This window comes from Geotrypetes seraphini, chromosome 12 (assembly GCF_902459505.1).
Source record: "Geotrypetes seraphini chromosome 12, aGeoSer1.1, whole genome shotgun sequence".
NCBI classification, from domain to species: Eukaryota; Metazoa; Chordata; class Amphibia; order Gymnophiona; family Dermophiidae; genus Geotrypetes; species Geotrypetes seraphini.
The window spans coordinates 110,806,410-110,873,528 of record NC_047095.1 but is presented as its reverse complement, the minus strand read 5'-3'; the positions used below and the strand labels follow the sequence as shown (position 1 = coordinate 110,873,528).

At 46.5% G+C, this 67,119-nt stretch overlaps 1 protein-coding gene across 1 annotated transcript; it reads right to left on the bottom strand.

Moving 5' to 3' along the window:
• Nucleotides 1–24,141: 24,141 nt before the first annotated feature.
• LOC117346833 (E3 ubiquitin-protein ligase TRIM11-like) lies at nt 24,142–64,461 on the bottom strand. The gene is made up of 7 exons (XM_033916980.1): nt 62,821–64,461; nt 42,903–42,998; nt 37,841–37,863; nt 32,519–32,637; nt 30,821–30,841; nt 30,683–30,712; nt 24,142–24,869 (listed from the first exon to the last, which is right to left on the bottom strand). The coding sequence occupies exons 1-7, from the start codon at nt 63,232–63,234 to the stop codon at nt 24,325–24,327; spliced, it is 1,248 nt and encodes a 415-aa protein (XP_033772871.1). The 5' UTR covers nt 63,235–64,461; the 3' UTR covers nt 24,142–24,324.
• Between the last annotated feature and the right edge of the window lie 2,658 nt (nt 64,462–67,119).

The window sequence follows — 67,119 nt, the reverse complement described above, 5'->3', positions numbered from 1 at the left end:
GTTATACTCCGAGGCAAGCTCCGGCGGCGAGACAGCCTCCACAGAAGGCTCAACAGAAGCCTCAACCGTCTACTGTCCCCAAGGCTCCTCAGCCTTTTTGACTCTCTCTTAGGGAGAATAACCAACCTCGTTCTGCCATCCCCTCTTTTCCCCATTGGGGGTCGCCTCCATCACTTTTTCCATCGATGGACGGCTATCACCACCGACTGGGTCCTTACCATCATCAAGGAAGGGTACTCTCTTCAGTTCCATCGGGTCCCCCCGGACCACCCTCCAAGAGAGTATCCTTCCAACTTGACACAGACCGTCCTTCTTCTTCAGGAAGCTCAGGCTCTGCTCCGGCTTCGTGCCGTCGAGCCGGTCCCTGTGGACCAACACAACCGGGGGTTTTACTCCCGGTACTTCCTCGTCCCGAAGAAGATGGGCGACCTGCGACCCATTCTGGACCTCAGGATCCTCAACAAGTTCTTAGTCAAGGAGAGGTTTCGCATGCTGACCCTTGCTTCTCTCTACCCCCTCTTCGAGCAGAACGACTGGTTATGCTCTCTGGATCTCAAGGAGGCCTACACTCACATTCCCATTCATCCGGCCTCTCGCATGTTCCTCAGATTTTGGGTGGGACATCTACATCTGCAGTATCAGTGCTTCCATTTGGCCTGTCCTCGTCTCCCAGAGTCTTCAAGACGCTGCACTCCGGAACAGGGGTCTTCAGGTATTTCCCTACCTTGACGACTGGCTCATCAAGGCCCCCTCAGCTCCAGGGGTCGTCTCGGCGACCCTGACTACAATTTGCTTCCTGCAGAATTTGGGCTTCGAGATCAACTTTCCCAAATCTCATCTACAGCCTACCCAGTCTCTCCCCTTCATCGGGGCGGTCCTGGATACCATTTGACTCAGAGCGTTCCTTCCTCCTCAACGCATGGATGCTCTTCTTCGTCTCTGCCAGTCGGTGTCTTCTCGCCAGTCCATCTCAGCGAGACACATGATGGTGCTCCTGGGCCACATGGCCTCTACAGTTCATGTGACGCCCTTTGCCAGACTTCATCTCAGGATTCCTCAGTGGACCCTGGCTTCTCAATGGACTCAGGTGTCAGACCCGTTGACTCGACACATCACAGTCACTCCTGCTCTTCGGCAGTCTCTACTTTGGTGGATGACCTCTTCGAATCTATCCAGAGGTTTGCTGTTTAACACTCCTCCCCACCAGAAGGTTCTCACCACCGATTCTTCAACCTATGCATGGGGAGCTCATCTGGATGGTCTTTGCACTCAGGGATTCTGGACCAGTGCGGACCGACTTCATCAAATCAATCTTCTGGAGCTCAGAGCCATCTTCAATGCTCTTCAAGCTTTTCAACATCTACTTCACGACATGGTGGTCCTCATTCGCACAATCAGGTCGCCATGTATTATGTCAACAAGCAGGGGGGCACGGGCACGGCCTCCCTCTGCCAGGAAGCTCTCAAGGTCTAGGATTGGGCGGTTCGCCACAACGCCTTCCTCAAAGCTGTCTACATTCAGGGGAAGGACAATGTCTTGGCAGACAACTTAAGTCGTCTCCTCCAGCCTCACGAATGGACACTCCATTCCAGCCCCCTTCATCAGATCTTTGCACTGTGGGGGACGTCTCAGATAGACCTCTTTGCTGCTCCCCACAACTTCAAACTGCCTCAATTCTGCTCCAGGATCTACACTCCTCAGCATCTCGAGGCGGATGCCTTTCTACTGGATTGGGGAACTCGCTTTCTGTATGCGTTTCCTCCATTTCCTCTCATTCAAAAGACTCTGGTCAAGCTGAAGTCCGACCATGCCACCATGATTCTAATAGCTTCTCGGTGGCCCAGACAACCTTGGTACTCCCTTCTACTTCAGCTCAGCAGCAGGGAGCCATTCCTTCTTCCAGTGTTTCCTTCACTGCTTACTCAGCATCAGGGATCTCTACTTCATCCCAACCTGCAGTCTCTCCACCTGACAGCTTGGTTCCTCTCAACGTAACTCTTCACCAGTTTTCCCAGGCGGTGAGGGATGTGTTGGAGGCTTCCCGGAAGCCTGCTACTCAACAATGCTACTCCCAAAAATGGACTAGATTTGCCTCCTGGTGTCTTTCTAATTCTAAGGAGCCTCAGCGAGCCTCCCTATCTTCTGTATTGGACTATCTTCTGCATCTGTCTCAGTCTGGCCTCAAGTCTACATCTATTTGAGTCCACCTGAGTGCTATTGCGGCTTTCCATCAGCCTCTACAAGGGAAACCTCTCTCTGCTCATCCTGTGGTTTCCAGATTTATGAAAGGTCTTCTCCATGTCAATCCTCCTCTCAAACCTCCTCCAGTGGTTTGGGATCTTAATGTGGTCCTTTCTCAACTTATGAAACCTCCTTTTGAGCCTCTCAACAAGGCTCTGCTGAAGTTTCTTACTTGGAAAGTGGTTTTTCTGGTGGCCCTCGCGTCTGCTCGCAGGGTCAGTGAGCTTCAGGCCTTAGTTGTGGATCCACCTTTCACAGTATTCCATCATGACAAAGTTGTCCTCCACACTCATCCGAAATGCCTGCCTAAAGTGGTTTCTGAATTTCATCTCAACCAATCCATTGTGCTTCCAGTGTTTTTTCCAAAGCCTCATTCTCACCCTGGAGAATCAGCTCTTCACACTCAGGACTGTAAACGTGCTTTGGCTTTCTACTTGGATCGCACCAAACCACACAGAACTGTTCCTCAACTTTTCGTCTCCTTTGATCCAAACAAGTTGGGACGACCTGTATCGAAGCGCACCATCTCCAATTGGATGGCGGCTGGTATCTCTTTCTGCTATGCCCAGGCTGGATTACCCCTTCCCCATAAGGTCAGAGCAATGGCAGCCTCTGTAGCCTTCCTCAGAATGACACCGATTGAGGAGATTTGTAAGGCTGCCACTTGGTCCTCGGTTCATACTTTCACCTCTCATTATTGTCTGGATACTTTCTCCAGAAGGGATGGACAGTTTGACCAAACAGTGTTACAAAATTTATTCTCCTAAGTTGCCAACTCTCCTACCATCCCATTGAGGTTAGCTTGGAGGTCACCCACTAGTGAGAATACCTGCCTGCTTGTCCTGGGATAAAGCAATGTTACTTACCGTAACAGTTGTTATCCAGGGACAGCAGGCAGCTATTCTCACGTCCCACCCACCTCCCCTGGGTTGGCTTCTCTGCTAGCTACCTGAACTGAGGAGACACGCCCGGACCATCGGGCGGGAAGGCACTGGCGCATGCGCGGTGCGGGCATCTCGAAACTTCTGAATTTCTTCAAGCAAAATTTGCTTGTGAGACGTCCTTATCGGGGCTCTGTCGGATGACATCACCCACTAGTGAGAATAGCTGCCTGCTGTCCCTGGATAACAACTGTTACGGTAAGTAACATTGCTATATTGCTACACCTTGGGTTTTGGCCAGGTACTAGTGACCTGGATTGGCCACTGTGAGAACGAGCTACTGGGCTTGATGGACCATTGGTCTGACCCAGTTAAGGCTATTCTTCTGTTCTTAAGTACGCATAAAACATAAAGCTGGAACCAAAGACAGGACTTTAATTCTGCTTCAGGCTTTATAGCTTTGAGCCCAAAGTGACAGGGAATTAATTTTACTTTTGTATTTCCGTCATATTAATGACAAGTTTTTGGGCTCCAATGTGCGAATTTTTCCCGATTTAGCTCAAAAAACCTAGAGACGTAGAAAAGAATTTTTGGCCTTAAAATTTCTTGCTCCAGGGGCTACATTTCTTATTAAATGTCCTTCAAAATGTTATGTGCTATTTCAAAATAAGAATTTTTTTTATTTTTTTGAGCCCAGTTATTGGAATTTATTGCTTCTAAAGAAGGTTTGGTAACCATTTTTAATTAAGTATGACCGTGGGATAGGATATCTTGTGTCGTTGCTCTAATATAATTTAATAGTTGATTTGAAGTTTATTTCCTTTCTTGATCTCATAAATATTGTGGGCTAAATAAGAGTTAATATTACTTGTTTGTATTCTGTTGTTCTTTGTTAATCTTAAATTTCCTCATCTCTGATCTGTATCAAGTTATGATTGCATACCTGTGTAATATAAAAATAAAAAAATAAAAATGTAAAATAAAAATAAAAATAAAAAAATAAAAATGTAAAATAAAAATAAAAAAATAAAAATGTAAAATAAAAAATAATAATAATAAAAAAGACTCCCATTTCCTAGAATGGACATTGAGAGATGTCATGGAATATATAATTTACACTGCTTTTGGCTAAAGTTTTGGGGTTTTCTGTGCAAAGAAAGGGGGTAAGTCTCAAAAGGTCACCTAAAATGAGGTGCCAGGATGCCGTGTGCTAAGTGCAAATCCTACATTGGCATTTAGGCGTGACATTGGCAATAGACTACTATAAGTCTGCATTTAGGCATCTAACTTTAGCTGTGAGCGGTTATAAGAATAGCTTTACTGGGTCATACCAATGGTCCATCTAGCTGGCAGAAACCCAAATAGTAGCAACATTCCATGTTACCAATCCCAGTGGCTTCCCCCATGTCTGTCTCGGTAGCAGGCTATGGACTTGCCCCCCAGAAACTTGTCCAAACCTTTTTTAAACCCAGCTATGCTAAGCACTGTTACCACATCCTCTGGCAACAAGTTCCAGAGCTTACATAACTATTATTTGAGTGAAAAAATGTTTCCTCCTATTGGTTTTAAAAGTATTTTCCAGTAACTTCATTGAGTGTCCCCCTCTAGTCTTTGTAATTTTTGATGGAGTAAAAAATTAATTTACTTGTACCCTTTCAACACCGCTCAGGATTTTGTCAACTTTAATCAAATCTCCCCTTAGCCGTCTCTTTTCCAAGCTGAAGAGCCCTAACCTTTTTCAGTCTTTCCTCATATGAGAGGAGTTCCATCCCTTTTATCATCTTGGTCGCTCTTCTTTGAACCTTTTCTAATTCCACTATACCTTTTTTGAGATACTGCAACCAGAATTGAATGCAATACTCAAGGTGAGGTTGCACCATGGTGTGATAGAGGCATTATAATATTCTTAGTCTTATCTACCATCCATTTTCTAATAATTCCTAGCATCTTGTTCACTTTTTTGGCTGCTGTGTCACATTGGGTGGAAGATTTCATCATATTGTCTACAATGAGTTCTAGATCTTTCTCTTGGGTGCTGATCCCAATGGTGGACCCTAGCATCTAGTAACTATGATTTGGATTATTCTTCTCAATGTGCTACACTTTGCAGTTCTCCATAGTAAATTTCATTTGCCATTTAAATGTCCAGTCTTCCAATTTCCTAAGGTCTTCCTGCAATTTTTCATAGTCTGCATGTGTTGTAACAAACTTGAACAGTTTAGTGTCAACTGAAAATTTAATCACCTCACTTGTTCTAATTTCCAGATCACTTATAAATATGTTAAATAGCACCAGTACCAGCACAGACCCTTGTGGCACTCCACTATTCACCCTCTTCTATTGAGAAAAATGGCTGGTTAATCCTACCCTCTGTTTTCTGTCCAGTAACCAATTCCTAGCTCAATGGCTGCTTTAAATGTTCGTGCTTAAATGTCGATGGTTAATTGCAATATTAACAGCATTCTGTAAGTTTTGGGAATGTTCTTGACCAGCCCATGTCACCCCCCCCATGTCTATATCCCCCTTGCACTTGTGTGCCATGGAATCTGCATGCTAAACTTGTAGAATATCGACTACATAGAGTTATGCACCTAACTGCAAACGTGTATCGAGTAGCGCCAGTCAAAACAAGTTATAGCTCATTATTAGTGACTAATTAAACAGTTAGTCACTAAGAAGTGTCGGCGTACTGGTAGACAAGTCAATGAAGCCGTCTGAGCAATGTACGGCGGCGAAGAAGGTGAACAGAATGCTAGGAATGATTAAGAAGGGGATCACAAACAGATCGTCAAAGGTTATCATGCCACTGTACTGGGCCATGGTGCGCCCTCGCCTGGAATAGTACAGGGATTGGACAGATTCCTGAGGGAAAAGGGGATCGTGGGGTACTGAGGGAGGTGCTGGGGTGTTGCATAAGTATAGACAGCTCACCAGGTCGTGCAGGTGCAAGGCCGGAGGGTTAGGACATTGATGGGAAGATAGGACTTCGATGAGAAACCTAGGGGGCAAGGAGGCCCCTTCTGGTGATTAAGGCAGGTCATGACCTGTTGGGCCGCCGCGGGGGGCGGACTGCTGGGCGGGATGGACCTCTGGTCTGACCCGGCAGAGGCACTGCTTATGTTCTTATGAATACTGCATCCAGCACTGGTCGCCGTACATGAAGAAGGACACAGTACTACTCGAAAGGGTCCAGAGAAGAGTGACTAAAATGGTTAAGGGGTTAGAGGCGTTGCCATACAGTGAGAGATTAGGGAAGCTGGGCCTATTCTCCCTTGAAAAGAGGAGACTGAGAGGGGACATGATCGAAACATTCAAAATAATGAAAGTAATAGACTTAGTAGATAAGACAGATTGTTCACCCTCTCCAAGGTAGGGAGAACGAGAGGGCAGTCTCTAAAGTTAAAAGGGGATAGATTCCGTACAAACGTAAGGAAGTTCTTCACCCAGAGTGGTAGAAAACTGGAACGCTCTTCCGGAAACTGTTATAGGGGAAAACACCCTCCAGAGATTCATGAGACAGTTAGACAAGTTCCTGCTGAACCAGAACATACGCAGGTAAGGCTAGATTCAGTTAGGGTATTGGTCTTTGACCTAAGGGCCGCCACGAGAACGGACTCCTGGGCGCGATGGACCACTGGTTTGGCCCAACAGCGGCAATTCTTATGTTCCCACTGTTGTTCTCAGGACGCCGACACTTTATTTTGGAATTTAAGTGCTCTTGAATGTTGACTCAAGTTTGTGCAGGCAACAATTTGTTTTCACAGAATGTTTGATCCCTGGTGCCAGGCGCTGCGTGCCAAAATATGGCTCATGTTTGGGTCAATAAAGTTTTGTCCCTGTTGCGCTATTTTCCCTGTTCTACATTTTGGTGTACTTTGACCCTGTATGTGCTGTTTCGTATCTTCTAGGTGCAAGCCACTTACCCACGGTGCCATGGCTCTCCAATAGGTAGCATCAAGGTTTAGAGGAAAATGTATAAACTTTGTTAAAGTATCCAAATGAGATTCATAGATGCTTTAATACAGTATGCGAAGGATGTTCACACAATCTCTCTCAAAAGAGAATTGGTATGCATGTCATTCTCCATAACAACTAAAGGACATATCATATCCTCTAAAACCTATGGCTATAAGGGTTTTTGGTTATAGGCCCAGGCCAAAAAATACCTCCATCATCTTAGTCCTTTTGATCTTCAGGAAGGAGAACCTACTTCATATAAATCAATAATATGCAGTAACGTAATACACCCTATTACAGGGGTGCCCACACTTTTTTGGCTTGCGAGCTACTTTTAAAATGACCAAGTCAAAATGATCTACCAACAATAAAAATACTAAACCTCTTTTACTATGGTGTGCTAGCCGATTTAGCGTGCGCTAAGTGCTAATACGCCCATTATATTCTATGGACGCGCTAGCATGTAGCATGCGCTAAAATCAGCTAGCGCGCCTTAGTAAAAGACCCCCCATATTTATTTATATATATATACCGAGTGCACCTCTTCTGTCCTCCAGACCTCGTTCCATTCCCCAACCAACATCTCTCTTAGCCTCTCCAGGAGTCCAACTTTTCTTCCTCTCTCCTCCACCCCTATTGGCAACGTTTCCTTCTCTCTCCCTCCCCTGATCTTGCATCTCTCTGTTCTTCCTTAGGGTCTCTCCCCCTCTGTCTGCACCTCCCATAGTCCAACATCTGCCCCCTCTTTGTTTCAGGCTTCTCCCTCTCTCTATCTTCCATCTGCTAACATTTTGAGTCCTCCCACCTTTGGTCCAGGTCTTTGTCTCTCTCACTCTCTTTGTCTTCCCCCTCCCCAAGGCCTGGCATCTCTCCCTCCTCAATTCAGAGTATTTTTCCCTCTCTAACTCCTCTAGTAGTCCAGGATCTGGTGTCTTCCTTCTCCCTATTGGTTCAAGGCTACTTTCCAGCCCCTCCTCAAGATCCTTTTGTCTCTTCCCCCCTCCAGATTCAGCGTCTCTAAGGCAACCCCCATCCCACTGGGGCCCTCGTGACGGGCACAGTCATACCCTAACGTGCGGGGCCTTACCTCCGCTGCTTCCTGCACACAGTGACTGTCAGGACCTCAGACTGGATCATCAAGCAGGATTGCGACTCAGTTCTCGCCTCTGGGCCTAACTACCACATTTCAAAGTAATTACGGCAGCCTGCAGAGCTGGCCGTTGGCCTCTGTAGCATGTTCCCTCTGTCGTGGTCCCGCACCTCCTCCGACGTTAGTTATTTTTTGTACTACTCAAACTTTCGTTTTATATTTTATACTTTTTTTAATTTTTAAATATTTTGATAGTAACTTAACACCATATTATGCAACACTGCATAATATGGTGTTAAGTTATTATCAAAATATTTAACTAAGAATTGGCAATTTCATCTCAACTGTGCTGATGGAGCTTGAAAATTACTGATGATGCAATAGGCCTACAGCTCCACCTCCTCACCCATAATAATTTAATTATATAGCACATTATTACATCATCATTAAAATTAATACGTTAGCTTAAAAATCTAATTTGAGGCAAACTGTTTTAATATTTCAGAGATTGTTATAGCATTTACTCCAAGCATTAGAAAATGTAGCAAAAATGTTAATTTTTGCATTATAATGCTCTTTTGCCAAAAATCAGAGGGTTATACCAAAAAATTAAGATCACTTTTGAATTCAGTGACCCCAAATCACTATAGAACACCCACTACAATTCATGCCCCAAAACCTCTGTTGCAAAGTTATTAACCACTAGCCCCCTCTTTTACTAAGGTGCGCTAATCCAGGGGTGTCCAATGTCAGTCCTCGAGGGCCGCAATCCAGTCGGGTTTTCAGGATTTCCCCAATGAATATGCATGAGATCTATTAGCATACAATGAAAGCGGTGCATGCAAATAGACCTCATGTATATTCATTGGGGAAATCCTGAAAATCCGACTGGACTGCGGCCCTCGAGGACCGACATTGGACACCCCTGCGCTAATCGAATTAACACGCGCTAATCAGTTAGAGCAGTGGTTCCCAACCCTGTCCTGGAACACCACCCGGCTAATCGGGTTTTCAGGCTAGCCTTAATGAATATGCATGAGAGAGAGATTTGCATATAATGGAAGTGACAGGCTTGCAAATCTGCTCCATGCATATTCATTAGGGCTAGCCTGAAAACCCGATTGGCCTGGTGGGCCTCCAGGACAGGGTTGGGAACCACTGAGTTAGAGCACCTTAGTAAAAAAGAGGGCCTAGGTGTCTGTTTTAGAATTGTGCCTAGAGGTACCTAACTTAACTTAGGCATCGGTATATTATGCCAGGGTTTTCCTGGCCTAATTTACCAACGCCTAACACAGATGCCTATCGACGTCCAAGTCATTCCACGCTCTGCCCCCTGACCACACCCACTTTGGCAAGAGTAGGTATGCATAGGTGATTTGGTGTAGACGCTGGTAGATGCCGGGCCAATTTGCATGCAAAACTTTAATGCTTTTTAATCAGCTTTTAATGGCATTTTCAATTATCATGCCATTTAAGCCAATTAAAATGTATTTTTGTATGCAAATTAGCTAGGCGCAGCCCATCTAGGTGACTAGGAGTACCTATCCTAGGCGCCATTTAAAGAATTAGGGCCATAGCGATATTTTTCGGTACCAGTTTTGTTAGGAGTCATTTGTAGAATCTATTCCTTCACACACACTAATTCGCTAGTGCATGATAAATCCGTTAGTGCACCTTAATAAAAGAACCCCTAAATAATCTTAGCAGTGGTTATAATAAGGAGTGGGTCTTTTCCTTGCCCAAACCCCACTTTTTAGAAGGAGGACACTTTTAGGAATAAGGTGGCAGACTTAATTTCTCTTTTCTATTTACCATATATACTCGAATATAAACTGGGATTTTTGGCCCAGAAAATTGGCCCAAAAATGGGGGTCCTGGTTTATATTCGAGCCAATACACCCCCTTCCAAAATTATTGCAGGCTGCCGCCAGGGTTTGCACCCTGCCGCCCTCCCTGTCCTAGCCTCATACCTCTACTGTGGATCGTCGGTGGAGGTGCAGCGGGCAGGAGCGAACTTTCCAAGTTCCTGCCCCGCTGTTAACTGGCTGCCGTGTCTTCGGCCGCTGAGAAGCACAAGCATGAGTCATTAAGGACGCCGCTCAGCACTGAGCAGCAGCGCCAATTCGCGCCTGCTCGTGCTTCTCAGCGGCCGAAGACACGGCGGCCAGTTAACAGCGGGGCAGGAACTTGGAAAGTTCACTCCTGCCCACTGCACCTCCACCAGCGATCCACAGTAGAGGAATGAGGCTAGGACAGGGAGGGCGGCAGGGTGCAGAGCCTGGGAGGAAGGGAGGGTGCAGAGTCTGACGGGGGAGGGAAGGAAGGGTGCTTGGTGCAGAGTCTGACAGGGGAGGGAGGGAAGGGTGCTGGGTGCAGTGCCTGACAGGAAGGGAGTTGGGTACAGTGCCTGACAGGGGACGGAGTTAGGGAAGTGTGCTGGGTGCAGAGTCTGACAGGGGAGGGAGGGAGAGAAAGAAGGGGGCTGGGTGCAAAGTCTGACAGGGGAGGGAGGGAAGGAAGGGGGCTGGGTTCAGAGTCTGACAGGGGAGGGAGGGAAGGGTGTTGGGTGCAGTGCTTGGTAGAAAGGGAGCTGGGTGCAGAGCCTGACAGGACAGGGTACTTGAATATTAAGCCGCCCAATTTATATTCGAGTCAACCATTTTTCCTCCTTTTTTGGGGGAAAAGGGGGTCTCGACTTATACTCGGATCGACTTATATTCAAGTATATACGGTACATTTTAAGGTCAAGAAATTCCATCTTCATCAACACAGCTTAACTGAGGTAAACAGTTGTCGTCAAAGTATACATTGCATTAATTAACAAAAGTCAGGCATTGTATAAAATCAAAATAAGCAAGAAAAAATTGTTAGAACTTTTTTTTTTAAGTTTTGTGATTTTTATTCTATTTTTAACAAAATATCTATTACAACTGTAAGATAGTCAATAAGGTTTATTGCAATACTTTACAAATGTAAAAGCATAAGATAAGTCACTAAAAACTACTTTGGGGTCCTTTTACTAAGGGGTGCTAGTGCGTTTTAATGCACGCTAAATGCTAACGTGTCCATAGGATATAATGGACGCGTTAGTATTTAGCGCGCGCCAAGACCCACCTTAGTAAAAGGCCCCCTTTATTTCACACTTTATATATTAATAAACAGTTGTTGCAACGATCTCCCTGTAACAGTTATGGAAGCCTTTCATTATATTCCGCCTTTATCCAAGGCAAATAACAATATAACACACAGAATTAAAAATACAAAACAAAAACCCAGACTAACTTTACCCTGATAACTGAACATAAGGCCTCTGTGCTGCCATCTGCAGGGCTTATCTAGAAAATGCAACATACTGAACATAAGCTTAAGTAGCACCATAACACTGAATAAATAACTCATTTTTTTGCCTTTCGTAGAAGACAATTGCTCTTGCAGGCTCAAAGACCAATACAGTGTTCCCCCGCGAATTCGCGGTTCGCGGACTCAAGTCTTTCACGGTATTTTCCGACCGCCTCTTCCTGGAACTAAAGTCAGGCTACACCAATCAGCAGCTGCTTTGACACGCTAGATAGCATGTCAAAGCAGCTGCTGATTGGCGGTCAGAAAATACTAAGCATGATCCTGCACCCAATTTTTCAGCACCCGCCAGTGCCCCAGCTGCCCTCTCCTGCCTTTGAACTGCTACTAAACCGCATTTGCGGTTTTTTGAAATTTGCGGGCGTTCCTGGAACGGAACCCCCTGCGAATTTGGGGGGAGCACTGTACATTCTTTACACGATTAATTGAAACCATGGGAAACATTCAGACCTAAAAGGCTGTAAAAAGTCAACTGTAGTATTGCAGATTTGGCTTTTTAACCAATCATCCATTTACAGTGGTCTGGTACACTTCTCCCTCTGTATTCGCGGGGGATAGGGGCAGAGCCAGCCAGCGAATATTAAAAAACCGTGAATAATATTTGGGCCGGTTCTGCCCCTAACCCCCGCTTCTCCCGGCTATTTTAAGCCCTGAAAGCCCCCCCTTAAGCCTTACCTGGTGGTCTAGTGGGTTTTTGGGGCAGGAGTGATCTTCCCATGCTCCTGCCCCATGCAGATCGCTCACAGGAAATGGCTCGAGAGACTATGGGAGCTCAAGGCAGCCATTTCGTGGGAAGATCGCTCCTGCCCTGAAAACCCGCTAGACCACCAGGTAAGGCTTAAGTGAGGGCTTAAAATAGCCTGAAAAATGAAAATCCTTTTTTTGATCTAAAACTGTGAATAAGCAAATCCGAAGATACGGAATTTGCAAATACGGAGGGGGAAGTGTAACACTGTACTGCTTTTCAAACTGGTATCAGACTATGGCAACCACCGAGTACATTTTTAAGAAAATTTATCTTAAAGAGATTACAAAGAACAACAGTAAATGTACAAAAACAATAGTAAAAATAGAAACAACTCTACCCCCCCATGCCTGCATTAGTGAGCATCAGTTTGAAAGGCCACTGCCAGAAAAAAAAGGTCCCAAATCAAGAAGCAAATGATCAAAAAAATAAAACAGAAGGCAGCATGCTATGAACCAGGGGGGGAGGGGGGATATAGAAACCTTGAACGTGTTCGTATGTGCCCCCTGATACTCACAAATGTTGCAGCATGTCAAATTGCGTTGCTGCGAGCTTTGTCACTCTGTAAGCACGGTGCAATTTTTCCAGGAAAAGATCCCGTGAAGGCGTGTCTTGGCATTTCCAACAGGTGGCGATCACCAGTTGTTCAGCCATTTATCCACAGAAGCTCTAGACCCGCGGAGGGCCATAATCAAAAGAAACATCGACGTTCGATTTGGACATAGGGCGCTGTCAAGTTGGCAGCAGCACAATGCCCATTCTCAAAAAGTATGTCCAAAATATTTTTTTACCCCGAAATTCATCTCTCTGTACGTCCGGGTGTTTGATTGTCCAAGCCCACCACTACGTCTATCTTTATACCACATTCTCAACCAAAAATTTGTACCCAGAACAAGACCTTTTTGGACGTGGGAGGGGGCCAGCATTGTGATGGACTGGCCACCCAGACGTGGCAACAGGGCAGAGGGGCAACTTATAGGGCACTACTGTGAACTTTACAAAAAGGGTGCCATATAAACATCTCTCCGGAACTCCCTTAGAAGTTATGACGAGGACCCCAAAATACCCCAAAACCCACTATATCCACCTGCCTACAACCCCAATAGCCCTTATGGCTTCAGGTGGCACCTATATTGCAATAACTGGAAACCAACAACCAAAACATATCTGTACTCTGTTCAATGTAGTCTTTCCTGCAAATAACTGATTAAGCTATGCTTGCTAAACAGCACCAAAGACTTTCGGCCTCTTTTCCAAAGCCACGCTAGCAGCCCCGCTGTGCTAAGGGCCCCGAAGCCCATAGAGATTTAAAGGGCTTCGGGGCTGTTGCTGTGTGGCTTTGTAAAAGAGGCCGTTTGAGTAGATAAACTTTCAAATGTTACTAAACAATTTACATAAAAGAACATAAGAATAGCCATACTGGGTTAGATCCATGGTCCATATAGTCCAGTGTCCTGCTTCCAACCGTGGTCAATCCTGGTCACAAGTCCCTGGCAGAATCCCAAATAGAAACAGGGACGAAGCGCGAAGTAATAAAATTCGCAGACGACACCAAACTATTTAATGGGGCTAGGACTATAAAGACTGCAACGATTTACAAAGGGACCTGAACAAACGGGGAGTGGGCGACGAGATGGCAGATGAAGTTCAATGTAGAGAAATGTAAAGTCTTGCACGTAGGAAACAGAAACCCGAGGTCCAGCTACACGATGGGAGGGCTGTCATTGAGTGAGAGTACCCAAGAAAGGGACTTGGGGCTAATAGTGGACAAGACAATGAAGCCGTCGGCGCAGTGCGCAGTGGCCACTAAGAGAGCGAATAGAATGCTAGGTATAATCAAGAAAGGTATTAGAAGCAGAACAAAATAAGTTATCCTGCCGTTGTATCGGGCGGTGGTGCGCCCGCATCTGGAGTACTGGATCTAATATTGGTCGCCGTATCTAAAGAAGGATATGGCGATACTCGAGAGGGTTCCGAAGAGAGCGACCCGCTTGATAAAGGGTATGGAAAACCTTTCATACGCTCAAAGATTGGAGAAACTGGGGGCTCTCTTCCCTGGAGAAGCGGAGACTTAGAGGGGATATGATAGAGACTTACAAGATCATGAAGGGCATAGAGAGAGTAGAGAGGGACAGAAAGAGAGAGAGAAAGGGAGACAGAGAGAAATAGAGAGAGAGAGATAGAAAGAGAGAGAGAGAGAAAGGGAGACAGAGAGAAATAGAGAGAGAGAGATAGAAAGAAAGAAAGAGAGAGAGAAAGGGAGACAGAGAGAAATAGAGAGAGAGATAGAAAGAAAGAGAGAGAGACAAAGGGAGACAGAGAGAAATAGAGAGAGATAGAAAGAAAGAGAGAGACAAAGGGAGACAGAGAGAAATAGAGAGAGAGATAGAAAGAAAGAGAGAGAGACAAAGGGAGACAGAGAGAAATAGAGAGAGATAGAAAGAAAGAGAGAGACAAAGGGAGACAGAGAGAAATAGAGAGAGAGATAGAAAGAAAGAGAGAGACAAAGGGAGACAGAGAGAAATAGAGAGAGAGAAATAGAAAGAAAGAGAGAGACAAAGGGAGAGAGAAAGAGAGAGAGAGAGAGAGAGAAAGATTGGAGAAACTGGGTCTCTTTTCCCTGGAGAAGAGGAGACTTAGAGGGGATATGATAGAGACTTACAAGATCATGAAGGGCATAGAGAGAGTAGAGAGGGACAGAAAGAGAGAGAGAAAGGGAGACAGAGAGAAATAGAGAGAGAGAGATAGAAAGAAAGAGAGAGAAAAGGAGAGACAGAAATAGAGAGAGAGAGAAAGAGAAAGATTGGAGAAACTGGGACTCTTTTCCCTGGAGAAGAGGAGACTTAGAGGGGATATGATAGAGACTTACAAGATCATGAAGGGCATAGAGAGAGTAGAGAGGGACAGAAAGAGAGAGAGAGAGAAAGGGAGAGAGACAGAAATATATAGAGAGAGATAGAGAAAGATTGGAGAAACTGGGTCTCTTTTCCCTGGAGAAGAGGAGACTTAGAGGGGATATGATAGAGACTTACAAGATCATGAAGGGCATAGAAAGAGTAGAGAGGGACAGATTTGTCAAACTTTCGAAGACTACAAGAACGAGAGGGCATTCGGTAAAATTAAAAAGGGGACAGATTCAGAACCAATGCTAGGAAGTTCTTCTTCACCCAGAGGGTGGTGGACACCTGGAATGCGCTTCCAGAGGACGTGATAGGACACAGTACGGTTTTGGGGGTTCAAGAAGGGATTGGATGATTTCCTGAAGGAAAAGGGGATAGATAGAGGATTACTATACAGGTCCTGGACCTGATGAGCCACCGCATGAGCGGACTGCTGGGCGTGATGGACCTCTGGTCTGACCCAGCAGAGGCGTTACTTATGTCCTTAGTAGTAACGGTCCACGTTACTGATCCCAGGGCAAGCAATGGCTTTCACCACGTCCATCTTAATAACCAGCGGCCATTTGGCCACTTGTTTCATTCTTGTGGGGCTGTAAATGAAAAGACACCAGCCTTGGTTGTTTCTGTTTCAAGGTGTCGTTTGGCTTAACCCCTAAATATTTTATTTTTTCAATTTTCTATACCGTTCTCCCGGGGGAGCTCAGAACAGTTTACATGCATTTATTCTGGTACTCAAGCATTTTTCCCTGTCTGTCCCAGCGGGCTCACAATCTCTCTAATGGACCTGGGGCAATGGGGGGATTAAGTGACTTGCTTAGGGTCACAAGGAGTAGCGTGGATTTGAACCCACAACCCCAGGGTGCTGAGACCGTAGCTTTAACCACTGTGCCACACTCTCCCCGAGCTCTTTTCTTTTGCAACCAATAAATGTAGGAGGAACTCACACTTGAATTTTGTTTTTCCATCTGCTAGAGGTTGTAAAAACATCATCAATGTCTTTTATCATACCAAGCGGCATTTTGGAACATCTGATCAAGCTTTCTAATTCATATGTGGAATTTAGGAGACATCAAAAGACCCATTTGTTCTTGAAATATCTGGGTAATTAGCTTGTATGGATTATTGTAAGCTTAATAATCTATTTAGATTTGTAGAATGTTATTTTAACCATTTTATTTCTATTTCTTATTCAATTGCATTTTTAATCTTTTGTAAACCACACAGAACTTCACGGTCCTGCGGTATATAAGTTGTTATTTTTTATATCTGCAAAACATACTTTTGACAATGCTGGGATGGTGGTACCCGTATACAATATGCCAACTGCTTTGATTGTAATCATAGAAAGGCAATATATCAAGTCCCATTCCCTTCCCTTTTCAATAAATGTCATCTCTGATGTTAAGGCCCTGCTAGGCCTGGAGATCTTTGACCCTTTTGACAAGTAAAATAGTGCAACATTTTGCTGGGATCTATGAATCAGAATTATACAACCTCCTCTCCTTTTTAAGGGCCAACTGCTGTCCTTCTACTATTGGTCCTACATAGGGTCTGGATTTCCCTGGACATGTCCTCATTTTGAGGACATGTCCGGGGGGTCCGGACGGCTTTTCAAAACCTGGCACTTTGTCTTGAGTTTTGAAAAGCCTCCTCTCAATCGTGTTGGGCAGGAGGCCGACCAAAGCAGGCAGTGGGGGGTGGGGGAGCGTGGAGCTAGGGTGGGCCTAGGGTGTCAACCCTAGTTCTACAAAACCACTATCACAGTAGCAGGTTAACAGGGAAAGATCAACGATGAGAGGAATGAGGTGTGGGAGGAATAGTGATTGAGATCCATCACAAAATGTGAGGTCAAGAATGAAAGAAATGAGCGACACTATTTTGGTGTTCGAGGTCAGTGACAAGAGTGAGAGAGAGGAGGCAAAGGGTTTCTGGCTGTTCTCACCACAATCTGGAACGCAAATTGCAGCTTGGATGAGACTTGTGATTGGATTCCCTTCGGAGTGGGCGGCATTAATTATCACCTTTCTTCAGCAGGCTAAGGAGAATTAATTAAACAAATCTAATTATACAGGAGCAAGGTTTAGTTACATAAAAAAATATTAGTATTCCGTTAAATTCTCGTGAATCAATTGTCGCAGACTGAAGTGAAATCCAGAGAGAGCTGAGAAGTCATCATTCTTTCTGTGCCAAGGCGATCTTTCCTCAAACACCACAAACTCTCACAACCGTACCCATACATTGCCTCCCCCAGAGAATAGGAGCAAAGCGGATGCTAGCCCAGGGCACTTTCACCAGGCTGGGAGGAGACTGCTAATAGCACAGAGGGGGAGACGTCTCCTGGATTAAGAATACAGGGATAGAAATGGAGGAGACTTCTCCCCCTCTGTGCTATTAGCAGTCCCCTCCCAGCCTGGTTATTTGACTTCTTCATGATTGCAGATTTAACTACTTGTTAGCGTGTTAGACTTGGTTTTGATGGGCATAGCCTGGTGCCGTTTATGCTTCTTTTCTTGCTTTCCAAAATTTTGCCAATCTGATTGTTTAAAAAAAGCTTAAAGAAAAAAGAAGGTCTCCCTGGCACCAATAGAAAGCACTTTCAACAGACTGGTGGTGTCTGGGACGGCAAGGTGCAGCTTTCTTGACCTTAGTGTGGACTGTGCCTGGCTGGAAGGTAGGCCACACAAGGTATTATTAATCTGCCCTAAAATGATGGATAATAGGTCTCGCTGTGGAGAAAATGAAATTTAGCTGTCAGAGATGATGCATCAGAGGGATATTGCCATGAATCCTTGCTGTCCAGCCATCTACCATTGCCAGATCTGTCTCTGTCACAAAATCAAGGACAGGGCCCTGCTGTAAAGGTTTGGTTTGCTCCACTCCCTCTCGCCAGATTCTACAGAGGGAATCATGAACAGAAGAAAACTTTGCAAAGCCAGGGGCAGCAGAGCTTCTTTTGGGTCGGTTCGGGGTGGGGGGAGGAGAAGGAGAACACAAAATTCAACCTCTACCCCTGCAGTCCAAGCTCCCTTGTTGCTAATGTTGTGTAGTGCATGCCCCATGTAGTGGGTGTGGGTATTTATTTGATTGGGTCCAGGCCTGGGACCAGTAATCGCCAAGAGTCCAAAAGCAATTTTTCACATTCTTTCTTTTTGTCTCCATTCTCGCAATAAGTCAAGCGACAATGTTGTTCTGAATCAACTGTTTATTAAAAACAGTTCAGTGGAAAAGCAAACACAATGTGGCAGAGCTGCCACAATTACTGTATTTACAATGCCTCTAATGCTTTGGACAACCTAACTCCAGATCTCAAAGTCCAACTCTATTTTACAATCCTACTACTGATGGCAACTTGGGCAAGGAGCAATACTGAAGATACAGGAGGTGTGCCAGCCAATAGGACCACCTGTTAATCAGTTTCTCTGTCTCCATCTGCTGGTAGATAGATGTATGCTTAAAAAAAGAATACCAAGTAGCCGCACAACAAATCTCCTCTAAGGAAAAATCTCTGGACTCAGCCAAACACCTCAACTCTGTTGTGAGTGCCGGTAGATGCCTGCAAATGCCGGTTGCTCAGGACTATCAGGGCATAAATGCAATTAGTACAATGAAGGGAAAGAAGAAAAATAGAGACCCAGTCAGACCCTCTATTAGTGGAGGGAGGGTGAGGTAGGGACTAGGGGGAGAGGGGGGGCCCCCAGGTGTAACCCCTAAAGCCGGCACCGTTCAGCCAGACACCCCTGTCTCACTGAAGAAGGAAAAAATTAATTGTCCAGTCACAGCCAGAATTCAGGAGCTAGTTGAATAGCGACCTTCTGCCTGCTGGAGATGGTGAACCATAAGAAAACTTCCGAAAATCTCGAAACATAAACCGACAGAAATATTCAAAAAGGATGAGGCTCTGGATTCATCTGCTGCGTCTAAAGCAGGGGTGTCCAATGTCGATCCTCGAGGGCCGCAATCCAGTCGGGTTTTCAGGATTTCCCCAATGAATATGCATTGAAAGCAGTGCATGCAAATAGATCTCATGCATATTCATTGGGGAAATCCTGAAAACCCGACTGGATTGCGGCCCTCGAGGACCGACATTGGACACCCCTGGTCTAAAGGAAAGAAAATTAACAGGTAAGAACAATTTTTCCTTCCTTAGCAACAGCAGCAGACGAATCCAAAGACAAGGGGGAAGTGTGGTTACGGGGAGGGGGGGGGGAGGGAGGGAGAGATGGTGGGTGTGCTTGCAGCCGGTATTTGTGTGGTTTAGAGCAGATACTTGAACCTTGCTCTCCTTACAGCCATGAGTTGGCTCTCATTAAATGTAATGGGCCTCAACACTCCTAGAAAACGTAGCCTCTATTTTAAGGAGGCAGAGAGAGCTAAGATAGCTATAGGCTTTGTTCAAGAAACACACCTCCTTCCCCGGGGAGAAAAATACTTCACCCATAAGAAATACTTCACCTGCTATTTTGCATTCAACAGGGTAAAATCTAAAACTAACGGGGTGGCCATTGTTTTTGCTAATTTTCTGTCCCCTGAGGTGAGGGAGGTGGTTTGGGATAAGAAGGGGGGCTACCTTCTTTTGAAGGTGACACTGGGTGGACAAATGTAAACCCTGTTAAACATTTATGCTCTGAATACCGATCAGGGAGCTTTTTTCCAGCAACTGTCCGTCCTATTAAGGGATAAGGCGGAAGGGAAACTGATTGTGGGAGGAGACTTTAATTGAACCCTTAATACAGATTTAGACAATTCCTCCCGTTCAGTCATATATGGGAAGAAACACAGGAAGCAACTCTAAATTTTGGGAGGTTTGGGACTGGGTTGATGTTTGGAGATTACAACACCCCTTTGATAAGGATTACACCTATTATTCTGAGCCTCATTCTACTTATTCGAGAATTGATATGTGGATATTGGGAAAGGACGTTCTTCCTGGGGTGGAAAAAACTGATATTGCAGCTAGGATCTGGTCTGACCATGCTATTACTTTTACTATACTCGGGGGAGGGGGGTCAGGTATTGGCGGCTAGATGACAGCCTTCTTCTTCTCTTACACCCACAGAATGTGCAACAGATTGGGTGGGAATTACAAGACTAACTGGGTCATAATGATAATAGAGAGACCTCCCCATCAATTTGGGAAGCACTTAAAGCCTATTTGGCAATTTCCCAAAAAAATATGTGACGTTTACAAGTAATGCAAAACGCAGCGGTCAGACTGATCTTTGGGCTAAAAAAGTTTGATCACGTGTCACCCTACTACCGGCAGTTACATTGGCTACCTATGGAGGCATGCGTAAAGTTTTTTGTTTTTTTTATTTATTTATTTATAATTTTTCACAAATTGTTTAACAACAATCTAAAGAAATTAACAATTGAAAAAGAAAATGATTATATTAAATTATGTATAATAATTCCACATATATGACCAATCAAAGTCCACATATTGAAGAGAGAGAGTCCATCACCTCCAAGGGAAGTTGGGTCTAAAAGAAAGGAGAAAAAACTCATACGAGTTACAGATTACAGAGTACGGTTGGATTAACCATCTGCCTGGATAGAGGACTATGTTGAAGGATCTGGAGCTCTAAATTCCGTCTTACCCTCTAAAAAGAAATTTAACTGGTCCGGATCATAAAATATATATCTAACATTCTGATAGGTAAGACAGCATTTACAGGGAAAACGTAACTGAAAGGTTGCTCCCATATTCAAAATTAACTGTCGATATGCCAGGAATTTCTTCCGTCTGGCTTGCGTCAATTTGGATACATCAGGAAATATTGAAACTTTGGAGCCGTGAAATTCCGCATTCTCAGTCCGGCACGCGTAAAGTTTAAGTTCGCCTGCTTCTGCTTCAAAGCACTATACGGACTTGCCCCTAAATACATAACCAACCTTTTCTCCTTCTCAGCCAACAGACACAAGAGGAGCTCACACTCCAACTTCGTTTCCCCCCCCCCCCCCAGTTAGAGGTTGCAAACTGAAAAAACACCACGAACACCTTCTCTCACATCAAGCAGCGCTTTGGGGTAGGGACCTAGAACAATGGCTTTCGCCTACCACTTATGAGGTTTTCAGGAAACGCACAAAAACACACCTGTTCCTAAAATATCTAGACAACTGACCCTTTTCTCCTTCCCCCTCGATATTGATCACCATATCCTATTAATCTCTCTATCCTCAAAAATAGATTTCCTGTCCCACCAATTCTCTTTCTCCCTCCCCTTTTAAGTTCAATCAATTTGTACCTTGCTTAATCTTTTGTAAATCGCATAGAACTTCGCGGTATTGCGGTATATAAACTGTTATTATTATTATTAAAGCTGTGTTGAGGAGGAAGCATAGCTTTGGGATCTCATATCCATAAACCCCGCGAACAGCAGAGGACTAACTTTCTTTCTCAGATTTATCAGTTAAAATTGTCACATAAGGTGGGCCCTGCCGATAAACAGGCTGAATCACTCCTTAAACAGTTACGCCTATGTCTGCAAGCTTTAGATTTGGTGGCTATTAGTGTTAAGCCACACCCCATTCCACCTCTAAGTCGCGCCCCCCCTGCAAAGCCTCATCTTTGTTTTCTGACCTCTGGACCGCGTCTAGAGGGTCTCCGAGCACGCGCAAATGCCTGCGACCCATCCGCTCATGCTCAGAGGCCCTCCAGGCACAGCTTTCCAAAACCCAGACAAACTACCGTAAAACTAAAGGACCCAAAACAAACTAAACGCTGCATAAAAAGCTTCCCTGTGTTTCAACCCCTCAGCCCAGGTTTCGTTGTTTCCTCGTCAGAAGGGGGAACTAATAGGAGGCTACGCAGGCAGGGAAGAACCGCAACAGCAGACGCCCACAGGCAACCCGGGTCGAGAGGTCGAAGCACTGGGTAGCTATTTTTTTGCAGCGTTTAGTTTGTTTTGGTTACTTTAGTTTTCACGAGCTGCGAGTGCGTTGCTGTGATGCAGTGTTCTGAATGACCGCCAGATGTGACACAGAATCAGCTGGTGATACACTAAGCTAAGTCCAATACAGTGGTACCTCGGAGTCCGAACGCCCCAGAACTCAAACGCTTTGGAATCCGAACTTTTTTCTGTAGTAAATTTTGCCCCAGAGTCCGAACTCTGCTTTGGAATATTTCTTAATATTTTACCTTAAAATTTGAGTTTGTGGGACCCAGGAATGGATTAATCCAGTTTCTATTATTTTCAATGGGAAAAATTGTCTTGGAACTCGGAATGCTTTGGAATCCGAACTTTTTTCTGTAGTAAATTTTGCCCCAGAGTCCGAACTCTGCTTTGGAATATTTCTTCATATTTTACCTTAAAATTTGTTAATACCTTAAAATATTTGTTAATATTTTACCTTCAAATTTGAGTTTGTGGGACCCAGGAATGGATTAATCCGGTTTCTATTATTTTCAATGGGAAAAATTGTCTTGGAACTCGGAACACTTTGGAACTCGAACAGGGGTTCTGGAACGGATTAAGTTCGGATTCCAAGGCATCACTGTATTTCTTTACTTTGATTGATTTTCTGGCGGTCCAGGACCAAAGAAATACTATGACGGTCCTGTTGTTACCTCAGCTCACACTCAATGAGCACAAGGGTATGGTCCGAGTACTTTTATGCACTATATTTAGTTTTGTGTTATTTAAACTGTATATAAATTCAATGCCAGGCCATGCCCAGGCTCCAGCACTGAATTTCTGGGTAGAAGTTGCCAGAGGATGTGGTAAGAGCAGATAGCGTAGCTGGTTTTAAGAAAGGTTTGGACAGGTTCCTGGAGGAAAAGTCCATAGTCTGTTATTGAGAAAGACGCGGGGGAAGCCACTGCTTGCCCTGTATCGGTAGCGTGAAATATTGCTACACTTTGGGGTTTTGGCCAGGCACTAGTGACTTGATTGGCCACCGTGAGAACGGGCTACTGGGCTTGATGGGCCATTGGTCTGACCCAGTAAGGCTATTCTTATGTTCTTGAGTGAGCGGCAAAAATACAGTTGATTACGTGCAACTTTCATCACTTAGGGCCCCCTTTGATAAAGCAGGACTAGAGGTTTTTAGCGCAAGCTGGCGCAGTAAATGCTCCGAATAGAATTCCTATGAGCGTTGGAGCACTTACCGCACCAGCCCGCGCTAAACACCTCTAGCGCAGTTTTGTAAAAGGGGAGGGTTAACTGGCAGCGGAGTACCTGATAAAGATAGGACTGCATTTTCTGCAGTGCTATTTATACAGTTATGTTGGTCACTTAAGTGCTGAATTTTGACACTTAACTAGCCAAGTGCTGACTCCTTCTCCAGAATGCCCTCAAAATAACCAGTCTGGTTAAATGCTGCTGAATATACCATTTAAATCAGAGGTCTCAAAGTCCCTCCTTGAGGGCCGCAATCCAGTCGGGTTTTCAGGATTTCCCCAATGAATATGCATGAGACCTATGTGCATGCATTGCTTTCAATGCATATTCATTGGGGAAATCCTGAAAACCCTCCCGGCCCTCAAGGAGGGACTTTGAGATCCCTGATTTAAATCATTTAAAATATCAGACCCACAGCCTTTACATCCTGTTTCCATTATGTTCTCTCATTCTCTTCCTTGTATTTCAGGTGCACATCCCATTTTTGTCCCTCTCATGGTGTTACTTTACTAAATCATTTAAAATATCAGACCCACAGTCTTTACATCCTGTTTCCATTATGTTCTCTCATTCTCTTCCTTGTATTTCAGGTGCACATCCCATTTTTGTCCCTTTGATAGTGTTACTTTAATTCAGGGGTCTCAAAGTCCCTCCTTGAGGGCCGCAAACAGTCGGGTTTTCGGGATTTCCCCAATGAATATGCATGAGATCTATGTGCGTACACTGCTTTCAATGCATATTCATTGGGGAAATCCTGAAAACCCGACTGGATTGCAGCCCTCAAGGAGGGACTTTGAGATCTGTTTAATTCGTTTGAGTTGTTCCTTAAAAAATACAGAGAATCATTTAAAACAATCCACATCTTTAAAATGTAATATTTCTACACCAGTAAATTACTTCCGAAAAATAAGACATCTGAAAATCAATTGCTTCAGTAAAATTCACTGAAAAAGTTATCTTTTACATTAAATTATGTACCAGTTTTCTTAAAATGTAAAAAATAAATAAATAAATAAAATAATGCCTGACTCTCTCATTCCCAGTCCGAGACTGGTCGAATTTTCAGAGCTCCAGCATTTTGGTTTCCAATATTCGCACCAGGGCAAAAATATGGCCGTAGTTTCCCAACGAAAATATTAGTGAAGGTGGAGAGGTGAGATTTTTCATCCGCATTATAAAATGAGACCTTTCCTGCTTCGTAATCCACAAAAATTCCCACCGCCTGGGGTTTCACTCCCAGGAGAAGCCTAGAACTGAGGGAGGTGAATGCCACACATTCTTTCCCCTTCCACATCCCTAATGCCCAATATCCGCTCTCCGGCGAGAGTGTAAGCTTCCCATTCCTGCTCGCAGAATCTTTACAGACCCCAATGGCCCACTCGGTAGCATCTCCCACCTCCACTTCCCAGTAATGTCTGCCTGCAGAGATACCTTGACACCCCAAGGCACTAATAGAAGGATCGAATTGCTCAGGAACATCGGGCAGTTTCACCCTTGCGTCTCCGTGCTGTGCACTTTTCCGATCCTTGGACAGTATGATTTGAGGATGAGCAGTTTCAGGATCCAAAGTCACATCCACTGTAAATAAATAACAAATATTAATATACCCATCTCACTGACTCCTCATATACTTACTTCTAATAGTCAGGGGACTGGATTAAAACTGGATTCCCCTTATTTAGCAACTCAACTTTATGGCGGATCTGGCATTTATCAGGGGAGCTTTGCTATTTGGCACTACAAAGGCTTGATTCCCCCTTCAGGGTCCAGGCTGCTCCCACATCTGGGCCCACAGAACCTATGTACACCGGATCTGCCAGGTCCTCAGCAATTGGATGGTCTGGAGAATGATCCAGTGTGCATTGGTATGTAGGCCCATCTCTGATGTGCATAAAATTGCTGAGGATCCTGAGATGGCGTGGCCCAGACCCAGAGAAGATGGGGGGGGGGGGAGCCTAGACCCCGAGGCAACAGCAGAAAGGAAAGAGAATAGGAAGATTAGGTTCTTATTTTTGTAATCTTCTTTCTGTTAATCCCCAATGGAATCAGTACGAAAGGTGTTCAGTCCACGCCTGCAAACCGGGACTTGCGGAAAACCACACACTTTCTTCATCATGCTCTCCTACTTAGCTGAGAGAGACAAGACCCCCTACGGTTTTCATTTCTGCAATCGAACCATGCAGAAGTCTTTCTGATCTGCTCCGCTTCTTTTTTTTTTTTTTTCTTCTTTTATTCATCTTAAGTAGAGAATGACACAGGGTCAAATTTTTCCCCGTCCCCATAAGAAATAATTTTCCCATCCTGTCCCCACGAGTTCTTTTCCTGTCCCTGCCCCATCCTCATCTGCACAAGCCTCAAACACTTTAAAATCATAAGTAGCAACATTCTAGAGCTCAGATTGTGGATGTCATAATGGCCTCATTCCACCAATGCCTAAGCTCCGTCCTCAAGTGCACAAACCTCAAACACTTTAAAATCATAAGTAGCAACATTCTAGAGCTCAGATTGTGATGTCATAATGCCTCATTCCACCAATGCCTAAACTCCGTCCTCATCTGCAAAAGCCTCAGACACTTGAAAATCCTAAGTAGCAACTTTCTAGAGCTCAGATTGTGATGTCATAATGCCTCATTCCACCAATGCCTAAGCTCCGTCCTCAAGTGCACAAACCTCAAACACTTTAAAATCATAAGTAGCAACATTCTAGAGCTCAGATTGTGATGTCATAATGCCTCATTCCACCAATGCCTAAACTCCGTCCTCATCTGCAAAAGCCTCAGACACTTGAAAATCCTAAGTAGCAACATTCTAGAGCTCAGATTGTGATGTCATAATGCCTCATTCCACCAATGCCTAAGCTCCGTCCTCATCTGCACAAGCCTCAAAACACTTTAAAATCATAAGTGTTCGAGGCTTGTACGGTTTTAAAGCAGAGCTTACAGGAATGGGGGCAGGGACAGCGGCAAAACTCACGGGGGACATGATGGGGAAATTGAGTTCCTGCGGGACAGGGACAAATTTGTCCCTGTGTCACTCTGGTCGCCGTACATGAAAAAAGGACATAGTACTACTCGAAAGGGTCCAGAGAAAGAGCGACAAAAATGGTTAAGGGACTGGAGGAGTTGCTGTACAATGAGAGGGCTAGAGAAACTGGGCCTCTTCTCCCTTGAAAAGAGGAGACAGAGGGGACATGATCAAAACATTCAAGATAATGAAGGGAATTGACTTAGTAGAAACAGACAGGTTGTTCACCCTCTCCAAGGTAGAGAGAACGAGAGGGCACTCTCTAAAGTTAAAAGGGGACAGATTCCGTACAAACGTAAGGAAGTTCTTCTTCACCCAGAGAGTGGTAGAAATCTAGAACGAGGGGAAAGCACCCTCCAGGGATTCAAGACAAGGTTAGACAAGTTCCTGCTGAACCAGAACATACACAGTAAGGCTAGACTCAAATAGGACACTGGTCTTTGACCTAAGAACCGCCGCAGGAGCGGACTTCTGGGCACGATGGACCACTAGTCTGACGTAGCAGTGGCAATTCTTATGTTCTCAGTTGCTTCGGTGCCGCAAGACCCTCGTTGGAGCCAGGGAAAGGAAGCAGTTTCCGTAAAGCCGGACTGCAGCTTCACAGGGAAGCTTCCGGTAGACCTGTGGCGCCAGCCTGCTGCCTGCCTCCTTTTGGGTTCGGGGTCTGGTCCCCTGGGAGCTAGCTTGTCTTCTGACCTTGTCAAAGACTTAAGTGCAAGCTGTTTGTATCCTGAATAACAGCCATTCGGGTACCTTTCAGGACCATAAGGATCGTAGGCCAATTTTTGTGGTTTTGACGACATTTTTATGGTAAAAAGGGCTTGCAGATTTTTTTTGTGAAATATCATTATTTTTATTTTAAAAAAATCACACTTCTGGCTTATGGTCGGTGTGGCAAGTGAATCTTCTCGTCAATCTGGCAACGACGCTAATGAATGAATGTCGGAACCAGTTTGTTTACATAAAGGCAGTATCATATGGAATCCGTACATATCAAATTTAGAACTGTAGACTATCCCAATCAAAATTTATAGGATTTTAAAGTTATGGGACAAATATGTCCCTTGGTCCTGAAAGGGCTACGGCGCAGGCTGTGGTTTTCCCGGCACCGGCTGTATGAGAGGTTTCCATGGGGGAGTGGAAGGTTTCGGTCCGGGGTTCATCCAAATGGCAGCCTGATGGTACTGGAGATGTCTGGAGCAATTCCTTTCCCTTATTTCAGCTGCAGTGAAAAGAGCTGACAGGCATGGCACTTCAGTGACTGCGAGCACACCACCATTATATCCCATGAGAGAATTGGGGGGGTGGTCTGAAAATAGCGTTTTTGCAGGTTTCTGGGAATAGGGTTCAGGTCTCCCACCTCCAAATGGGCCTTTGCGATGTCAAATGGCAGCACCCCCCCCCCCCCCCCCCCCCCCGGTTAAAAACCAGATCAAGTGGAGTTCGTAAAAACTAGGTGAATCCAGCTTTTACCTATTTCCTGTCAGAAACCAGTGCATCAAATTGGAGATTTAGCTCTCTTTGTTGATTCCCACATCATAAATGAATGAAACAGAAATCCAAATTGGCTCACAAACAGCCTCTAACAGACATGATACACAGAGAGTGGGATAGTCAGCAGTGATACTAATTAAAGTGTTGTGCTGTGGTCTTAAATTTATAGAACACTATCATTTACACACATAAGTGTACCGTATACGCTTCTCCCTCCGTATTCGCGGTTTCAGCACTCGGTTCCGCTTATTTGCGGTTTTTCGCATGCTGACTCCTCCCCCACAAATAACATCATGAGTAAAGTACCTGTACTGTGCCAATAAAAAAAAAGTTTGCCGCTCAACAGCATTCACCCTCAAAATCGCTGCGTCCATGCTTTCACCCATAAAATCGCAGCTTCAAATCTTTCACCCTCAAAATCGCTGCTTCAAATCTTTCACTCTCAAAATCGCTGCTTCCCAGCGTTCACAGAGAAAAACACTGCTTGCCTGCTATCAGCCTGAAAATAGCTGCTTGCCTGCTATCATAAGGAGGCATTCCCTTCGTCTCTTCTAGAGAGCTGCAAGGGAACGGGGATGACGGGAATCCTGCGGGACCCGCGGGTTCCCCCTTCGGGTCACGGGGATCCCGTGGGGATGCCCCCTAGGGTCACGGGAATCCCGTGGGTATGCCCCCTAGGGTCGCGGGGTTCCTGTGGGGCTGGATGTACTAAATCGCGCGGCTTTTCTCCCTACCTGCTCTGCTTGCAGCACAGAGCCGAACGGAAGTCTTCCCGACGTCAGGAAGACTTCCGTTCGGCTCTGTGCTGCAGGCAGGGCAGGTAAGGAGAAGGAGAGTAGCCTCGCGGCTCGAGTGGCTACCAAGGGAGGGAGGGCGGTCCGCCCCGGGTGCAGCACAGCCGGCCAGGTCCCCTTACTTTTGTGGCGCTTCCCCGACCGACCGACAACAGCCCCGGTCCGACAAACCTCCCTGCCCTTAACCACGAATCTAAATTACCTTCTTACAGCAGCTGTAAGAAGGTAATTTAGATTCGCGGTTAAGGGCAGGGAGGTTTGTCAGACCGGGGCTGTTGTCGGTCGGTCGGGGAAGCGGCACAAAAGTAAGGGGACCTGGCCGGCTGTGCTGCACCCGGGGCGGGAGAGAAGGAAGGAAGAGAAGGACGCTGAGAGCACTGTGGAAGACAAAGGGGTGGAGAAGGACGCTGAAAGGCCATGGGGAAGACGGGGGGGGGGGGGAAGGACACTGAAAGCACTTGTGGAAGACAGAAGGGGGAGAAGGACGCTGACAGGACATGGGGAAGATGGGGCGGGAGTAGGACGCTGAAAGGAAATGGGGAAGAGAGAGTGGGGAGAAGACGCTGGCAGGGAAGAAGACAGAGATGCCAGAGTATGGGGGGAGCGGAGGGAAGAAGATGGGTGCCAGACCAATTTGGAAGGGGGAGAAAGGGAGAGGCACAGTAACAGAGCAAATGGAAGACGCAGAAGGAAGAGAGACAGTGGATGGAAGGAACTGAATGAGAACATGAGGAAAGCAGAAACCAGGCTACTTATCTTATAGAATTATTTATTTGGATTTCGATCCCGTTCTCCCAGGAGCTCAGAACGGGTTGCAATTGACATTCACAGTGAAATACAGGGCAAAATTTACAGGCATTTGTAGAGAGACAGGTGAGAAGAGGGGCAGCATGGGAAGGGAGGAGGAGGGTTGACGGAGTGGGAGATTAAGGAAGGGGAGCAAGGAGGGGGCTGTCCGTTAGGCCTGTTCAGTCGAAGAGATGCGTTTAGGTGCTAAAATTTATGCCCGCCGTAAACCTGGCATAAATGTTGGCACTTCCATACAAGTAGCACGCTAATGCCGACTGACATTAGTATTCTTGAACGGCAGTCACACGTGTTAACTGCCGTCATAAAAAAAGGCTCGCAGCCCATGTTAACATACTCCCAAGTACAAGAAGCAGCTTTCCCTAGGTCTATCGTAATAATAATTGAAGAACCTTTTCTTACAGGAATTTGTCCAAACCAGAAGTGCTCCCACACCTGACAAAATTTGCGACCCGGGCCCAAGAGTCAAGTCTCCCACCATGCGTCTCTCCAGTGTTGCGTGCACTATCATTAGGGATCTCCATTGTGCATATGACGGGGGATCACAGGAGAGCCAGTTGGTGAGGATGGCTTTTTTCCCATCAAAAGGGCTCTGGAGATAAATGCTGACATTCCCCTGGGTTTGGGCGAGGCTATATTATAAAATCCAAATAAAGCGATGTGGTATATAGGCCAAGATGTCTCCAAAACTGTTGGATTGCGGGGCAGGCCCAAAACATGTGACTCAAAGATGCGTGAACCTGATTGCATTTCGGGCAAAAATGTGACGCAGTAATCCCCATCCGGGCTGCACGTTCCCGCTGTTTTCTATTAAAAACCATTGTGAATATGGTGAAACCGCGCATAACATGGTGGGAGACCTGGCCTGTTCCTGAAGGAGAGGCAAAACACGGTGAAGAAAGTGCTAGGAATCAACAATTTTCTCTGTAAATGCTTGGAATCAGTGATTTATCTATGCAAGCTGATGTCATTTGGGGGGGAGGAGCCAGCAAGCTAAAAACCGCGAATAATCGAAACCGCGATTGCTGAAACCGCGAATATGGAGGGAGAAGTGTACACATAAACCGTACTTTCATTCTCTCTCTTACAAGATGGATTGCTCTCTAGTTTTGCAATGTATGAGCAGGAATCGCACACACAGTTGCCTGTCACAGCAAAGAATATGGTGCCTTACACCATTTGCAGATTATCTAATTCCCATGATCAACACAAACTTGCCCCATTGGCAACTGGGTCATTGTGCTTCATTGGTTTTATATCAAATTTGCTTACCTGCATGTCTGGTATGTTTTGTCCACCAATCTGAATTACAACAAAGACAAAAAGCAAACAGAAATTAGATATAAAAATATATTTCTGCTTATTTATGTTTTATCTAGTAATTAAAAAAAACAAACCCAAAATCCTTACCAAGTTCAGCATCGTGTGTTTCTGTATAGGTCAGAAAAAATAATAAATAGACAACCATTAGATAATGTAGTTTATACAAATATCCAAAAGTGCGCATATAAAAAGGCCTTTGATAAGTTTAAACATTGGATTAGATATCCTGTAATCAAAAATATATTCATAATTAGTTTCTTAGTTTTCAGACACTTCTGCAGTTCAGGCTTTCTAAGAAAAATGTGACATATACCGTATTTGCCGGCCTATAGGACGCACTTTTTTCCCCTCAAACTAAACTTAAAATAAGGGGTGTGTCTTATATGCCGATAATCTAAATTATGAGCTCTGCACCCTGTTCGTCCTACCTCCTCTGCTGCTGGAATCCCTGGTGGTCCAGAGATGCAGCTTGCAGGAGCAAGCTTTCTGCGCTCTTGCCCCGCTATTAACCTGGTTGGTTGGTGGCTGCCACAAGATCAGGTTTCTTCAGCCACTGAGCGGCACCGAGCAGGAGCGTGCTTTGGTGCTCCTGCTTGGCGCTGAGCAGCGGCTGAAGAAACCCGATCTCGCGGCAGCCACCTTCTAACAAGCATACTAAAAACATTTTTGCATGAGTTTTATTGTGTGGCTCCTTACACATTTATTTATAACATTTCTATTTTTACTAGGTGGATTACAAATGTACATACATGGTTCATGAAACACCACAATATCCTCTATAATAAAATCCTAAGCGCGCATGCGCACTTAGGACGGTGTGTTCCCTGACAGCATGCTATGTCCCTCCGTGCCAAATTCCATTTTCGAACACGCCAGCAACTGCCCCCTCATGCCCTCACTCACCAACCGCTGCTCCTCATCAAAGCAGCCTGCTGAGGTTCGCGGCCGGCTGTAGTGAAACTCACAGGCCGTTCTGTACCTCCGTAGCACGTTCCCTCTGATGCACGGGATCGTGTCAGAGGGAACATGCTACCGATGTGCAGAGCGGCCTGCAAGGTTCATTACAGCCGGCCGCAAACCTCAGCAGGCTGCTTTGAAGAGGAGGGCAGATGCGAATATACCAGGAAGCCGGATGCTGGACAGGTGGAGCAGGTAAGGGGTGCTGATGGACATGGGGAGCAGGGAAGAGGTGCTTCTGGACAGGGGGGAAGGTAACAGGAAGGGAGGCCTACTTCTGGACAGGGGGAGCAAGGAAGAGGTGCTGCTGGACAGGAGGGGGGAGGTAACAGGAAGGGAGGCCTACTGCTGTACAAGGGGAGCAAGGAAGAGGTGCTGCTGGATAGGGGGGAGGTAACAGGAAGGGAGGCCTACTGCTGGACAGGGGGAGCAGGGAAGAGGTGCTGCTAGACAAGGAGGGAGGTAAAAGGAAGGGAGAAGGTCTACTACTGGACAGGGGGAGCAGGCAAGGGGTGGTGGAGACAGAAAGAAAGACAGATAGACAGAAAGCAGGCGAGAGAGAGAGAAAGAGAGAGAGAGAGAAAGAAAGTGGCCAAGGAGAGAGAGAAAGAAAGAAAGACAGACACACACATCTATTCTAGCACCTCGTTAATGTAACGGGCTTAAAGACTAGTAGTCTATACATTTCTAAAACCACTACCTACGCTCAATATGCTGGTTCTAGTGACATGGATTATTACACAACTAACTCCTCAATAGTATAGTAGAGTTGTACTTCAGAACAACACATAAAGTAACCATGTCCTGTAAATAACGATTCATTTTTACCTCCAAATTTTTTCAGCATTTTTCGCAAAATAATAGTTTGCCGAGGGTAGCTCAGTTGGAAACACATTTTCCCTTCAGTAGAAACAACCTCTGTTTTGGGCATCTCTCTTTCCCGATACCTAAAAGTAAGACAAATCACTGAAATTATTTTGGGACCGCCCTAGGCCTTCAGGGTTTCCAGAAATCTTGTGTGACATAAAGGATAATTCATTAACCAAGCACCTGAGGTTGGGCACTCCTTTGCATACATACATATGCCAAAGAATAGCGTTTAAATCAAATAGTTTTATAGCATAAACTTCAGGTAGCTAATTCATAAACATAAGTTCAATAGAAATAAGAACTTCTTCGTCCTTATTTCAACTAGCGACCTTTAAAGATATTTCTTAGGCCCTCAGTGTCACCACTCAGAACTCAAACTTATCACTGTCCCGAGCTTTACGTGGCAAATCGTCACTGGGTCTAATTTTCCATTTTAGCTTCTATCAAGAGCTTTAAATACTTTAAATACTTATGATTTTCTTTAGTTTATAATTTAATTTCATTTCACTTAGCTTACGGGGTAAAACAATCGAGGAGGTCGATAGCATAAGAGAGGTGGTGCCTTGATAAAGCGGTTCCCGTGAAACATGTCGGTTATGTCACCCTGCTTGATATAAGACATCTCTAAAAAGAGACAGTACAGCAACATATAAGCTAAGTGAAATGAAATTAAATTATAAACTTTAAAGGTCGCTAGTTGAAATAAGGAAGAAGAAGTTCTTATTTCTATTGAACTAAAGAATAGCGTTTATGCACAAAATCTATTCCAGAGAAAGGAAAATGGTAAAACCAGAGGGCATAATTTGAGGTTGAGGCGTGGTAGATTCAAGAATAATGTTAGGAACTTGTGATGATGTGACGCGTGTATACTGTATGTACTCGTATTGCAAGACTTTGCTCGTTTAGAACAGACAATACATTCTTGCAGTGTCGAAGAGAGAAGAACCATCGGCTCAGTTGTGATGTGTGTCTACTGTATGTACTTGTATTGCAAGACCTTGCTTGTATATCAAGTTAAAATTTAATCAAATGTTTTGCTTGTCTTGCAAACACTTGCAAACCAAGTTACTTGCAATCCAAGGTTTTATTGTATGTACGTTCATGTCATATCGAGACTTAGGAGTCTTCACTGGAAAAAAGCCACTAACACAGAGTGGAAGATACAAGACAAGCCAGGGGTAGAGTGAGTGCGTAAACAATTTCAGTTATTTTGCTTCGAGGATATTTATAGGCTAAAATTAAAAGTCCTAACTGTAATTAAAAAGGGTAAAGGGGATGGGATTTGATATTCACTTTTTCTGTGTAGTTACAGTCAAAGCGGTTTACATAGTTCAGACAGGTACTTACTTTGTACCTGGGGACAATAAAGTGTTAAGTGACTTGCTCAGAGTCACAAGGAGATGCAGTGGGGATCGAACTCCACAAAAGAGAGCTGCACGAGAACGGGGACCTGCGGGGATCCCGCGGGTTCCCCCTTCAGGTAACGGGGATCCCATGGTGACGCCTTCTCTAGTCATGGGGATCCCGTGGGGATGCCCCTCATGGTCTCGGGGGTCCCGCAGGGCTGGGAGGCAGCTCGAGTCAAATGGCTTGTCTTCTTTTCTTGCCCTTTTGCGTCTTCTTTTCATGCCCTTCTGCTCCCAGCACACCACACGTAGCCGACCCGGAAGTCTTCCCCCGACGTCAGAGCTGACGTTGGAGGCAAGGCTTCAGATCAGCCCCGTGGAGCGAGCAGGACCCGCTGCCCTGTGAAGAAGTGCAGCACTCGAGAGAGGTAAAGTCTTGCGGGAGCCTCGGAGGTGGACAGAAAAGGCAGGGCCCGCTGCCCTGCGAAGAAGTGCAGCACTCGGGAGACAGGAGGGGGGCAGAAAAGGCAGGGCCCGTTGCCCTGTGAAGAAGTGCAGATCAGTCAGTCGGGAGAAACAGGGCTGTTTTGCGTTGTGCATTCAGACCCCCATATCTGGTAAGTGATCATTTAAATGCATTTTTGGGGCGCTTTCCTTTAGGCTTTGTCCTTTCAAAGTTTATTGCACTTTCTCTGAATTTTTGCTTTTCGGCATTAGAGGTGGGGGGGGGAGGGTTAGCTTTCTTTAGACGGCCCGTTCCGTATTTTCTGTGTGTGTTTTATTGACTTCTGACCATATGCATATCATAGTGTACTGTTATCTAGTTTTTTAAGGGGAAATCAGCATTTAAGAATTCTTTTTGTTAGTGTGTGTATCAAAGTGCAGGACTATACAAGTGCAGAATGGAAATGAGTCAACTGATGGGCCTGAAGTAATAGATAGAAGGTAAACAAAATACAATGTAAAAGGGAGAATTGGGCGTGAGTGTGTCAATGAGAGGGAAAGAGATGGTGCACATGGGGAATGGAAGAAAGAGGAGAATTTTTGGTCATAGGGAGGGAGGGAGGTACAGATGAGAGGGAAGAAAAAGATGAGAGGGAGAAATGTTGTGGTGGAAAGGGGACAGTAGGACAGATTGAAAGGGATGCAAGAGGGAGGATGTTGGACATAGTGGTGAAGGGAATGGAGGGAGAGATGTGGCATGGTGCTGGAGAGGGGTGATAAAACAGGAGAAATGTTGAGCATGGGGCTGGTGGACAGGTACGAAAGATGAGAAAGGGATAAATGCTGGACCATGGTAGGAGGAACCAATGGACAGCAACAGAAGAATTTACAGAAGATGGAAAAGCGGAAAAAAGAAACTGGGACCAACTTTATGGAAAAATAAGTCTCCAGACAAAGGTAAAAAACATAATTTATTGACTAAAATATGTTAGCTTTGGGAAATGTATATAGCAGATGTCTTTGTATTGTGTTCAAAAGAAAAGGAAATGCATTTCTGGTTTTATTTCTACAGTGTTGAAGTACTTGCTGACCCTTGCTGTGACTGGTGGGGATCCCCAAGCACCGCCAGCAGAGGACCTCCTCTAGAGACGGCCAGAACTCCCCTCCACCAAGCGCAGCAGTCGCTGGCAGCATCCATGAGCCACTGAGGTGCCAGCATTTGTGACTCAGGGACGCTACTGCTGCCTGCCAAGCTTGGCAAAAGGGACCCCCGGCCAACTGCAGAGGAAGTCCTCAGCTGAAAGCTTGGGGGGGGGGGGGAGTGTCCCCATCAGCTAAGTATTTCTATTTTATATTTACATTAGAGGCTCTGGTAGAAACCCATTTACAAAATATGTATTCTTCCCAATAAATATTTCCAAATTAATAAAGTCTCTTTGCTTATTTGTAAATGGGTCTCCACCAGAGCCTTTAATTAACTATTTCTGAAGTTTATAGGGACGGGCGGGGACGGAGGGGGTTCCTCGCGGGGTGGGTGGGATTTCTCTCCCTGCGCAAATCTCTACTCTACAACTAGAGAATGACACGGGGGCAATTTTTTCCCCCCTCCTCGCAGGACCTCAATTTCTCTGTTTCGTCCCCGTGACTATTCTCGCTGTCCCTGCCCCATTCCTGTAAGCTCTGTCTTAACCGCACAAGCTTCAGACATTTGTGATTTTAAAGTGTTTGAGGCTTGTGCAGACAAGGACGGAGCTTAGGCATTGGTGGAATGAGGCATTATGACATCACAATCTGAGCTCTAGAATGTTGCTACTTAGGATTTTTAAGTGTTTGAGGCTTGTGCAGATGAGGACGGAGCTTAGGCATTGGTGGAATGAGGCATTATGACATCACAATCTGAGCGCTAGAATGTTGCTACTTAGGATTTTTAGGTGTTTGAGGCTTGTGCAGATGAGGACGGAGCTTAGGCATTGGTGGAATGAGGCATTATGACATCACAATCTGAGCGCTAGAATGTTGCTACTTAGGATTTTTAGGTGTTTGAGGCTTGTGCAGATGAGGACGGAGCTTAGGCATTGGTGGAATGAGGCATTATGACATCACAATCTGAGCTCTAGAATGTTGCTACTTAGGATTTGAAAGTGTTTGAGGCTTGTGCAAATGAGGAGCTTACAGGAATGGGGCAGGGACAGGAAAAGAACTTGCGGGGATGGGGAAAAATTTGTCCCCGTGACATTCTCTACTCACAGCCTCAGGGTGATAAGGCAGCTGCTCTAACCAGTAGGTCACTCCTCCAGAATCTGTAGGCAACAGCTGTTAAATGGCATTTCATAGACAAGTACCCTATTTTTCGCGCCATAAGACACACCTGACCATAAGACGCACCCTAGATTTAGAGGAGGAAAACAAACAAAAAAAAAATTCGGAACCAAATTCTCCCAGCCAGGCTCTGCTCCACACTCCCTAGCAGGCTCTGTATCCTGGCCTGGTGGTCTAGTGGTAGGCAAGGACAGGGCACAGTGTATCAATCATGCTGTTTGTGAAGATCTGACCTTTAAAAAATATGCAGGAGGAAGAAGTGTTTGGAGTTTTTAGCTAGCAGAGCCTGGGGATCCCATCCAGCTAGATCAGAGATGTTCTGCTGCTGCTGGGTGGGCCTGGGCCAACCCATGGCTATGCTACTAGTTCTATGTCTTTTCCTGCCCTGAGGGAACTGCTCCTGTTTCTCTCCCTGACCCTCTTGCTCCTGTTTCACCATCACATACACATTTGCCTACCTGTTCCAGGCCTCCATGCTGGTGGTGACCTCTCCGCTAAAGCTTACTATTGCCGATTACCCCCTTTTAACCCAGGCTGTCCAGTCACACAACACTCTCTCGAACAACAACAGTTATTCGTGATGATCCACCACAGCTTCCAGCACATGTGCCCATTGGCTTGCAGCTGTTCCTTCCCACCACAACCTTCACCACTATTGGCTGTGGAATTCTGACTGACAATTCTATTATAGGCCTGCCTCTCCCTTCCTGTTCGTTCTGCTTGTCAACAAAGTAGCGCTGCCCGTTGGTTCTCCTCTGATCCCGCCCCTGAAGACGCGAACCTGTCCGGCGTGCTAGTAGGCAACTTGTATTTGTTGCCGCTGTCTTTCCTCCGAGGGAGCGCCGATGTCAGGGGTGGGGCCATTCATGCAGCGGTGCGGGACAAGGTAGGTGCTCAAAAAGCTTTTGTGCCACTGTGACACTGCTGCAGCTTCGGAAGTGAGCCAAACGTAAGTGCAGGACTGCGGGGGAGGGGGGTTATGGTTGGGTATTCACTCCATAAGACACACTCTTATTTCCACCCCCTTTTTGAGGGTGGAAAAAGTGCATTTTATGGAGCGAAAAATACGCTATTTGAATGCATCCATTGCACGTCACCTTTGCAACTTAAAAACATTTCTAGATTAAGAATGAAGGACTAATACTTTTATAAAGAAAAAGACAAGTCATACCTGTTTAGGGTGTCCTTTACATCCTGAAAGAAAAATTAAATAGAGATTATTTCTAGCTCTGGAGAACAGGGTGGGGGAAGATAGGATGAAGGTGAAAAGGGAAATAGTAGTGGATTCATGTACTTAGCCTGCCTGTAGAAAGAGTGGAGTTGAGGACTGTATTTGAACTCAAGAAAGCATGGAACAAGCACAAAAGGATCGCCGAAGGAGAAGAAAGGATAGTAGAAGTGATCCGGCAGTAGAAGTGATCCGATAGTAGAAGTGATCCGGCAGAGTACAGTACAGGGATTCAAACAGGGATTGGACAGATTCCTGAGGGAAAAGGGGATCGTGGGGTACTGAGGGAGGTGCTGGGGTGTTGCATAAGTATAGACAGCTCACCAGGTCGTGCAGGTGCAAGGCCGGAGGGTTAGGACATTGATGGGAAGATAGGACTTCGATGAGAAACCTAGGGGGCAAGGGGGCCCCCTTCTGGTGATTAAGGCAGGTCATGACCTGTTGGGCCGCCGCGGGGGCGGACTGCTGGGCGGGATGGACCTCTGGTCTGACCCGGCAGAGGCACTGCTTATGTTCTTATGTTCTTAACTTAGCAGTTGGTATGAATGGGCAGGCTGGATAGGCCGTACAGTCTTTGTCATAATTTTCTGTTTCTAGTCATAGGCAGAGGTAGGTACAGATAGGAGTAGAGGTAGGTAATAGGGATAGGATTAGAGGCAGTTACAAAATTAGTCAGGGACACTGTTCAGGCAATTAGGCCTGATGGGCCGCGGCGGGAGCGGACCGCTGGGCAGGATGGACCTCTGGTCTGACTCAGCGGAGGCAACTTCTTATGTTCATATACGTCGGAGAGTAGCTAACATTCACGTAGAGGTCAATATTCAAACAAATTGAAGTGCTCCTCATAATCATCGCATCACCTTCAAAAAATTACTTTTAGCATTTAAAACTCTGTCCACCAATGAACCACAATTCATTAATAGAATGCTTATCCCTTATAATTCATCACGCTCTCTTTGATCTACAACACAAAAGCTCTTAATAGTCCCTTCTTTGAAAGTTATCGGAACCAGACGTCATGATATGTTTTCGGTAATGGCCCCCCCCAACTCTGGAACACTTTACCTCAATATATAAGAGAGGAAAAGGACCTTAGTCGTTTTAAAAACAATTTAAAAAGCTTCCTTTTTTTAAAGATGCTTTTAATTTTTAAATTAAAATTTAAACAGTAAAGTAGTTATCCCCCTGAGAGACATTTGCCCTTCCTCGTGTCCTTTCCTTACATGGCTTTCTTTCTGCTTCTCTAAAGCACCAATTTTGTAACTTTTATTCCTTCTTTCCTTGTGTGTCCATTGTGTCTGTAAGTCTGTCTGTCTAACCCAGTGGTCTCAAACTCCAACCCTTTGCAGGGCCACATTTTGGATTTGTAGGTACTTGGAGGGCCTCAGAAATAAATAGTTAATGTCTTATTAAAGAAATGACAATTTTGCATGAGGTAAAAAACTCTTTATAGTTTATAAATCTTTCCTTTTGGCCAAGTCTCCAATAATAGTATTTATAGCTAAAAAGACATATGATCAAGAAAACTGTTTTATTTTACTTTTGTGATTATGATAAACCTACTGAGGGCCTCAAGATAGTACCTGGCAGGCCGCATGTGGCCCCCGGGCTGCGTGTTTGAGACCACTGGTCTAACCCATTATATTTACATTTTTAATTAGAATATCGCACAAGATGTTTCTACACTATGAACCATCTGCTGTCATAGTCTCCATTGTTGTTCTGCGCTTGTTCCGTTTTTCTATGCTTTCACCATTATTGGTTGTATGTTCCCGTTACAATTGCTAATAAAGATACTTCAAAAAAAAAAAAAGAATATCGAAAGATATGCTCATTTTTGTTTTCCTGTAACTCGCTTAGTAAATTTTGAATAAGCGATTCATCAAATCAAAATAAAACTTGGGCCTATACACCTATACCAGCAGCATATAGGATTATGAAAGCATATTTTAAACTTTTCTTTATGACTTCATTTTTTTTTTTTTTAAATTTCTACAAAGGGGTGCTGAAAAGTTCTCAGCTCAGCCAAGAAGAGAATGACGTGGATACGGTTCAATCAATGATCTGAAATAACGTCAAAACACGGAATTTTTTTCTGCAAATTTGGCACTTTAACAAAATAAAGATAACAATCTTTTCAGCTACAGTGGCAAAACAACACTCGGGCCCTAGTTTACAAAGGCGCGCTAAGCGTTTTAGTGCTGATTTAGTGCGCGCTAAATCAACACGTGCGCTAACGCGGCCATAGGATAGCATGCATGCGTTAGCGTGTGCTAAAAAGCTTAGCGCACCTTTGTAACAGAGGGGGGGCACCCTCTCGTATTTCTATTTCATCATAAGCAAACCCCCCCCCCCCCCAATTTATTTATTTTTTTTTGCAAGGAACAATCATTTTAATTGCTGGATTATTTCTCTTCCTTTTATGTTCAATATGTTTATTAATTTTCAAAGAAGAACAGTACACTCCAGGATACATGGTGGTCAAATGAATACCAGCAATCATCCGAAATTCACCACATACCCGAGCTCCCTCCCACCCACCCCCCTTGCAACCAAGAACACACTAAACCAGTGGTCTCAAACACGCGGCCCGGGGGCCACATGCGGCCCACCAGGTACTATTTTGAGGCCCTCGGTATGTTTATCATAATCACAAAAGTAAAATAAAACAATTTCTTGATCATATGTCTCTTTAGCTATAAACTACAATATTATTATTAAGACTTAGGCAAAAGCAAAGATTTATAAACTATAAAGAGTTTTACCTCATGCAAAATTGTCATTTCTTTAATAAGGCATTAACTATTTTTTCTGAGGCCCTCCGAGTACCTACAAATCCAAAATGTGGCCCTGCAAAGGGTTTGAGTTGGAGACCACTGCACTAAACAGAACTCATTCAGAGACTGGTGCAGCTCCTCGAACTCGGACCCGATCTTCTGCCTCTTGATTTCCGTATCGCGCTAAGTTGATCAAAGGAATAAAAGATCAATAAAATTTCAATAGGTCTGGCAATGAACAACAGGGTGCAGCTAACCTTGGGGGGACCCTTATACTAAAAGGCCAGATTTTATAAATGGCGCCCAGATTTGGGTACTGAAAAAAACAAGAAAGTGTGTCGAGTGCTATTCTACAAATGGTGCTCCGAGCTGGGTGCCATTTACAGAATAATACTTAGCCCCCTAGATCCACTTCCAACTTTGGGCAAAAGGATTCAACATCAACTGAAACCTGGTAAATTCCACGTGAAAATTCGGCGCAGATCCCCCCCCTGGTCTGACCCAGCAGCAGCAATTCTTATGTTCTTAATTCTAAAATACTGTGCACATCTTTAGTGAATATCTCTGACCTGCCCAAATTCCTTCTAAGGCCATGCCCTCTTTTCAGCCACACTCAAAGACTTACATGTTCATCTTTATAGAACAGCACAGTGAGGGGGAAGGGGCAGCGATAATATTTCCCCTTACCGCACCGGTCTTCTTCCTGGTGAGAAGTCAGGCCCAGCCCAGCCCCTGATGTAACGTATGGTTCAATTAGCCCTTATAAAGGGCAAGAACATCATTGAACTCCCAGCAGTGAGGAGCAAGGGGCAGCAATAACATCTCCCCTCACCGCATCGGTGGTCTTCCTGGTGGGAAGACAGGCCCAGCCCTGCCCCCGACACAGCGTGCGGTTTCACTGGCCCTTTTAAAGGGCAAGAACATCATCAAACTCGAGCACGGTGAGGGGGGAAGGGGCAGCAATAACATCTCCCCTCACCGCACCGGTCTTCTTCGTGGCGGGAAACCAGGCCCAGCCCTGCCCCCGACGCGGCGTGCGGTTTCATTGGCCCTTTCACAGGGCAAGAACATCTTCAAACTCCAGCTCAGTGAGGGGGAAGGGGCAGCAATAACATCTCCCCTCACCGCACCGGTCTTCTTCGTGGCGGGAAACCAGGCCCAGCCCTGCCCCCGATGCGGCGTGCGGTTTCATTGGCCCTTTCAAAGGGCAAGAACATCGTCAAACTCAAGCACAGTGAGGGGGGAAAGGGGCAGCGATAACATCTCCCTTCACCGGTCTTCTTCCTGGTGGCAAGCCAAGCCCAGCCCTGCCTGCAACGCAGCAAGCGGCTCCATCGACCCTTTAAAGGGCCAACGAGCAGACGGGCCCCGCCAAAGAGCCTTTTGTTTGTCCTAAAATGATCTAAGACGACACACCACTTCATAACTAGATAACGTAAGGTAATTTAAATACCTGAAAGCTAATAGACTAGCTCTCCCACCTATGCTACTGCTGCCTTCCGCCTTCTGCTAAGAGTCACTTAATTTAAAGATACAGTTGGCCGGCAATTTAGGATTACTTTGTTCTGCTCACAGCTTGCTTGCCGCTAGCCATTAGGACTAGAATGTTCTGCTTGCAGTTTTTTTTGGTTTTTTTTGACACTAGCTCTTATGTCTGCATGCAGCTTGTTTGCCTCTAACTTGATACGTTGCATACCAATTAAGACCGTACACTAGAGAATGACCCGAGGACACATTTTCCCCCCCCGGGAACTCATTTTCCCCGTCTCGTCCCCGCGAGTTCTTTTCCTGTCCCCGCCCCATTCCTGCAAGCTCCGTCCTCATCTGCACAAGCCTCAACCACTTTAAAATCATAAGTGTTCGAGGCTCGTAGAGTTAGGGCCACACATCACAATTCTGCGTTATAGTGCGTTAAACCCAAAACAATGCATTTTAGTAGAAGGGACCTTTTATGGTTACAAAGTGTGTAATCCCCCAAACCCCCACAATATTATATCAGACACAAATGCCCTTACGTTTTCCTCTACAGAAGTCAGTTTAAAAATGAAATGTATTTCCTGTAGTTCAGATAAAGCATTCCAGAACGCAAAGGAAATAAACCAGAAATGTTCCGTTTCATAATACGATTGTTCTTAGTTTTCCAGTAATGATCTTTTTCATGCAATTTATTTTGGGATGGAAACAATTACCCTGCAGGAATCTACTCTGAGGGAGATGGCGACACCTACCTTCAGCTCTTCAGCCTTCTTCTGCTCATTGCATTTATACTCGAAAATAGTATCCAGCTTCTTCCTTAGCGATTTCAGGTGAATTTTACATTTTTCCTGCAACATTTCAATATGTTCATTAGATTTTCGGTTTTCGCCTATGCCGATGATATACAATTATTACATCCAATTGACCCCAAGAATACACAGGAAATAATAGCAATAAATAACAAATTGAATCAGATTTATCATTGGCTGGATACCAACAAGTTATCACTAAATGTTAATAAAACCAACGCGATGCCATTCCCGTGGAAGGATAGGAGTTCATTTATTACCCCCATTTCGATTAATGGCAATCCATTACAGATACAACAAAATATTAAAATCTTAGGTGTTATATTCGACAATAAATTAACATTCCATGACCATATAAGTAATGTTGTTAAATCTACTTTTTTCAGACTACGTCAAATTCGTTCAGTTTCTAAATTCTCATGTTCAAAATCCCTCAATATTCTGATACATTCTTTAGTCATCTCTAAACTCGATTACTGTAATGCTTTATTCAAAGGTTTACCTCATAAAGAAATTAGACGTCTTCAAATTGTGCAGAATGCCGCCATTAAAATAATTTACAATGCAAAAAAATTTGACCACGTCACACCCTTACTTAAAGAATCTCATTGGCTTCCTGTAGCACACCGTATTTTATTTAAGATATGCTTACTCACGTTTAAAACTCTTATTTCTCAAACTCCTGCTTTTATCCATAGAGTCTTAATTCCTTATACCACTTCTAGAACATTGAGATCACAGGATCAACATCTATTAACCATTCCCTCGTTAAAAATCATTAATACAAGACGTCTCACTATTTTTTCGGTGACAGCCCCTCAGTCCTGGAATGATCTCCCAATATATATAAGAGAAGAAAAGAACCTCGAAAAATTTAAGATTAAGCTCAAAAGTTTCCTTTTTAACGATGCTTTTAGTGAATAATAATCTTTTATTATTTTTATCTATCTTTTTTTATTGTCTTTTCTCCCCCCTATGTTTTTACCTTTGTTTTTTGAATTTAACATAGAATGTAACCATTAATGAATTTTCCCATTGTTTCGATATAATAAGTAACAACTTAATTTTTTTTCTTTTTAAATTGTTTGTTTTTTGTAATTTTGTCCATTTATATAATATTTTACCTATGTTTATAATTATTAGTATTATCTTGTACATCGCCTTGAATGTAGAGTAGGCGATTAATCAAATTATTTAATAAACTTGGAAACTTGGAACATTCACAGTCATAAACAGAAGACCATATCATAGAAGTAAAAGTCCTGTGCTTTGGAATTTCATTATCACTTTTACCCTTACAACACGACCGTCTTCTTCAGTTCTTAAAGGCACAACAAAAATTTTATTTATTCTGCTTACATGGGCGTTACATAAGAATTCATTCTGGACACCTCATTTAATGTCCCCCCTGTGGGAGTGTGCGGTGCAGCGGTTTGAGCTACAGCCTTGGCCCCCCCGAGGTTGTGGGTTTGAATCCCGCTTTGCTCCTTGTGACCCTGGGCAAGTCACTTAATCCCCATTGCTCCAGGTACATTAGATAGCCCGTCGGGATAGTTAGGGAATAACGCTCGAGTACCTGAATAATTTGCAATCCATATAGAATTGTAGGATATGCGGAATATAAGAAGTGGGGTGCAATCAAGGCAGCTGTACATGACGTCTTGGCCAGAGAGGGCCCCAAGCCTGTCTGAACCTGTCAGGCCCTCTTTTACTAAGGTGCGCTAACCGATTAGCGGGCGCTAAACGATAACACGTGCATGCTAGTCTATGAGTTTTTAAGTTTCAAGTTTTTGTTTGTTTTTTTTATTTATAATTTTGAATACTTTACAATATCCAAGAATTCCAAAGGAAAAAAAGAAAAACCATGTTAAACCAATACATAATCAAAGTATACATACATAATTCCTTTTAAGCCCACATTAATGGGGAGCACATGCTATTTTTTTTTTTTTTCATCCATAAAATCAGGAAAATACAGAATAATAATTCTAGGTTCACACTAGGGAACCTCGATTCATTCCTTAAATTGGGATATTAATTAATTTAATTCTCCTCATAATCTCAGCTAAATGAAACAAATCTCATTTCTGTTCTCTTGCAACCAAAAATTGTTGTAGTTGTATAGGATCCCAAAAGGCATACTCAATCTCTTGTAATTTAACCAAACATTTACAGGGAAATTTCAGGTAAAAGGATGCCTCCAGGGCCAAAACTCTATCCTTCAATTTCAAAAATTCTTTCCTCCTCAATAGAGTGGTCCTAGATACATCCGGGAAAATCCTAACCAAATCCCCACAAAATTTCATTAACCTGTTTTTAAAGTTAAGTTTCATTATCAACGTCTTATCCATCTCACTCTTGCATGTTATTACCAGGGTGGACCGACTCTGAATCACATCCTGTGTATCTTCCAAAAATTCAGTCAAATTCAGTATCCCTGGATGGTGCAATCTGAGAAGAAGTGAATTTGTTGGAGAATGGTAAGCAATACACTTTTTCATCGGTACAGTAAAAGGAAAAAGAACTTTAATGATGATGTAATTTGGGGGGGGGCGGAGTCAGCTGCCGAAAAATCGCAAGTAAGCGAATCAGCAGATACGGAAACCGTGGATACGGAGGGAGAAGTGTATATCTTTTTTTGAGATACGGCAACCAAAACTGTGTATAACACTCAAGGTGAGAAGAACGTACCAAGGAGCGATACAGAGGTATTATAATATTCTCAGTCTTATTTATCACCTTTTCCTTATAATTCCTAGCATCCTGTTTGCTTTTTTTGCCATAGCCGCACGCTACTACTAATTATTTCTATAGCACTACTAGACATAAGTAACGCTGTACATCAAAACACAGAAGAGACGGTACCTGCTCAAAAGAGCTTACAATCTCATTTGGATTATTCTTCCCAACTTACATCACTTAGCATTTGTCATCTGCCATTTGGATGCCCAGTCTTCCAATATCCTAAGTTCTTCCTGCAATTTTTCACAGTCCTTATGTGTTTTGACAACTTTGAATTGTTTTGCGTCATCTGCAAATTTAATCACTTTACTTGTCGTTCCAATTTCCAGATCATTTATTATGTTAAATAGCACCGGTCCCAGTACAGATCCCTGTGGCACTCCACTATTCACCCTCTGTTTTCTGTCCAATAACCAACTCCTAATCCACATACCTCCTATCCCATGACTCGTTAATTTTCTCAGGAGCCTCTCATGAGGAACTTTTCTGTGAAAAGCCTGCTGAAAATCTAGATACACATAAGAACATAAGAATTTGCCGCTGTGGGTCAGACCAGTGGTCCATCGTGCCCAGCTGTCCGCTCCCGCGGTGGCCCCCAGCTCAAAGACCAGTGCCCTGAGACCAGCCCTACAGCACAGTTACTTACCGTAACAGGTGTTATCCAGGGACAGCAGGCATATATTCTCACATGTGGGTGACGTCATCTACGGAGCCCCGATGCGGAAGCATTTTCAAGCAAACTTGATTGAAGATTTAAGTTTGCTCTGGTGCATCCCCTCGTGGTCTCCAGTTCACTTAACTAGCCAAGAAGCCAACCTCGGGGAGGTGGGTGGGTTGTGAGAATATATGCCTGCTGTCCCTGGATAACACCTGTTACGGTAAGTAACTGTGCTTTATCCCAGGACAAGCAGGCATGATATTCTCACATGTGGGTGACCTCCAAGCTTACTGAAGAGGGATGGAGGGAAGTTGGCAATTTAAGCAAATAGATTTCGCAACACCGATTGGCCGAACCGGCCATCGCTTCTGGACAGGGAGTCCAGACAGTAGTGGGAGGTGAAGGTATGAACCGAAGACCATGTGGCAGCCTTGCAGATTTCCTCAATAGGTGTTGACCTGAGGAAGGCTACGGAGGCTGCCATCGCTCGGACTTTGTGTCCCGTTACTCGACCATGCAGCGCGAGACCAGCCTGAGCGTAGCAAAAGGAGATGCAATCGGCCAACCAGTTGGACAAGGTGCGTTTGGAAACTGGGTGACCTAACCGGTTTGGGTCGAAGGACAAAAACAGTTGTGGGACTTTCCGGTGTGGCTGAGTGCGTTGGAGGTAAAAGGCCAACGCTCTTTTGCAGTCAAGAGTGTGGAGCGCCACTTCTCCGGGGTGAGAGTGGGGCTTGGGAAAAAAACACAGGTAAGACAATGGACTGATTGAGATGGAAATCAGACACTACTTTAGGTAGGAACTTTGGATGGGTGCGGAGTACCACCTTGTCGTGATGGAATACCGTGAAGGGTGGGTCCGCTACCAGAGCTTGTAGCTCACTAACCCGCCGTGCGGACGTGAGTGCAAGTAGGAAAATTACCTTCCAAGTGAGGAATTTTGGATGGCATTTGTCTAGGGGCTCAAATGGAGGTTTCATTAGTTGAGCCAGAACCACGTTAAGGTCCCAAACCACCGGGGGAGGTTTGAGAGGGGGGTGGACGTTCAGCAGGCCCTTCATGAAGCGAGTGACTAAGGGATGGAGCGAGAGGGCTTTCCCTTCCAGGGGCTGATGAAAGGCCGCAATCGCACTGAGGTGTACTCGAATGGAGTTGGTCTTTAGGCCGGAATGAGATAGTTGAAGTAGATAGTCAAGGACCAGGGGGACGGGGACCGACACCGGGTCCTGGCTGTGGGAGGAGCACCAGGTTGAGAATCTGGTCCACTTTTGGGAGTAGCAGGTTCTCGTCGAGGTTTTTCTAGAGGCCTCCAATATCTCCTTGACTGATTGAGACACGGGGAGAGCAGTCAGGGGGAGAGAAACCAAGCATTCAGATGAAGAGATTGAAGATTGGGATGTAACAGTGAACCCTGACCCTGTGACAGTAGAGAGGGAAACAGAGGCAGAGGCAGTGGATCTCTGACACTGAGTTGAAGTAGAAGGGAAAACCACGGCTGGCGTGGCCAGCGAGGGGCAATCAGGATCAGGGTGGCTTGTACTGTTTTCAGGTGGACAAGCGTCCGCAGTATCAGAGGGAACGGCGGGAACGCGTACAGGAACCTTCCCTCCCAATCGAGGAGGAAGGCGTCGGCCTCGAGCCGGTCCGGGGAGTATATCCGGGAGCAGAAGAGAGGCAGCTTGTGATTGTGAGGGGACGCGAACAGGTCTATTTGAGGCGTCCCCCACCGTTCGAACACTCCTCGTAGGGCCTGAGAGTGTAGTGACCACTCGTGTGGCTGGAGGAGGCGGCTGAGTCTGTCCGCCAGGCAGTTTTGTTCTCCTTGTATGTACACCGCCCGAAGGAAGGTGTTGTTGGAGATTGCCCATTTCCAGAGGCGCAGGGCTTCCCGGCAAAGGGGCCAAGATCCTGTGCCCCCTTGTTTGTTTACGTAGTACATCGCTACTTGATTGTCGGTTCGGATGAGAACCACTCGGTCGCGGAGCAGATGTTGGAAGGCTACTGCTGCGAGGTAGATGGCCCGAAGTTCTAGCACGTTGATGTGGCAACGGCGGTATTGTGCTGACCACATTCCTTGGGTGCGCAGGCCGTCCAGATGGGCTCCCCAAGCGTACTCCGACGAGTCCGTGGTGAGTACCTTGCTGTGGGGTGGGGTGAGGAAGAGCAAACCTTTGGAAAGATTTGAAGAGTCGGCCCACCAGCGGAGCGATCGTTGCAATGAAGGAGTCACTGTCACGGAGTGGTCGATCGGGTCCCGGTCTTGACGCCATTGAGACGCCAGGGTCCATTGAGGGATTCTCAGATGGAGGCGGGCGAAGGGTGTGACATGGACGGTGGAGGCCATGTGGCCCAGAAGGGTCATCATCTGTCGGGCTGATACTGAGGTCAGCCGAGAGATCCTTCGGCTCAGACTTACTAACGCCTCCAGGCGTGGAGGGGGGAGGAAGGAACGGAGGCGAACCGTGTCCAGCGTGGCCCCGATGAACTGTAGGGATTGTGAGGGGCGTAGTTGAGATTTTGGGAAGTTTATTTCGAACCCCAGACTTTGTAGATAGGTAATAGTCTGTTGGGTCGCTGAGATAGCCCCTTCTTTGGACGGGGCTTTGATTAGCCAGTCGTCCAGGTAGGGGAATACCTGGAGGCCCTGGGAGCGTAAGGTTGCTGCTACCACCACGAGGCACTTGGTGAAGACTCGAGGTGATGATGCTAGTCCGAAGGGGAGGACTCGGTATTGTAGGTGCCAGTCCCCTACTTGGTAACGCAAAAACTTGCGGTGAGCGGGGTGCACTGGGACATGTGTGTACGCCTCCTTGAGATCGAGGGAGCAGAGCCAGTTGCCCTCGTCGATCAGGGGGTAGAGTGTTGGTAGTGAGAGCATCCGAAACTTTTCCCGTACCAGGAATTTGTTGAGGCGTCTCAAGTCTAGTATTGGGCGTAGGTCTCCCGTTTTTTTCGGTACCAGAAAGTAACGGGAGTAGAAGCCCTTCCCCCGTTGGTCGGGGGGGACCTTCTCCACTGCTCTCAGGCGAAGCAGGTCTCGAGCTTCGGAGAGGAGTAGAGGTAGCTGAGTCCTGTTGGGAGGGCAATTCCTTGGGGGGTTGTCCGGGGGAATGGCCCGAAAGTTGAGAGAGTACCCTGATGAGATCACGCCAAGGACCCATGCGTCCGTCGTGAGTTGTTCCCAGCGAGGGTAAAAGGCTTTGAGTCGACCTCCGATGGGAAGGCGGCCTGGGACTATGGTTCCGCGTGTCCCGTCAAAAGGACGGGGATGGTTTGGTGGTCGCGGGCGGTTGGGACTTGGGCATGGCCCTGTGATGGGCTTGCGGACGTCTGGGTGGGGGCCGCGAGAAAGCAGGGGTGGACTTTTGTGGGTAGCGGCGCGGAGGGGCCCTGTATGGCCTGGGCGCTGGCGGTTTGGGCTTTTGCCGGACAAGGGAGGCAAATGAGCGTTCATGTTCGGAGAGGCGTTTTGTCGCCGCCTCGATAGTGTCATCGAACAATTCCTTTCCCACGCAGGGGAGGTTAGCTAACCGGTCCTGTAAGTTGGGGTCCATGTCGACCAGGCGCAGCCAAGCTAGTCGGCGCATGGCGATAGCGAAGGCTGCTTCTCTGGAGGAGAGTTCGAAGCCATCGTAGGCCGCGTGGAATAGATGAAGGCGCAGGTTGGAGAGGGACTCTAAAAGCAGGCCAAACGTTTCCTGCCGGGAGGCCGGTAGGTCAGTCTCAAAGGCTCTCAATAGTCCAATGAGGTGTTTGAGGTATGATGTGAAGGTGAAAGTGTAGCTTTGCACCCTAGAGGCCATCATTGCGTTTTGGTATAGTCTCCTGCCGAACTTGTCCAGGGTTCGGCCTTCCCGGCCTGGGGGTACCGCTGCTGAGACCCGGGACGGGTGAGCCTTTTTCAAGGAGGATTCCACTAGCAGCGATTGGTGGGAGAGCTGTGGTTGCTCGAATCCCGGATAAGGTACTGTGCGGTACTTGGCCTCCATTTTGGAGGGTACGGCCGTGACCATGTAGGGGGTCTCCAGGTTCCTGAAGAAGGCCTGTTGGAGTACCGGGTTAGGTGGTAAGCGAAGGGACTCTCTGGGCAGTGATGGCATATCCAGCTCCGCCAGGTACTCCTTAGAGTATCTGGAGTCGGACTGGAGATCTAAGTCCAATGCGTGGCCCATGTCTTGGACAAAGCGAGTGAAGGATGGGCGAGATGTCCCCGGAGCCCCGTGCGGGGTCAGGGAACGAGACCTTCGTCGGGTGGAGAAGGATAAGGAGGCTTCCCTCGAGTATCGAGGTTCATGCTCTGATCCATGCTCCGAGGTTGGGGAAGCACTGTGAGAGTGTTCCGGGGTTGTCGATCTTCGGCGTCTCGAGGAGCCCCTCGGAGACGATGCCGGGGTTAGGGGTACCGATCGATGTCGGATTGGTGACCTCGATCCGGACTCCCTCGGAGAATGCGTCCGAGGGGGAGTTCGGAGGATACGCGGGTTGGAGAGTGATAACTCAGCCACCCTTAGTGGTCCCGTACGAGGTGTGGGAGAACGGCCTCGTAGGGTTGGTGAACCTCGGGCCTTCTTGGAGGTACGGCGGTTCGAGGTTTCTGTCGTTCTAGCCCGACGTTTTGCCCCTCGGCGGTCCGCAGAGGGGGAACGTCTCGGGCGTCTCGGCGAGGAGTCCGAGGAGGATGGGATGCGGCGAGGATTGCGCACCTTTCCTCGAGGTTGTTCGGTGTGAGGCTCAGGTTGGTCTGGCACATTCGAGGTCGAGGCCGATTGAAACTGGGCCATTGCAGCGGACAGCTCCGACGTGATCATCGCTCGGAGTAGGTCCTGGAAGACGGGCACGGACAGCATCGAAGGCATGTCCCCTGCCTCTGTGCGCTCCACCGGGGGCGACCTCGTATCAGAGTATTCCCGTGTGGTGGAGGCACGGCCCGAAGGCTTGGAGGGCTTAGACGGGGCTGTAAGCATGGGGCTTCCGCCATGCGTCGCCGTTGTCCCCGAGGCTGGCTTCTTCGCTGTTACAGAACCTGAAGAGGGAAGAGGGGACTTACCCGGAGCCGAGGCTTTCTGTTGTCCCGAGGACTTCGGGGTCGAGTCTCGAGGCGATGCCGAGGTTTCCGGGGCCGAGGTCAAGGCCGGGGCCGAGGCCAGGGCCGACCTCGAGGCCGAAGTGGAGGGTTGGTCCGGGGTGAAGAGATCCGCCATGCGGGCTTTTCTTCGGCGGAGGGCCCGGTTTTGGAAAATAGCGCACTGGGGGCAGGAGTCGGTTGGATGAGTCGCCCCCAGACAAAGGATGCACCGGCGATGCGGGTCTGTGAGAGAAAGAAGCCGCTCGCACCGGGTGCACTTTTTAAAGCCGGTCAAAGGCCGGGACATTAAATCGAAAGTAGCCGCGGCTCGATTAGCCACGCGGCCACGGGGACCCGGAAGCCTCCGGGTCGTTGAAAACGAAGCAGGAATCAAGTAAAAAGGTAAGGAATTCGCGCACAGCGACTTAATCGTGAAAAAACAAGAAAAAATCGCGGTGCTAGAAGGCAGTTGGGGCAGAGCCTGAAAAACACGTCTTCTAGGCTCGCGGAAAATTTTGAACTGGAGACCACGAGGGGATGCACCCCCTAGTGGAGCAGGAAGGCACGCATGCGTGGAGCAGCAGAGCAAACTTAAATCTTCAATCAAGTTTGCTTGAAAATGCTTCCGCATCGGGGCTCCGTAGATGACGTCACCCACATGTGAGAATATCATGCCTGCTTGTCCTGGGATAACTGCTTATGTTCTGGTTCAACAGGAACCCGTCCACTCAGTCTATATTTCCAAATCTGTATGTTATAACTATACTGTAAAAGCTGAAATTTATACCTCTATGTACACAAAGTTTGTTTTTCCCACCAAAGTTTGTCCCGCTTATACTGTGAATGTACTCTTGTAACCCATTCTGGGCTCCTTTGGGAAGACTGGCGAAATAAATTAAAGAAGAGAAATCAAAACCATATTATTCAGGAAATTTATCAAGACAAGCTTATGATATAACCAATTACTTCAATCACCAGACCCTAAACATTCCAACCAAATAGTTATCTTGTAATCTTCTGGATATGACCAGAATCTCGTCTTTTTGTAATCCGCCTAGAACCGCAAGGTATTGGCGGAATAAAAGTTTCAAGTTTATTAAAATTTTGATATAAACGCAATATCAAATATTTTCAATGTGTAAAACAATAAAAAATTTTGGGGGGAGGACAGAAAGCACAGTTACTTACCATAACAGGTGTTATCCAGGGACAGCAGGCATATATTCTCACATGTGGGTGACGTCATCTACGGAGCCCCGGTGCGGACAGCTTTTCAAGCAAACTTAATTGAAGATTTAAGTTTGCTCTGCTGCACCACGCATGCGTGCCTTCCTGCTCCACTAGAGGGCGCATCCCCTCCTCGTGGTCTCCAGTTCATATAACCAGCAAAGAAGCCAACCTCGGGGAGGCGGGTGGGTTGTGAGAATATATGCCTGCTGTCCCTGGATAACACCTGTTACGGTAAGTAACTGTGCTTTATCCCAGGACAAGCAGGCATGATATTCTCACATGTGGGTGACCTCCAAGCTAATGAAAAGGGGATGGAGGGAAGTTGGCAATTTAAGCAAACAGATTACGCAAAACCGATTGGCCAAAACGGCCTTCGCTTCTGGACAGTTAGTCCAGACAGTAGTGGGAGGTGAAGGTATGAACCGAAGACCACGTGGCAGCCTTGAAGATTTCCTCAATGGGCGTGGATCTGAGGAAAGCTACCGAAGCTGCCATCGCTCGGACTTTATGCCCCGTAACTCGACCGTGCAGCGCGAGACCAGCCTGAGCGTAGCAAAAGGAAATACAAGCAGCTAACCAGTTGGACAAGGTGCGCTTGGAAACTGGGTGTCCCAACCGATTGGGGTCAAATGACAAAAACAATTGTGGAACTTTCCGATGAGACTGAGTGCGTTGGAGGTAGAAAGCCAACGCCCTCTTGCAGTCAAGAGTGTGGAGCGCCACCTCTCCCGGATGAGAGTGGGGCTTGGGAAAAAATACAGGCAAGACAATAGTCTGATTGAGATGGAAATCAGAGACCACCTTGGGCAAAAACTTAGGATGGATGCGGAGAACCACCTTGTCGTGATGGAATACAGTGAAAGGTGGGTCCGACACCAAAGCCTGCAGTTCGCTCACTCTCCGAGCCGATGTGAGGGCAAGCAGGAAGATCACCTTCCAAGTGAGAAACTTTAGAAGACATTTATCCAGGGGCTCAAATGGAGAGTTCATAAGTTGAGCCAGAACCAGATTAAGATCCCAAACCACTGGGGGAGGTTTGAGAGGAGAATGAACATTCAAAAGACCCTTCATGAAGCGGGAAACCAATGGATGAATGGAAAGAGACTTGCCATCGAGGGGCTGATGGAAGGCGGCGATCGCACTAAGATGTACACGAATGGAATTGGTCTTCAGGCCAGAATGAGATAAATGAAGCAAATACTCCAGAACCGAAGACACAGGGACTGACACAGGGTTCCTGCCGATGAGAGGAGCACCAGGACGAAAATCTAGTCCATTTCTGAGAATAGCAGAGTCTAGTCGAGGCCTTCCGTGAAGCCTCCAATATCTCCCTGACTGACTGAGACACCGGGAGAGAAGTCAGGGGGAAAGAAACCAAGCAGTCAGATGAAGAGACTGAAGATTGGGATGTAACAGCGAACCCTGACTCTGAGATAGCAGAGAGGGAAACAGAGGCAGAAGTAGAGGATCCCTGACACTGAGTTGAAGGCTGGTGCGGCCACCGAAGAGCAATCAAGATCAGAGTGACTCGCACCGATTTGAGATGGACCAGCGTCCGCAGAATCAGAGGGAAAGGCGGAAACGCGTACAGAAACCTTCAGGAGGAAGGCGTCGGCCTCGAGATGGTCCGGGGAGTACATCCGGGAACAGAAGTGAGGCAGTTTGTGATTGAGGGGGGAAGCGAACAGATCTATCTGAGGAGTCCCCCACTTGTCGAACACCTGTCGCAAGACCTGAGAATGCAGGGACCACTCATGCGGCTGGAGGAGGTGGCTGAGTCTGTCCGCCAGACAATTCCGCTCTCCTTGTATGTACACCGCTCGAAGGAAGATGTTGTTGGAGGCCGCCCACTCCCAGAGGCGCAGGGCTTCCTGACAGAGGGACCAGGACCCCGTCCCACCTTGCTTGTTTACATAGTACATTGCCACCTGGTTGTCGGTACGGACGAGAACCACCTGGTCGTGGAGCAGATGTTGAAAAGCCACAGCGGCGAGATAGATGGCCCGAAGTTCCAGCACGTTGATGTGACAGCGACAGTCCTCTGCTGACCACATCCCCTGAGTGCGTAGACCATCCAGATGGGCCCCCCAAGCGTACTCCGACAAGTCCGTGGTGAGTACCTTGCTGTGTGGAGGGGCGAGAAAGAGCAAACCTTTGGAAAGATTTGAAGATTCGGCCCACCAGCGGAACGATCGTTGCAAGGAAGGAGTCACTGTCACGAGACGGTTGATCAGGTCTCGATCCTGACGCCATTGAGAGGCCAGTGTCCATTGAGGAAATCGCAGATGGAGACGGGCGAAGGGTATGACGTGGACGGTAGAGGCCATGTGGCCCAGAAGCGTCATCATCTGTCGTGCTGAGACCGAGGTCAGCAGCGAAATCCGTCGACTCAGACTTACTAATGCCTCCAGGCACGGAGGGGGAAGGAAAGAACGGAGGCGAACCGTGTCCAGCACGGCCCCGATGAACTGTAAGGACTGAGAGGGGCACAGTTGGGATTTTGGAAAGTTTACCACGAACCCCAGACCCTGAAGGTAAATAATAGTCTGTCGGGTCGCTGAGATAACCCCCTCCCTGGACGGAGCTTTGATCAACCAGTCGTCCAGGTAGGGGAATACCTGAAGACCTTGAGAGCGCAAGGCGGCTGCGACCACCACGAGACACTTTGTGAAGACCCGAAGCGACGAGGCCAGGCCAAAGGGGAGGACTCGGTATTGTAAATGAAGCTCTCCCACCTGAAAACGCAGGAACCTGCGGTAAGCGGGATGCACTGGGACATGTGTGTAGGCCTCCTTCAGATCGAGGGAGCAGAGCCAATCGCCCTCGTCGATCAGAGGGTAAAGAATCGGGAGGGAAAGCATCCGAAACTTTTCTCGCACCAGAAATTTGTTCAGGCGTCTCAAGTCCAGAATTGGGCGCAGGTCTCTCGTCTTCTTCGGTACCAGGAAGTAACGGGAGTAGAAACCTTTCCCCCGTTGGTCGGGGGGGGGACCACCTACACTGCCCGCAGGCGAAGCAGGTCTCGAGCTTCCGAGAGGAGGAGGGACAACTGAGCCCGATTGGGAGGGCACACACTTGGAGGGCTGTCTGTAGGAATCTCCCGAAAGTTGAGAGAGTATCCTGAGGAAATCACGCCAAGGACCCATGCGTCTGACGTGATTTGCTCCCAACGAGGGTAAAAGGCTCTGAGGCGACCCCCGATGGGAAGGAGGCCTGGGACTGTGGCGGAGGGGGCCAGCCCCCATCCGCGTATCCCGTCAAAAGGACGGGGATGGTTTAGCAGCCGCAGGCGGCTGTGACTTAGGCAGAGCCCGAGGATGAGCTTGCTGGCGTCGGGGCGGAGGCCGCGAGAAACTAGGAGTAGATTTTTGTGGGTAGCAGTGTGGGAGGGCCCGGAACGGTCTGGAGGCGGGCGGTTTAGGCTTAGGCCGGACAAGGGACGCAAATGAGCGCTCGTGCTCAGAGAGGCATTTCGCAGCCGCTTCGATGGTATCATCAAAAAGTTCCTTGCCCACACAAGGGAGGTTAGCCAACCGGTCTTGTAAGTTGGGGTCCATGTCGACCAGGCGCAACCAAGCCAGGCGACGCATGGCCACAGCAAAGGCTGCCACCCTGGAGGAAAGCTCGAAGCCATCATAGGCCGCATGGAATAAATGGAGGCGTAGGTTGGAGAAATCCTCTAGGAGCAGGCCAAACACTCCTCGACGGGAGGCCGGCAAGTCCGTCTCAAAGGCTCCCAAAAGTCCAATCAGGTGTTTCAGGTAGGACGTAAACGTGAAGGTGTAATTTTGCACCCTCGAGGCCATCATAGAGTTCTGGTATAGTCTCCTGCCGAATTTGTCCAGGGTCCGACCCTCCCTACCTGGGGGGAGCGCAGCTGAGACTCGGGAGGGGTGAGCCTTTTTCAAGGAAGATTCCACCAACAGTGATTGGTGGGAGAGCTGTGGGTGCTCAAACCCCGGGCAGGGCACTGTCTGGTATTTAGACTCCATTTTGGAGGGGACAACCGTCACCATATAGGGAGTCTCCAGATTCCTGATAAATGCCTGCCGGAGCACCGGTTTCAGTGGCAGGCGAAGGGACTCTCTAGGTGGAGAGGGCATATCCAGTTCCGCCAGGTACTCCTTAGAATACCTCGAGTCGGACTGAAGGTCTAAGTCCAGAGCGTGACCCATGTCCTGGACAAATCGAGTGAAGGAGGGGCGGGATGCTCCCAGAGCCCCGTGAGGGGACGGTGAGCAAGACCTCCGTCGGGCTGAAAAGGACGGGGAAGCTTCCCTCGAGTAACGAGGCTCACGCTCCGACCCGCGCTCCGAGACCAGGGATACACTGTGAAAGTGTTCTGGGGTCGAGGATCTGCGTCTCCTCGAGGAGCCCCTCGGGGACGACGCCGGGGTGCGAGGTACCGACCGATGTCGAGTCGGAGACCTGGACCCGGACTTCCTCGGCAATAGCCTGGAACCTCGGACTGGAGCCCCGGACCGAGGGGGAGTCAGAAGAATCCGAGGGTTGGAGAGTGATAACTCCGCTACCCTCAGCGGTCCCGCACGGGATGTCAGGGAGCGGCCTCGGGGAGTAGGTGAGCTTCGGGCCTTCTTGGAGGTCCGGCGGCTCGAGGGTTCGATCTGTTTTGACCTACGCTTTGCCCTGCGGCGGTCCGTGGGGGGAGAGCGTCCCGATTGCCTCGGCGAGGAATCCGAGGAGGATGAGATGCGGTGAGATTGGCGCAGCTTGCCCCGAGGGGGCTCGACGCAGGGCTCAGGCTGGTCCGGCGCACGGGAGGTCGAGGTCGGGGCCGGTTGCAGGTGGGCCAGCGCAGCGGACAGCTCCGACGAGATAATCGCCCGGAGCATGTCCTGAAAAATGGGCACGGACAGCATCGAGGGCATGTCCGATGCCGCTGTGCACTCCACCAAGGGCGACCTCGATTTTGAGTATTCCCGAGTGGTGGAGGCACATCCAGAGGACTTGGAGGACTTCGTCGGGGCCATAGGCATGGAACTTCCACCATGCGCCGCTGGCGTCCCCGAGGCTGGCTTCTTCGTCGGCGCGGAACCTGATGAAGGAAGAGGGGACTTACCCGGAGCCGAGGACTTCTGTGTGCCCGAGGACTTCGGGGTCGAATCTCGAGATGGTGCAGAGGTACCCGAGGCCGAGGTCAAGGCCGGGACCGAGGCCGACCTCGAGGCCGAGGTAGAGGGCTGGTCGGCAACGAAAAGATCCGCCATCAAATATTTTCAATGTGTATAACAATAAAAAATTTGGGGGGGAGGACAAAATAAAACAATTTAAACAGGTAAACATACAATCGATGTACATAATTAATTAGTGATACATAGGGAAAGAGGAGTGAACTACAATTGTTAAAGAAAGTCGAAGAACATTTAAGGAAAAACAACATCAGGAGGGTAATTGAAAATGTTTTACAAATAAAGCTAGGCCTAAAAGTGAAAAGGAGAAGTTGTGACCTATATATAGATCTGGTTAGATTTAAGTATTTGAGCCTGAGATTGTTGATAAAAGAGTTATCCTGTTTATGACTCGAATGCATCTTTGTATAGGTGGCTTTTTAACGCGCTTTTAAATTTTTCTAAAGAAGTTTCACCACGCAGATAAATTGGTAACTTGTTCCATAGCTGGGGAGCTATGATTGAAAAAGTTGTAGCTCTTCTGGTGCCTATTATTTTCAGAGACGGGATGGTCAGCAAATGCTGATCTGGCTGGGGAATATGGTATCAAATAACGATGTAAAAATATTGGTGTGTTGGTTTGTTGAATTTTGAAGGTTAATAGAATAATCTATAAAATCGCGCACTATGTGAAATTGGTATAGCCAGTGTGCTGTTTGTAACAGGGGAGTGACATGATCGTATTTTTTGGAGTCAGTAATAATTTTTATTGCAGTATTTTGTATAATTTGTAACCTTCTTATTTCTTTCTGAGATATATGCCATGGTATAATGCATATTTACTATGATATTCAGGGATAATAATTATAGACCCGAGGTCAGAAATAGTCTATGATATCAAATTGTGCAACTGACCTGCATTATGTAACAAAATTCATGGAGAGTGATCAAAATAAAGTTTATAAAATCCCTCAGAGATATGGAACTCTGTAAGGAAGGCTTGAAAACCTCCCTTGGGTGAAGAGCTCACCTTCCAGTCATTGTTGTTTTATAAAAACTTTGATCACTGACTCCACAGAATATTGCTTAACTCTGTTTCAAAAAAACTTTTATATATATAAAAGTTTTTAATATATATTTTTATATACAGTGGTGCCTCACACAGCGAACGCCTCGCACAGCGAACGCTGCGCACAACGAACTTTATGTCGTGATCCGTATAACGTACTTCGTTTCACACAACGAAGTCGCCCGAGCTGCATACTTCCGGGGTTCCTGCGGGGTTGGATCGCAGCGGGGTTGGTCGAGCCGCGAGGGTAGTCTCCTTCTCCTTACCTGCCCTGTCGCAGCCGCACACAGCCGAACGGAAATCTTCCCGATGTCAGCGCTGACGTCGGAGGGAGGGCTTAAGCAAAGCCCTCCCTTCCTCCGACGTCAGCGCTGACATCAGGAAGACTTCCGGTCGGCTGTGTGCGGCTGCGGCAGGGCAGGTAGGAAGAAGGCAATGGCGAACGAAAGAGGGGGGAGGGGGCGGTCCGCCCCGAAGAATGTGCACAGCTGGTCAGGTCCCCCGATCGACCGACAACAGGCCCGGCCGACAAACCTCCCTGCCCTGTAGCCGCGAATCTAAATTACCTCTTACAGCAGCTTCAATAATCCAGCTGCTGTAAGAAGGTAATTTAGATTCGCGGCTACAGGACAGGGAGATTTGTCCGACCGGGCCTGTTCTGTTGTCGGTCGGGTGCAAAAGCGCCACAAAGGTGGAGGCAGGGAGGGAAGAAAGGTGGAGTGGAGAAGAAAAGACGCTTAAGGGGGGAGAAGGCCGCTGAAAGCACATGTTGGAGCAGGGGATGAGAGGGAGGGAGAGAAGGGGAAATATTGGACAAGGGCAGAAGGGATGCTAAATCATAGGGTGACAGGCAGAGAGAACAACAGGAAAAAGAGTGGAAGCAATCTTGAACCCTGAGGGTGAGGGCAGAGAGAGGTGGTGAGATGATTGATCATGGGGAGAGGGACAAAAGGGAATAGAGATGGGATAGGAAGATATTGGAAGTAAAAGGACAGGGAGATGTATGTTTTTAGATGTATCTAAATAAAAATAATAACAAAAAATTTATCTTTTTTATGTCATCTTAGCATATTTTATGCTGCAGAACGAATTATTTTTTTTTACATGTATTCCTATGGGAAAACGCGTTTCACATAACGAACGTTTCACATAACAAACTTGCTCCTGGAACCAATTAAGTTCGTTGTGTGAGGCACCACTGTATATAAAAGTTTTTTTGAAACAGAGTTAAGCAATATTCAAAAAAGTTTCAAAAAAACTTTTATATATATAAAAGTTTTTAATATATATTTTTATATATATAAAAGTTTTTTTGAAACAGAGTTAAGCAATATTCTGTGGAGTCAGTGATCAAAGTTTTTATAAAACAACAATGACTGGAAGGTGAACTCTTCACCCAAGGGAGGTTTTCAAGCCTTCCTTACAGAGTTCCATATCGCTGAGGAATTTTATAAACTTTATTTTGATCACTCTCCATGAATTTTGTTACATAATGCAGGTCAGTTGCACAATTTGATATGGTATAATGTATTGCAGTAATCCAGCCTGGAAATAACCAAGGAATGAATCAGAGCATTAAGAGCTTTTGGTTCTAAGACTTTGGCTAAGGATCTAATGAGACGTAGTTTGTAAAAGCAGTTTTTAACTACGGAGCTAATCTGATCATGGAAGGATAATTCATGGTCCAATAATACTCCCAGTATTTTTGTCGTCGTTACTTTTTGTAGTGGGAAATTGTCTAAGAGTATTTGTGATAAAAATGTTAAGATCCTTTTTCAATGGGAAAAACATTATTGAAGATTTAGATGGATTTAGGGCCAGTCTTTTAGCCATCGACTAATTTGTTTTCACATAGAGAATGACACGGTGACAAAATTCAGCACCGTTCCTGTCCCCGCGGATAACCGCGGGAAATAATCCCATGTCATTTTTTAGTGTCTATTTCAACCTCAATCCTTCTACACCAGCATTCTTCAAAGCAAAGCTTGCGAGTCAGTGGTTGGGCCCAATTACACTCTGATTCTTCCCTCTCTCCTTAAAGAATGACATGAAGATGGTTTACCACGGTTATCCGCGGGGACGGGAACGGTGATGAATTCTGTCACCGTGTCATTCTCTATTTTAACACCAATGTAATTATCCAAGCCGGATAATGGACTTGATTAATAAGACTGGCATTTTATGGCCTAAACATCTGTGTTTGGGCACTCAGGAAGTGGCCAGTCTCCAGAGTGAACCAAAGACAGTGTTATTCCTCTCCCCAGGTCCTAAGGTCAAGTAATTCAGTAAGTCAGTTGCAAAAACATTGCTTTTCAGGATATACAGCGTCATTCCTGTCCCTAGGTCATTTGGCCTTTATCTGCCATCATGTTTCTACTTTTATGTGTGTTTTCAATTAACTCAAAATTATACTCTTCAGGATAGCTTGTAATCAAGTTCAAAACTCATAAATATATATATCACTAAAGCGATATCACTCAGACTCTGCTTTTAAGAACAGCTTTGTATAATTGCTTTTAATTACAACAAATGTTATGCTCTTAGTCACAAAAAAAACGAGGAACTGTTGCTGTCCACCTGGCTAATTGCAATTATATTTCCTGAAATATAATTACAATTCCTGTTATTGTTTCATAATTCTGCAGTAGAATATCAGAAATAGGCTTTTTACGATCCTTTAATCGCTCTAAATTGCCCATTTAGGTAACAAGATTAGAAAATTCTGTATTAAAGCTGCACACAAAAATGGCTTCTTGCTTTTTGCAATACAGTACAGCCAAGTACACTTCCCCCTCCCCATTCGCGGTTCCTGCACTTGCGGTTTCATATAATCGCGAATTTTTTCTGGGGAGGGGGAAAATAAAAAAACAGTCTTAATGTTAAAAAATCCATCTTTTTTCCTCCCTGCCGCCTTCCCGGCCTTACCTGGTAATCTAGAGGGCTTTCGGGGCAGGAGCGATCTTCCTACGCTCCTACCCCGTGCAGATCGCCATAGAAACATAGAATATGACGGCAGAAAAGGGCTGTAGCCCATCAAGTCTGCCCACACTAATGACCCACCCCCAGACTTCACCCGGCTAGAGATCCCACATACATATCCCATTTCTTTTTAAAATCGAGCACGCTGCTGGCGTTAATCACCTGCAATGGAAGTTCCCGTAGTCTCTCGAGACTACGTCGGGAACTCCCTACAGCCATTTCCTGATGGCGATCTGCACGGGGCAGGAGCGTAGGAAGATTGATCAGCGTATCAGATGATACGCTGGGGCGGGGCCTAAGGCCGCTATTGGGTGGCGGTGGGGCAGCAGAGTAGGAGCAGGAGGAGTTTGCTCCTGCTCCCGAAGATTTTGCTGGTGCGTAGGAGCAGGAGGAGGGTCCGGGCACCCCTCCTGCTCCCAACAATTTTACAGGTACGGGTTGGGTGGGCCAGGCCTGACCAGGACCGGGTGTGGGAGGCCTAGGAGCAGGAGGGACCGGGTACCTCTCCTGCTCCCAACTTTTGGTCCATCGGATCTGCAATCTTTTTTTTTTTAAAGTAGTTTGAGCCCTGCAAGCCCGTGGTTTTAACCTGCTTTAAACTCGTGGGTTAAAACCACGGGCTTGCAGGGCGGGGAAGGGCAGTGCAGGGCGGCAGGACTTTGGGGCAGGAGATTTGTGCTTGAGTTGGGGCAGAGGGCAGGATATGCAGTTGGAAACCACTGAACGACTGGTCCCCAGCAGTCGCTTCTTCCGTTGATCGGCCAGCCCTATCCGATGTGATATTTTGTGTAGTGAATTGGGTCGCTGTCCAATTTGCATGCATTTCTCCTCATTTGCATGCATGGATTAGAAGCGTATCACAGGAGAGGTAAGTGAATCAGGCCAGAGGGAAATTTGCTCGTTAAGGGGTTGCAAACCGATCAGTACACGATCAGTTTGCTTAGGGAATATAGCCCTTTGTGTGATGTGATAATAAAGGCGATACATACCTTGTATTCCTCTGCAGCTTCCTCTATGGGGGTCACATTGTGAGACTTGTGCTCCTGGGATCTGTCACACCCCACGCAGATTGGTCTCCTGTCCTCGGCGCAGAAAAGCTTCAGTTTCCTGCCGTGCTCCTCGCACAGGTGACCCTCTTGCAGTCTTTTGGAGGTCTGAAGCCTCTTCGCTATCTCAATCACGTTGGCCAGCTGCCTGTTGGGCCGAAGGTTCCTCTCCGCCGACATCTCTTTGCACTGGGGGCAGGGGAAGTCCGAGTGCAATTTCTGCCAGTAGAAAGTGATGCAGGAGTGGCAGAAGTTGTGCCCGCAGTCTATGGTCACGGGCTCCGTGAAGTAGTTCATGCAAAAGGAGCAGGAGCCCACGACCGGCAGGCTCTCTTGCACTTCGCTCACCGTAGCCATGTTTCCCAGAAGCAGCCGGTTTCGGTTTCAAAGATTTTAAAGCAATTAGTTTCGGTCTCAAAGATTCTAAAGCAACTAGTTTGGGTCTCAAAGATTCTAAAGCAACTAGTTTCGGTCTCAAAGATTCTAAAGCAACTAGTTTGGGTCTCAAAGATTCTAAAGCAACTAGTTCGGTTTCAAAGATTCTAAAGCAACTAGTTTCGGTCTCAAAGATTCTAAAGCAACTAGTTTCGGTCTCAAAGATTCTAGTTCGGTCTCAAAGATTCTAAAGCAACTAGTTTGGGTCTCAAAGATCTAAAGCAACTAGTTTGGGTCTCAAAGATTCTAAAGCAACTAGTTTGGGTCTCAAAGATTCTAAAGCAACTAGTTTGGGTCTCAAAGATTCTAAAGCAACTAGTTTCGGTCTCAAAGATTCTAAAGCAACTAGTTTGGGTCTCAAAGATTCTAAAGCAACTAGTTCGGTTTCAAAGATTCTAAAGCAACTAGTTTGGGTCTCAAAGATTCTAAAGCAACTAGTTTGAGTCTCAAAGATTCTAAAGCAACTAGTTTGGGTCTCAAAGATTCTAAAGCAACTAGTTCGGTTTCAAAGATTCTAAAGCAACTAGTTTGGGTCTCAAAGATTCTAAAGCAACTAGTTTCGGTTTCACAGGTTCAGTGCAGCATGCATTAAAAAAAAAAAAAGCAATAAACTTTCAAGACTAATTTATTGCAGGACAACTAACTATTAAACACCTTCGCCTGTAAACAAAAAAAAAAGGAACACAAAGTCTTTTAAAAAGCGTATTTAAAAGAAAAAGAAATTGTGGCTCGTTTAAGGTTCCTGCACAAGTTCAAAAAGCAAACCCAAACCTCGAGGATCCGGAAAATCCGGGTTTTACTCAGGGCCACCCAGGGAAATACAATAAAAGAAAAACCCTCCGCAGCAGCAACAGTTACAATGTCTTCAGGTCTGTGTAACAGTAGCAGAAGCAACAAATGGTGCGATGGGTGGGGGGTTGTTCCCAGATGCAGCACGAGCTCCGGGTGGTGGTGGTCGTCGGCTCGAGCCACACTGCAGTGTTTTAGGAAGTGGGCAGGAACTGAAGAGTTACTCGGAATCGAGCCGGAAATGCTGGGGGTGTTTTTCCTTATTTGAACGCTTGGTGGCGTGCGAGGGCTGCAGCGATTCAGCTTCATCGAAATGTTTTGGGGGCACAGTGGTACAGTAAATGTGTTTTCTAAGCTGTGCAGGGGTGGGGGCTGGGAGGAACTGGAGCAGACTTTCTGTCCTGTGTACAAGCATTTTATTTTAAAGAGCCTGGTGATTTCAGAAAGCTGATGGGGGGGGGGGGGGCAGTCCTTTTAAAGGTGAGTGTGGGCGTTCTGATTAGAACTACAGCCTTAGCACCCTCAGCAGTAGGTTCAAATCGTGTGCTGCACCCTGTGACCCTGAGCAAGTCACTTAATCCTTCAGTGCCTCAATTCTATAGTGCTGAAAGGCATGTGCAGTGCTCTACACTTTGACATTTAATACCGTGGTTCCCAACCCTGTCCTGGGGGACCCCTCCGCAAGCCAGTCGGGTTTTCAAGACATCCCTGATGAATATGCATGAAAGAGATTTGCGTAGAATGGAAGAGACAGGCATGCAAATATCTCTCATGCATATTCATTAATATGGGCTGGCTGAAAATTATGTTGTCATCAAAGATGAATTCAAAGTGACATGATTTTATGAGCATCACAGGAGTTAAGTCCATGTAACACGAGATTAACAGCGATACTTTTAAAGACTGGACTTGGAAAGATTGGACACTGAGGGACTGATGATCCAGGTTTTCTAAGCAGCAGTATAATGAAATGTATGTTTTGTAAGAGTGGGGACTAAGCATATTTATAAAATATAAAAATATATTTACGATAACAGTGGGAAAGATTCAATAAATAGACTTGATAATTTAATTAATTATAGGAGTTAGCTTCTTCTGTTTTTATGATGCATATTCATTAGGGATATCCTGAAAACCTGATATCCGAGTTTTACTTTCATTGCTTTCAGTGGAGATAAAAGCCGGATGTCTCAATCCGTCCTCTTTTTTTTTTCTGGAGCCATAAGGTAACCCTAGCACAGGGGTAGGCAATTCCGGTCCTCGAGAGCCGGAGCCAGGTCAGATTTTCAGGATATCCACAATGAATATGTGTGAGATGGATTTGCATGCACTGCCTCCTTGAGATGCAAATCTATCTCATGCATATTTATTGTGGAAACCTGACCTGGCTCTGGCTCTCAAGGACTGGAATGGCCTACCCCTGCCCTAGTACAGTGTATCGCAAACTGTGTGCCTCCTGAGATTTCAGGTGTGCTGCGTCACACTGGGAAGGACTGTCTACCTACAGGACGTGTCTCTCTTCTTCTCTCTGCGTCTCTTCCCTGTTGGCACCCCCTACTGGTGGCTCAGGGCCTGTCTGCAGGGCCATCGCGCATGCGCGGATGTCGTGATGAGGTCATGCATGTGTGTGATATCAGGACAATGTCCACGCACTTCCAGATGCCTCGAGCTGTGACCACTAAGTTTCGTGTGCTGCAGCTTGACAAAGTTTGTGGGACACTACCCTAGCGCAGGGATAGGCAATTTCGGTCCTCGAGAGCCGGAGCCAGGTCAGGTTTTCAGGATATCCACAATAAATATGCATGAGATAGATTTGCATCTCAAGGAGGCAGTGCATGCAAATCCATCTCATACATATTCATTGTGGATATCCGGAAAACCCGACTTGGCTCCGATTCTCGCGGACCGGAATTGCCTACTCCTGCCCTAGCGGATGCAGAACCCAAGGTGAGAGGAATTAGGGGCTGAAAGCAGTCTGAAAGAGATGGGCTTTTAACTTGGACTTGAACCCTGCCAGAGACGGATGTGGGCAATGTGTTCCAGGCATACAGCGCAGCAAGACAGAAGGGGACAGAGTCTGGCGTTGGCAGTGCAGGAGAAGGGCACAGATAGGAGGGACCTACCAGCTGAGCGGAGCTCTCGAGGGGTGAAAGTCATAGGGAGAGAGAATGAGGGGCTGCTGAGTGAATGCATTTGTAGATCAGTAAGAGGAGTTTGAATTGTATTCCGAAATGGATGGGCAGCCAATGAAGCGGGTGGCGGGAGTATAGCGCCCCCTTGTGGAATATGAATCATGCAGCTGAATTTTGAACAGTTTGAAGGGGAGAAAGAGAGCTGAGCGGAAGATCTGAGAGTAGCGGGTTGCAGTAATCTAAGCGAAAGACGTAAGAAGACTTGAGGCGGTCCAGAGGAGGGCGACGAAAATGATAGGAGGCTTGCGCCAGAAGACGTATGAGGAGAGACTGGAAGCCCTGAATATGTATACCCTAGAGCAGTGGTTCCCAACCCTGTCCTGGAGGAACACCAGGCCAATTGGGTTTTCAGGCTAGCCCTAATGAATATGCATGAAGCAAATTTGCATGCCTTTCACTTCCATCATATGCAAATCTCTCTCATGCATATTCATTAGGGCTAGCCTGAAAACCCGATTGGCCTGGTGTTCCTCCAGGACAGGGTTGGGAATCACTGCCCTAGAGGAAAGGAGGGACAGGGGAGATATGATTCAGACGTTCAAATACTTGAAGGGTATTAACGTAGAACAAAATTTTTTCCAGAGAAAGGAAAATGGTAAAACCAGAGGACATAATTTGAGGTTGAGGGGTGGTAGATTCAGGGGCAATGTTAGGAAATTCTACTTTACGGAGAGGGTGGTGGATGCCTGGAATGCGCTCCCGAGAGAGGTGGTGGAGAGTAAAACTGTGACTGAGTTCAAAGAAGCGTGGGATGAACACAGAGGATTTAGAATCAGAAAATAATATTAAATATTGAACTAAGGCCAGTACTGGGCAGACTTGCACG

Coding starts and splice junctions, on each gene's coding strand:
- LOC117346833 (XM_033916980.1), bottom strand. CDS start 63,234: ATGGCTACGGTGAGCGAAGTGCAAGAGAGCCTGCCGGTCGTGGGCTCC. Junction 42,999..62,820: donor AAGCTGCAGAGGAATACAAG/GTATGTATCGCC, acceptor GAAATGTTGCAG/GAAAAATGTAAAATTCACCT. Junction 30,842..32,518: donor AATGCTGAAAAAATTTGGAG/GTAAAAATGAAT, acceptor TGACCTATACAG/AAACACACGATGCTGAACTT.